Here is a 72089-nt window from a genome sequence, read left to right as displayed (position 1 = left end):
CGCGGTATATGTAGATAGAAATGGCTCATTCTAAGGTAATAAAAACATAACGGTTCATTTTGTAAGGTCTTTATACACCACTCAAAACATAGTTATGTATATTATAATGCATTTCTTGTAAAAATGTAAAAAAAAAATTACTGCCTTAGTTCATGACACATACCTGTAACGACTATGTAAATGATTTGAACCTTATTTTGAGGTGTTACCAACTTACCATAAAATGTTTCCATGTTGACAGTGCTTTATATTAACATAACATAATCTGGAACAAAGCAAATTGACTAAGTATTAAATTGTACAGGTCTTGACTGTTCTTCCCAGTATTGACTAGCACTACATGCTTGGATTATGCATTTGTCCATTCAATTAGGCAGCTGTGGAGGCTAAATCAAATGGAAATAGTGTGAATCGACAATGGTCTGGATTTATACTGGCCACAGTATCATATATTCCAGCTGATGTGTATTGATTGAACTCCATGCAGGCTCAGGAATATCGTAGTCTGTATGTATCAGAGGGAATACGTGCATTGAGGAATTGGTGTGTGTGTGTGTGTGTGTGGCACCATCTTGCCTCTTGAGTGTGATCCATAGCTGTTCTGATAAGGAATATGGTATAGGTTACTGTTTGTACATTTGTAGGAAACTAATGATGAGGCAGAGACGAAGGTGAAGGTGACCTGGCAAATAATTTGCAATAATTATTGGACATCGCCAGAGACTGTTGCTTGTTGTTTGTTTTAATGTTGTCCATATTATCTATATTGGTCAAGATATTTAATTGTTCATGCTCATTTCCTCTATTTGTAAATTTAGATAACCTTTACCATCATTTAACACTAAGGGCCCTATCTTACACCCGGCGCAATGCAACGCCAAGCAAGCAATGCAATGCAAGTGTTTTTTGCTAGTTTCAGTCCGACAAAGTTAGCATTTTCACATCCTGTGCCACGTTTGTCACGGTTGGGATGATTGCAAAAAAGTGCGAGGACTCAAGTGCAGAGATATGATGGTTTATTTACAGACGGGAAAACAAATACAAAACAAAACCCACGAGGGGGAAAAACATAACTGGAAAATACAAAACCAAAAACAGAAGCAGAACTTACTAGGGATTTACAGGGAACAGGAAACATCAGACAACGAACCGACACAGACTGCAAACAAGAGGGGACTAATAAAGGGAAACTAATCAAGGGGGAACAGGTGGGAGAACTCAAACAATAATCAGATAACAAGGGGGAGGGAGCAGACAATGACATGAGCACATGGCCCAAAATAACAAAACACCCATGTGCAGCACAAGACAGGACAGGCATGTGACATTACCCCCTCCCTACGGAGCGGCTACCAGACGCTCCATCAGACCAGGGCGGGACGGGAGGGACAGACCAGGGCGGGACGGGAGGGACAGACCAGGGCGGGACGGGAGGGACAGACCAGGGCGGGACGGGAGGGACAGACCAGGGCAGAGACAGTCCATCGGGCGGCCAGGGCACCTCGGGCGGCCATGGCGGATACGACCCCTCGGTCGGCCACGGCACCTCGGGCGGCCATGGCGGATACGACTCCTCGGGCGGCCACGGCACCTCGGGCGGCCACGGCGGATACGGCACCTCGGGCGGCCAGGGCGGAGACGACCCCTCGGGCGGCCAGGGCGGAGACGACCCCTCGGGCGGCCAGGGCACCTCGGGCGGCCATGGCGGATACGACCCCTCGGTCGGCCACGGCACCTCGGGCGGCCATGGCGGATACGACTCCTCGGGCGGCCACGGCACCTCGGGCGGCCACGGCGGATACGGCACCTCGGGCGGCCACGGCATAGAGGACCCCTCGGGCGGCCACGGCGGAGACGACCCCTCGGGCGGCCACGGCGGAGACGACACCTCGGGCGGCCACGGCGGAGACGACACCTCGGGCGGCCACGGCGGAGACGACACCTCGGGCGGCCACGGCGGAGACGACCCCTCGGGCGGCCACGGCGGAGACGACACCTCGGGCGGCCACGGCGGAGACGACACCTCGGGCGGCCACGGCGGAGACGACACCTCGGGCGGCGGCGGCTCAGGAACTGGAACTGGCGCCACCGGCTCAGGCACTGGAACTGGCGCCACCGGCTCAGGCACTGGAACTGGCGCCACCGGCTCAGGCACTGGAACTGGCGCCACCGGCTCAGGCACTGGAACTGGCGCCACCGGCTCAGGCACTGGAACTGGCGCCACCGGCTCAGGCACTGGAACTGGCGCCACCGGCTCAGGCACTGGAACTGGCGCCACCGGCTCAGGCACTGGAACTGGCGCCACCGGCTCAGGCACTGGAACTGGCGCCACCGGCTCAGGCACTGGAACTGGCGCCACCGGCTCAGGCACTGGAACTGGCGCCACCGGCTCAGGCACTGGAACTGGCGCCACCGGCTCAGGCACTGGAACTGGCGCCACCGGCTCAGGCACTGGAACTGGCGCCACCGGCTCAGGCACTGGAACTGGCGCCACCGGCTCAGGCACTGGAACTGGCGCCACCGGCTCAGGCACTGGAACTGGCGCCACCGGCTCAGGCACTGGAACTGGCGCCACCGGCTCAGGCACTGGAACTGGCGCCACCGGCTCAGGCACTGGAACTGGCGCCACCGGCTCAGGCACTGGAACTGGCGCCACCGGCTCAGGCACTGGAACTGGACGGCGGCCATCTTGTCAGGGGACACAGGCTCGGCAGGCGTGACGTGAACAGGCTCGGCGGCGGCCATCTTGTCCGAAGACACAGGCTCGGCAGGCGTGATGTGAACAGGCTCGGCGGCGGCCATCTTGTCCGGAGATACAGGCTCGGCGGTGGCCATCTTGTCCGGGGACACAGGCTCGGCGGACGTGCCGTGGACAGTCTTGGCACTCTCCAGGATCTGATGTAGTCTTTCGAAGTAATCCAACAGAGTTTCAGCTGCTCTGTCTATCTCAGACTGCACGGGGACCTCCGAGACTGGGACCACCAGACTCGGGATCACCGGAACTGGGACCACCGGACTCGGGACCACCGGCACTGGGACCACCGGAATGGCCACAGAGGGGTTCTTCCTTCTCCATTTCGGAACCACCGGAACGGGCTCTGTGCTGGACGGAACCAGTGGCGAATGGGACCCTGGGTTGGTGATGTCCAGCCCAGGGTCGAAGAGGGGCCAGAGTGGAGAGTGGTGTCGGGACTCCTCTCGACCACCTCCTCCCCTGCGGCCTCCACGGGTCCCGCGAAATATGACCAACCGGGTTCCCAAAAACGACTGTCCTCTCTCCCGCTCGGTGACTGGGGAAGAAACACTGCCGGACATGCTGCTGGATAGTGAGTTCTTCTGCTGAGTCCTCAATTGGTCGGTTCGTTTTGTCACGGTTGGGATGATTGCAAAAAGGTGCGAGGACTCAAGTGCAGAGATATGATGGTTTATTTACAGACGGGAAAACAAATACAAAACAAAACCCACGAGGGGGAAAAACATAACTGGAAAATACAAAACCAAAAACAGAAGCAGAACTTACTAGGGATTTACAGGGAACAGGAAACATCAGACAACGAACCGACACAGACTGCAAACAAGAGGGGACTAATAAAGGGAAACTAATCAAGGGGGAACAGGTGGGAGAACTCAAACAATAATCAGATAACAAGGGGGAGGGACCAGACAATGACATGAGCACATGGCCCAAAATAACAAAACACCCATGTGCAGCACAAGACAGGACAGGCATGTGACAACGTTGTTTAAATAGCAAATGCATTTGCGCCCTGGGCGTGCTGGTCTGAAAACGAGGTGTGTTCTGGCGCATTGTTGGCGCTTTGCTATTTTGAGGCAACAGAAATAGACTGTGCTATTGACCAACTGAAACCTGGTCTAAAGTCAATGGCGCAATATATATATATATATATTGTTTATATATAAAACAATTGTTTTTTTGCCTAAATTCACTAATATTTCTGTTTTATTTTATAACTTAGACAAAATAGAGTAGAACTTAAAACTGGCAATTTCTCAGTTATCAGCCACAACATGAATTATCAACTTATCATTTTAGCCAGATTATTAATCTGTCTAATTAAATTATTAATTTGAATCTAACTTCTAATTTGTACACACATGCATTTTGTGGTTGTGTTTACTTCCTTGACCCTACTCTAAAGCCCAGGGTTGACAGCACATCAAATACAAGTACAAATAACAAGAAAGACTATTCATATCATCACCAAAGAAATCATTTTATGGTATTTGCTATAACAGCATGAAGGACTTTGTGATCATTTTTGATGGCAGGATCATGATAAATTATGTGTCTCTTTGCTTCTGCAGCAATCCCTGAGACGTCTGATGGAAAGTCTGTTTTTCATTTTGCAATTCTTTCAGCCTCACAGTATAGAGCCTCAAACTGTCTAGAAGAGGTGTATGAGAGAGAGGACGAGTCTTTAGGGAACACTGAGTAAGATGAATGAGGTCCTTTTGAAAGTCAAAGATGACCACCCTCCCATCGCACACCACCAGCCACATCACTATTACCATACCTGACAATGTCTGCACCAGACTTTAGCACTAATTACAGCCCTAGTAATGGGAAATATCAGCAAAAGAGTCTCCATACGAATAAAATGAAAAAAAATTAAACTGTATGCTTGTATTTGTGAAAAATATTTGCTTTATTATTCAGCTGGCTTATTTGTGAATAAGTCAGAATTATTTTTCAATATCTGAATCGCCATTCTGAAATGCCATTTTTTAGCTTCTCAAGTCAAGCCTCTCAGTTTTTTTTAACTATGGCTGCTATTTGTTATGTAGTTTTCTCTATTAACCCCATCTCTATTAACTCTATTGTTTGTTTGTATGTGTGAATGTGAAGGAAGGAAGAGAGAGAGAGAGAGAGAGAGAGAGAGAGAGAGAGAGAGAGAATGCCTCTAATCTCCTCTGATTCACTTTGACATGTGAATGACACAGTGAATGGTTACCATGGAAATAAATGTGTAAAATTTATGCATGCACCTTTTTTTTCTGTCTCAGCCAAAAAGAGGGAGATTTTGCTAATGGAGTGTAAGTGCTACTGGTCTCTCTATCTGACTGTTTCTCTTTGTGTGTGTATTTAAATGTGTGTGTGTGTGTGTGTGTGTGTGTGTGTGTGTGTGTGTGTGTGTGTGTGTGTGTGTGTGTGTGTGTGTGTGTGTGTGTGTGTGTGTGTGTGTGTGTGTGTGTGTGTACACAAATGTGGTTGTATGTATCTTTCTCTGGGCTGGCCATTATATTGTGCGTTGTTCTTAGGCATCAAAGCATGTTAGCATGATTAGCGGTGATGTCATGTTATGAAAGCACAACAATGTAAAGGCTGGATTTTAAAACTAGCCTCATTCAGCATAAACCACCAATTATTTGCCACATTTGTATTGACATACACTGGATTTAAAGTAAGGTATACACAAGAAACAAACTAGCTGAATAATAAGCGCGCGCACACACACACACACACACACACACACACACACACACACTCATGCACAGAGGCACAGAGGCAGTGGACAACCCCCAGGGTGCAATTTTACTATTTTGGTTTCCTGCATGAATTCCAGGAATTGTGTAAGTATGTGTGTGTGCTGGTGAAACAATGAGCATTACATCCATCATTACATTTTCTAAGGGCATTATTTCAACTTCTCTTAGCCATATTTTATGGCCTTATTTTTACTGCCACATTCTTAGATTTCAAAGTCATAGCTCATATCCAAAAATGCTTCTCTAAAGTCCTGCACCTCATAAAAGAAATAGTTTATGCTTCAGTGCAGGACGAAAAGAAATTCTGTTTATGAAATCTGCAAATGTGGTCAGAAATTAGATGTTTTACTTGCTGTTCAAACCTGTCATTACAGTGTGAATGCTGTACAAATGATTCAGTAGGGTCTAACTGCAATAATATCGCCTTCCTTTGCAATACTCAAGAATTTCAAACATGTTCTGCTCCTCTCTCTGAATTTATCAGCTTGTTAACCTTTAGATCAGCAGTCAGTGAGAGAAGAAATCTGATCCAGCAGTTCTGTACACAGGGTAATGGCTCTTTCTTTCTCATCCCCAGGCAAGTTAGTCTCTTCATATATAATGGACACAGCAGCAGCGTAATATAATTCTTAGATATTTGTTTTATGATATAATCTGCTGTGTGAATAGTGCTGATCTGGATTAAGAGTAGTTCTATTCTAAAGGTGTTTATAGGTATTTCAGTAGTTTGTGGCTCGATTGACCATTGTTTTTTAAACAGAGTATGAAATGTGCAAGATGTCAAATTAATTAAGAGTACAGTCCATCTTATACCAGAAATTATTACTGGAAAAAATAATATGAGAGACATAGAAAGGCAGAGAGAGAGAGAGAGAAAGGGAGATATGGACAGAGAGAGTAAACCAATGACTGTCCAGAGCCATTAGAATGAGGGATATTTCAGCTTGACTGAGCAATTCATTCTCAGCATGTCACATTGAATTTTCTCAATTCTAAAAGCCCCCATATTCCTCACTTTTTCCTATCCTTTCAGATGCTGAAATATTGCTTCCAAACTCACTCACACAAATACATGCACCAAATATTTCTGCTTGCTTAGATTGTTAATCACAGTGAACATGAAAATTACATTTGAATATGTAAAGCATATTTTTAAGACGTTATCTATGATACATGGACATCTTAATGAAAGTTCAAGAGGAACAAGTTCATCTAATCCTGCCAATCACAACCCAAGGATAACCATAAATAAATGTTTGCTTACATTGCTCCAAGTGACCCACCAAAGTTATTAATATTATAGTTTTGAATTTAGTTTTATGTAGGCTGTAGTTTTATTTTATTTGTCATGTACACTATGACTGTTAGTTTGATGTTTTTTTCAGCATTTAAGTTTACATTTATTTAGTTTTTTGCTGATAGAATTAATGTGTTAACTGATATAATTCTGCATTAAATTACTCATTGCCATCTAGTACCTATATATCATTACTGATATTATGTATATAGTGTCATCTTCATGTTTAATGCATTTTTAATGGTTAAACAATTAAAAATCTTTACAATATGTATATCTAACAATAATTTGTGGCCTTTTTCTTTTCTTTCCTCACAATTAAACTATTTAATTGTGGTTTCATGAAAATGTACTTTTTTTTTAAATGTACTAGTTTTTATTTTCATTTTAGTTAACAAAAATGGTTTCATTTTATTTGTGTTAATGACAATGGGGGATATTTGGAGCTAGAGTCAAGTTATGGAACAAACTAAAAAAATCTTTATCCAAAATATTTTAACCTTTGTCTCACTAAATTTAAAAGAACTTGTGAAACCATGCATAAACATATTATGTATTTTTAAATGATATCAGTTGTATTGATAATGTTTAATTTTGTCCTGGATCTCTTTTGTTGATTTTGGGTGAGTGGCTTGCACTCTACAATATATCTCCTATCTCTCTTTCTCTTCCTTATCTGACTTCCCTCTCTCTCCCGCTCTCTTTTTCCTCCCGGCAGTCAGACAGTTGTGACAGGCCTGCTTCTGTCTGACTGATGTTACTGAGATGCCAAATGTGAGAGAGAATGGCAATTATGTCAAACTGCGCAGAAACATGTGTCTGTGTGCACCAGCGCCGACCCACCTCGCTGCACCTGATCACTCTAAATAACTCTGAACACAGGTATTCTGTGCCAGTGGCAGTGAAAGAGATCCTGCGGATTTGTTTTCCTAACTCTCCCTTCTTTTTCTTTCCCTCTGTATTTTGTTTCGTTTTTTCTTTACCCCTATGGCTCTTCAGTCCGCAGCCTTGAACTATCAGAATAAATAACCCACAGTGTTTCTATTTGCGAGAAGCTTTTAAAGTGTATGAGACAGTACTGCATTGATACACCACTATGTGTATGATTATGTGTGTGTGTGTGTGTGTGTGTGTGTGTGTGTGTGTGTGTGCGCGCGCGCGTTACATGCTGTCTCTCAGTACGAGACAACAGCATTCAGTGCTGTAAATTTAAAAATAGCAACCTGCAAATACATAGTTATGCTCCAACCACAAAGTGGAACAGTGGACTAAATGAGATCTAGAGCAGATTGTAGGAACATTTCACAAGAGAGACACACCAAGTGGAGCACAGGGCAGAGAATTTATATTCCCTTAAGTGCTATAAAAAGAAAGAAAGAAAGAAAGAAAGAAAGAAAGAAAGAAAGAAAGAAAGAAAGAAAGAAAGAAAGAAAGAAAGAAAGAAAGAAAGAAAGAAAGAAAGAAAGAAAGAAAGAAAGAAAGAAAGAAAGAGGCACCATATGTTGGTGTCTGTTTTTACAGAAAATAATCTCAGTGCTGCTTTTACTGCAGATCCACAGGATGACAGCACTTCCTGGCACTTGGCCAGTAACATGCAGGCTTTAGGATTTGTCCATTACTGCTTCTTATTATTGGGTGGGGGTGTGACGGAATTGTTACCGAAGTTTTGAACACCACTTCTTAAGACTGAATAATTGCTACTAAGCAACAACACAGAAGAAAAACAGTAAAGGTTTGAAAGTTTGGTTTAAGGAACTGAGTGAATGAAGAAAAATGCTTGAAAAAGAAAGAGTTTTTGGTATGAGAGAGAGAGAGAGAGAGAGAGAGAGAGAGAGAGAGAGAGAGAGAGAGAGAGAGAGAGAGAGAGAGAGAGAGAGAGAGAGAGAGAGAGAGAGAGAGAGAGAGATTCTCTTTCTGAATCTTGGCTAACATCCAGCTGAAGGTAATCTCTGTTTCTAACCCACTCTCTCTTCAAGACATATAAGAAAATTAAATGTTTGAGATTGTCCTCTAGAAGTAAATCATATGAAATAGATAATTTGCAAACTGTTTATATTTAGACCAAATTGTACCTTTCTGTACAATATTTGTTTTAAAATCTCATGACCAATTATTGTCATCAAAAAAAAAAAAAAAAAAAAAAAAAAAACGGTTACCATGTTATTTTTGGTCCTACCCTGGGACATGGTTAATTTTTTGTCTATTTTATAATACATGCTGCGTTATGTGTTCCTGTCTTCAGATTTATATATTTACAATGATATTTGGATACTATTTCAACAGTACATTTCAATGTAATGACATCATGTCATATTAAGCTATGACATGTACAAACTGCTGAAAGTGATGCGTTAAATGGCACTTAAAATATGAGTTTACAGCTGTGGAAAGGCACTGTTATTTTTCTGTGATTAGTATATTAATGCATCTTACATTCATAAAGCCAGTATTTCATTGCTGAAAATGTGTGTTAAAATTGCCTTGTTTATTTGGAAAAGAAAGAAAAGAAAAATATTGTAAACACCTGTGGTTGAACTACGGAAGCCAGAGTCTGTCATTTCTGAAGAAGACTAATGAAAGATCACTATAGCCTTTTGATTGATAGTGAATGTGATCTGTAAGAGCCAAATATTCCCCTTGAGTAGATCATGAGCATCACTGACTGCAATGCTTTCTGAGCACTGGCCCAGTTCTCACAGCCCTGCACAGTGAGGCTGCAGTGTAAAATAAACACAAGGTCATTTGAAAGGATTTATGACATGTTTATGGGGCAACAGACTTCACATTCCTACTTCCTCTTCTTCTACTGTTTATTCACTGTGCTAACCTAAATGCTGCCACATCTCACATTCCCATTTCCCGTCTTATCTGATGGGATTTCCAAAAACACTTAGAGCCAAGAGTAGTGCAAAAACACAAACACACACATAAGAAAATCTTGTAAATGCTTTCTCAAATGGTCAAAATAAGGGTTGAGAAATGAAAGAGGGAAAGAGCAGGATTTCAAGTAAGTTCTAAAATGAATTTTATAGACTATCTATCTATCTATCTATCTATCTATCTATCTATCTATCTATCTATCTATCTATCTATCTATCTATCTATCTATCTATCTATCTATCTATCTATCTATCTATCTATCTATCTATCTATCTATCTATCTATCTATCTATCTATCTATCTATCTATCTATCTATCTATCTATCTATCTATCTATCATAGAAAGAAGAAAAGGAATGAAAATCCAAGTTAAAGGCAACATAGAGAAATAAAGTCATGGCAGAATGAAACATGTCATTATATGCCGATAGAAAAGCACACTGAGGCATATAATGTAATTACTTCCCAACTTTCACAGTGTGTCAATCATGCCACTATCTGCTTATGCTTTAATGGGATATTGAAATGTCCTCTCAGCTGAGAGGCAATGAAGGCTCCTGCTAATTAGTATGAACGAGGAGCGTTAAAATGAGTAATGCTGTGGAGGACAGGTTTTAATTGAGAATAATATAACGCTCTATCCCTCAAATTCATCAAAGCCACACACTAATTGCTCATCAGACTAATGTTGCCACAGACCATGTTTTACTTCCTGTACGTTTTTGGACCAAGAAAGTTTCTTTGCTCTAATTGATGTTAGATAATTACAGTGACATTTTAGAGTAGGGTGACTTACACATTTTATAAGACAGTGTTTAACTGAAATTAGGAGATAAGTAAATTACTAATTAAGTCATTACCAGTGGTGTGGTAATGACTCCTCGTGTGTCAGTAGGTGAGCTGAAGTCTCAGGGCGCTTATCTTAGAAATGGGAAATGATTTAAATCTATTTATGATCAATAAAATATCACATCTCTATCCAAAAACTACAAATATAACTTAATCAATGTTTTAATGAATGTAACAATGGACAGCCTGTGAAATAGTCATTTATTCAGAGCTGTATTTAGCTGTAACAATAATGGTTTTTGAGGACAAAACTGTCTCAATTAGTATGGATCATGAGCAACCACATTTCCATAACAGAGTCATAGTACATAGTCAAAGGACTCGAATTGGTGAATCTGTTCATTTACATGAATTGCCCAAACGAATTCACTTGAATTGGATTTTCCGATCTTGAATATGAGGGTGGACCATTTTGGGGACTTGCTCAGATAAATGAATTCACTATATGAATCAGACTTCTGGCACTAGCTCTACATATGAGAAGGAGAGCAAGATGGGTGAGTATACTAGGTGAGTATGTTTGATTGTTTCCAGCAATGTACCAATTGGTTGTGAAAAAGTAACCTTTTGAAAAAAGTCAAATTTACAGTACTTTGAAAATAGCTGAACTATTTTCACTATTTTCTACTGTACCAGTTGTATTTGTTTTTAAACCTTGTTCGTTATAAGTAATGGCAAGAACATTTTTAAGGAATGTTGCCTTATTTTGTAGAGCTATAATTGAGTCAGAAAACACAGCTAATTATTCAATCCATATGAGATCTCTCTTATGTATGGCCATATCACAGCACAGATGACAACATTGCAGCAAATTATTACCAACAGTACATTTCAACAGTGCAAATACAACAATGCAAGTGTGATAGCAGAGAAAGAGAGTGAGTGAGAAGGAAAGGAGTGAGAAAAGGAAAGCATTTTTATCTTTTATCTCTCTCATCATTACTGAATGCTGTAATAGAGGTGATGGCCCCTGAGGCCTCTATGTAAAATGCAAAGACAGCATATCCTCACTGCATATTGCAGTATCAGCCATGATGTAGAAGGGAAGGGGTGAGGGTTGTAGAGAATCAAATCTCATGAAAACAACATTTGTAGAGGGTAGAGTAACTTTATCCTCTTCTGATCCAATGTAGCCTTGTTATTCTTACAGACTATGACCGTTTTTTCTCAATCATTTTGGCACCTTTTTCGAAGCAGTCTTGAAATTCTCTAAACTGTAAGTTCAATTGTAACAACTGTTTGCTGGAAAATCAGAACTCTATAGCATGTCTGCAAAATGTATAACTCAACAAGAACATTGAATTTGTGCTTCAAAACTTATATTGTGTCAGTAAATTGGCTAATGCCACCAAAATAAAAAGTGGTTTTGTCACTGTGTGAGCCATACTGGTCAAAACGTTTAGATGTTTTTCCACCATGGAAATATTTGCTATACAAATTTAACTTTTTTGTTGACTTTCCATTCTATACTAGAATGTCTTTTTTGTCATGCTTTTGTGTATCAAACTGAGATATTTAGACACATATTTCAACAGTGGGTAAAAGTTGACTATAGGAAAATTCAATACAGTAAACAAAAAGAAAATTAACATTTGTGTTTATACAAAAATATTTTACATGTAATCTGAAAATTCACAGTTGCTTGTTCATTTTTACACATTTTTCATTCTTCCCCTAACACCACCTAACATTGTTTTATATTGTCCTATTTCTCTTCTATGTCAAGCAACTGTGAATTCTTCAGTTTACATGCAACACATTTCTACAAAAATGTACTGTATGAATGCAAATATATTTAAAGTACTGCTGTAGCTGCTGCTGTTTAGGGTTGCATTTTCTCCATGTTCAAAAATAGTAATTGTGCTGGGCAAAATCCATATACAGGATATGCTTCCAAAGTTGATTGGCTGATTAGTTTAGAATGTGATTACTATTTCAGTACAATGTCGGTTTTTTGCCAATTTAAAGGGGTGGTTGTAGCCTAGAAATCTAAACGCACCCTAGCGGCAGCAAAATGTATTTTGCAGCCAGGGCAGTCTATCAACTCTCCATTGACTTTCGAGCTGCAAAACCCTAAATTGGGTCAGGCCAATCACATCGTGTATAGAGTAGGCAGGGCGGGCTTAACATAATGATGATTACCTGCCAGCTGCCACTTGAAAACAAAGAATGACGGAGCTGCTGCTGCTGGCGAACATCTTTCGAAACAGCTTTGTCCGCGACTCTAGAGGACTTGGAGTTAGGTTTTTCTTTGAGAAAAGAGCATAGAACAGCACTTAAGTCATTCTTAAAAAAAGGAAGATGTGTTCGTAGTTTTGCCGGCCAGATATGGCAAAAGTTGAATCTATCAACTAGCTCCGCTGTTGGGAAAACGCTCTGGTTGGGTGAAGCGCTGTCCTATTGCGTGCAGAGGGAATTTTAAAGACAGCCGTTTATCCCGCCCCTCGGATTGAGCCGTGTCTATGGTGAGTTGCCAGACCCAACATCTTGATGTAGGTCTGGCTTGCCAGACTAGGGTGGTTGACTATGATTTCCCTTTTCTAACTTTAGTTAGTGTGTATTGTTGCTCTTTGAGCATAAACAACGTCTGCAAAGTTACAATGCTCAAAGTTCAAAGCAAAGAGAGATATTTTCTTTTAATAAATTGCTTTTTAAGGACTACAACAAACGGCTGGTAGGGACTACACGACATTCCTCCCGGGTTAGTGACATCACAAACCCTAAAATTTACATAAACCCGCTCCCGGGAATGCGATTTACAGATTATCATGACAGAATATGCTAATCAATGACTAGAAGATAACTATACGTAAGCTTCATAAATTCATCAACTAACCATTCCCATTCAGAAATGTCCTGTACATGTTGTCACTTCTTCTTGTCTCTCCATAATTGTCTGACTTCGGTTTGAACATAAAAGACTAAAAGTTTTTTACATTTTCAGTGCATGTCTGTGTGAGTGCAAGCTGTTGAAGCTCCGCCCTCTGTGCTGGGAGCAGCAGCTCATTTGCATTTAAAGGGACAGACACAAAAACAGTGCATTTTTACTCACCCTCAAGAAGTAACAATTTTAACATGCTACTGTATATAAAAATATCTGTGGGGTATTTTGAGCTAAACCTTCACATACACACTTTGGGGACATCAAAGACTTATTTTACATCTTGTGAAAAGGGCATTATACCACCCCTTTAACAGACATTACAAACATTCAATGTCAGATTTTTATGGAATATACATGCATGTCTGACAGATTTCGATAACTAAATGCATAATTTTGCATTTGATGATGGCTCGATGAAAGAATGTTTAGAAGTTGCGAACAGTTCACTGAGAATCAACTCATCAGTTTTGATAAACAAGTGCACATTTACATTTAGTCATTTAATAGACGCTTTTGTCCAAAGCGACTTACAATTTAGGACTAAATTAAGCGAGTCATCGCGAAGAGGCAAAAACAATGCAAGAAGTGCTCAAAATACGAAGTTCAGGCATTGTTCAGAGTAGCATAAGCCCGATAAGGGAGAATTAGGGAGGATTAAAGGAAAGGATAAGGGAGGATTAAAGGAAAAGGAAAGAAATGTTTTTTTTTTTTTATATGAGGTTAAGTGCTCACGGAAGAGATGAGTTTTCAGTTGTCTTTTGAATGTTGTCAGGGATTCTGCTTTCCGGATGAGGGTGGGGAGAGCATTCCACCTGCATGGAACCGTGAATGAGAATGTTCTGGAAAGTGATTTTGTGGCTCTCTGTGATGGTACCACGAGACGTCGCATATTGACTGATCGTAGGCTTCTGGTAGGGATGTAGACTCATAGGAGTGAGTGAAAGTAGGAGGGAGCTGACCCTGTGGTAGATCTGTAAGCAAGCGTCAATGCCTTGAACTTGATGCGAGCAGCGAGTGGTAGCCAGTGCAGAGAGATGAACAGAGGAGTGACGTGGGCCCTTTTTGGCTCGTTGAAGTGCATTTAGTTATTGTGCAAATTGTAGACAATATACTTACTCTTATGCACACATGTGCCAAAACACATGCAATTTGCTTAAATCAATAAGAAATTCAAATCTGATGTAAACAAGAAACTAATTGTTCATTCGAGAATTGAGCCAAAGCGATTGAGAAAAACTGTAATATTCAAATGCATCAGATTAGAACACTCAAAAATCAGCTATACCCAAGCACATCAGTGATCTCAGTGACATGGGAGATACATAATTTAATATTCAGTTACCTTTTTAGATTCTTACTCAACTATGCGGTGTGCCCTTATAAAATAAACATGGTAAATATTTTAGACCCTGCCTTTGGTTATATGACTGCATTGATGATAGCAAATGTATCAGACTCTTTTTCTGAAGGGCTTTTTGAGATGTGACACCAGCCGAACAACACTTTGTTCAATGAAAATTTGACTTTATTGCATTACAAAGGGGAGACAGATCAAAGACCTCAGTGTCTGATAATGAAGACTGAAGGCCAAGCCAATTGCACAGACCCAACAGCCTGAGAATTTTACTGATATGAATCATGTATAATTGGAAATAAGCTTGATCTCTAAGAAGACTGTGGCTGAATCTTGAGTATCTGTTCTATACACAGTGGAGCAAAGCTGATTTGTCAGTTTGCCAAGGTCACAGCAGAAGACGCTCTTCTTTAGATTCATAGCAGAGAATAATTTGGAGCTCTGGGTGGAAAAGTAATGCTGTGGGTCACAGGTCCGAGGCCCAGATGACAAGAGTCATTTTTAACAAATGCAAAAGGATGTGTAAGCTGCTATAAGATAAATCACAAGGCAAAATACAGTACATGATTGAATTTGTAACTATATTGTGAAAGGTGTCATTATCACATCATATTAGGTTGGCCTATAAAAATGCAACTAAAAGATTTGCATTATGTGAAGTATTTGGCCTTGTTTTATAATAAGCACAGGAGAATTGAATATTATTAATGCCACTGATGCCACTTCTTCTACATCCACAGCTGTTCAGTCTAATTTAGAGCACACCGCCACAATGGAGAGATCACAGGCTTAATATGAGGGGCGCATAAATAAAGATTATTAGGTTAATTAATTATTTTGCATTTATTATTCTTTTATACCTCCACATAATTACTGTGGGCTGCTATAATTGAATTTGAACTTGTGCCAGAGTGGGATAATTTGTTTTCAGGTTACCAAATGGTGACAATGTTGCCGGATGTAGAGGAAATGACATGAAGTGTGAGTGCGGCATAATTCATCTGTGCACACTGACACCAAACCCACAGAGAGGAAATTAATTCAGTTTCCCTCCTGCTACATGGGCAAACAGCATTACACACACAAATAAATAATAACAGAGAATCAAAGATGCCCTGCACACATCAGATCGGGCGCATTCATCACCACACGTATCAAACGTAATAACAACAACGTGGAATGTGGAACACCCTCCTTATCTGATCGTCAGTGTGTGTATGTGTGTGTAGATAACACGCACGCCTGTGTGTTAGTCTGTCTGTTCATGCATCTGCATGTTTATTGTATGAGTGTCTGTCTGAGAGGGAGAAAGAAGAAGGAATGATGTGCATATAATGTGCATATACTGCATGCATTTCTTTCCCTTTTGTAAAATCCTTGGGCCTTGAAATGTGTAAACTCATCTTAATTAAATATTTGGTTGTGTTGCGTATAGGATTATGCATTGCACAAGAGAGAACATTTTCAAAGGGAACACTGTGAATGCAAATGCAATCATGATTGCCACTTACCTTCCAGCTGAGCCTCTGTTTTGCTGGTGGAGTTACTTTCATCTATAGTTCTCTGATTCCAACCCATGGGATTACAGAACTCATTCTAGCCCCAAATGCACTACATGCATGTCATTTTCAAAAAAGATTCAAGTAACCTTTCAAATTGTTTGATTGTATCAAAAATAAAAAGATTTTTGTTTTAGTTGTGGCACTGCATATGCCAACATATAATTTGGTTTTAATGCACAAAACTCAGAATTATTTCCCAATGAAAAAAAATAAAATAAAATAAAAATATTATATAAGTTTAATTATTATATAATGTTGTAAATCCATATAGCAAGTCTAATGACATCTTCAGTGTGAGAAATGAGAAAGAGTAACAAATAACTTCAGATTACTGTTCTAATTTTCTGCAGTATATAGTCTGTAGCCCCTGGTGGTCATTATTGAGAATGCTAGACAGCTGCTTCAACAAAGCATGTTCGATTTGGCTACAGGAACATATGACAGGTCTTTTACTTCCTATCTGTTTCCAATTGCCCCACAGTCACCTTACATTTAGTAGAACTACACTACTAATGTGGTGCACTACTTTTTTCATAAAGCATTGCTTACTCATAAAAAGATCACGAGAATAGCTGAGCAAGAACGCTGCTTATTCACATGCAAAAAATGTGCCTAACATATTCTGTTCAAACCCCTTCTGCCCCTTTTAAACTATGCTGAATTGCACTGAAAGAAAGTCAATATAGGTTGTCTTTACTTAACTGTTTATATTTAATATGACCCAATAAAATTATGTTTTGTTATGTCATTGTTCTAATTCAAAATCTGTTTTGGTTTAATTAAACTACTTGCTTAAGATCAAAGTGCAGTTTCGTGTTCCCTTTTGAGCTTAAACTGGGCAGAGGATTTTGTGTTCCCAGCATATGTAATGTTTTCGAAAAAGATGAGAAAAGGAGAAGACTTGTTAGTGTTTGTTATGTTGGTATTTACAAGAGATTCTGTGATGTAGAGTTTTGGAGTCGGATCTTAGGATGAGGATGAGCTAATGGAAATGAAGATCAGGAACGCTGCTTTAAACAAAGAGAAAATATTTAATAGAACTGTACAGCCATGACGTCAATTTGTCAACTCAGAAGGCTAATTCACTATGAGTTCTCTCGGGAATCTCCTATGGGTTTTTAGAATAGCATTTTTCTGAAATGAAAAAAAAGGAATGTGGTTAATTAGACAAACACGAAAGTGTCTTCAGGTAAAGGTATATTTTACTAATCACTATCCCATTGCCTCAAAATGCAAATTCTTTGAGGTTTTAGGACTACAAACTCAACAGACAGCCAGCATGAGATGGTCTCATCTTCTGTGTGCTTCCACCAACATCATACATGTGTTATATATATATATATATATATATATATATATATATATATATATATATATATATATATATATATATATATATATATATATATATATATATATCAGTGCTTAGATTGATTAATCATGATTAATCTCATCTAATGTAGGTTTTTTTTGTATAATATATGTGGACATGTGTGTGTGTGTGTGTGTGTGTGTGTGTGTGTGTGTGTGTGTGTGTGTGTGTGGTGTGTGTGTGTGTGTGTGTGTGTGTGTGTGTGTGTGTGTGTGTGTGTGTGTGTTTGTACTGTACATACTGTATCAAATAAAAGTTTTTGTTTATATATATATATATATATACATATGCATTCATACACACACACACACACACACACACACACACACACACACACACACACACACACACACACACACACACACACACACACACACACATACAGTGTGTATGTATATATATACTGTATATGTGTGTGTGTGTGTGTGTGTGTGTGTGTGTCTATATACAGTATATATATATATATATATATATATATATATATAAACTTTTATGTTAGATGGGATTAATCACGATTAATCGATTTGACAGTATATATAATTGTATGCCTATAAAACATTTAAATATAAGTTTATACAAAGAACACACAGTGGCATATGTACATGTTACTTTTTATGATTCATTATGAGTTTTTATTATTGATGACTTTGATTATGTTTAATATAGTGGTTATATGTTGTCCATGTAATGTACGCCTGGGCTTTTCTGTCTGGGGCTGCTAGGGGAGTGGCGATGGGTGTTCGGGGAGTGGTCGCAATGAGCCCCACTCTCTCCCATACTCCTCCATCACAGCTTGATGTTGGCTGAAGTAAACAGAAGACCATTGGTTGTTCAGAGTCCCTCAAGCGCTGTAATGAATATGTAAACACCGCTTCCCAAGTTTCTTGGACTAACGGTGCCATCGGACAGTATTATCCATGTGTCTGGAGGGCTTAATTTAATTTAATTAGCCAAGCTTTGAGAGGTTAAAGTGTGTTCAGATCTCCCAACTCGGCAGCGCTTAATTTGAAACGCAAAGTGTGGATTGATGGAGGTGTATTGGAAACACTGAGAGCGGGAACAACACTGTGTTTAAATCCAGTATCTGAGTGTATCTGTGAATGTGTATCTGAGCGGAGAACATTGTAGCGGAGTTGCTGTTTGCCGGCTTTCTTTGTGTTGTTCTTCTCCAAGCATGCTTGAACCTCGCGGCGCAGGAGCAGTTTGAACATCGCCAAACCTTCCTCAACATCCCAAAACTATGGCCAGCGACCACTACTTATAGAAGAGGATTACTTAAACTACATAAAACATCCCTTTTACCCTTTTTCTGTCTCCCGTGAGCTGCATTAAAACCGCGCTGTTCACCGCGTCCCTCTCATTCATCGCGCCAGGATTGTTGAAGGACAAGTAAAAAATTGCGCCCTTTTGATAGAGCAGCGCTTCGCCGAGAGGAAACATGGATGTATTTTATCCGTCTGCCGGAGGGAATTCTATTCCTGGAGATCCACAGAACCTGGATTTTTCCCACTGCCTGGGATACTACAACTACAACAAGGTGAGATACGCTGTTAAACCCCCGAGCTGGTGTTTCCAAACTAGAAGCGCAAAGTTGATTCTCTGTTTGGTTCAGTAGATTTTAAATGGCGAGCGGTGTTGTCATTTTTGTTTTTGTTTTGTTTTCACGACTACATATTGTTTCCAACCAGTTTAAGTAAGATATGGTAACTTTGGAGGGGTTTAATGAAAGGGTCGTGATGTTTTCACTGATTTTACTTTGTAAAGCACCATCATTCAGAGCAGGTGGAAGAGCTACAGCTAAACACGCTCACTTGTGGCAAGCCATTTTAACGTGTATTCCTTAAGTTAAACCGTAGGCCTATCTGGTTTTATATAGTAGGCCTTTTTTTTTTTTTTACGAACTAGTAAGTAGTCCAATAGTGATTTATGACTAATAAAATAAAATTCGCTAGTAAGGAACTTAATTGCTTCTAGTAACAAATTGCAAATTTATGTCTGACTATTATGTTCTTATTGTTGCTGGTACCTATACTAGTAATTATTTATTGGATACTAGTACTTATTTATTAAATAAAATCGCTTTTTTATGTTGTATACAATGACTCCTCATTAGAGGGTCTACTTGATAGATAAAATAACATTGTAACATTTGGAATGCATTTTAGTGTCTATTCAGTCTCTAGGAAAACTGGTGATTGATAGCAAAGGGAGGATAGTGAAGTAGCATTTAATGAATAGCTTTAGTGAAACTGACAGAGATAATAGTCATTACTAGATTACTTGCTAGTAAGTTAAAAATAGCAACAAAAAATAGAGTTTTAAGGAATACATGTTAAATTGGCTTGCCATATTCCCCACTCTTTCTGTTCTCAGTTTCTGAGTCCTCTGTATTTTCCTTAAACAGTGTTTTGGCAGAGATTTGGCACAAGAGACAACCTCACTCTTTCTTGTCATGTCCTTTTTGACTGCAAGTTAGTTCCAGAATCTTATAGGTCTATAGATTTAGTAATGACGCTAATAAAGCAGAGGGATACATGCCTTAAACAGTTAAAAAAGACTTTCAGACAAAAGACTGTCAGTGTTACAGGACAATGAGTGAATTGTGCCGTCTTACAGACTCTGCATGATATGACAGGAATGTTTTTATTTGCTCCTAGGGAAATAGTTCTCTGATTCCAAGATTTTAGCCCTCCCAATGTTGTTGTTTAGTAATTCACAAAACTATAAAATCACATTTCACAGTTTTTTAGACTGGCAGGTGTTGTCTGTGTTAGAGGAGCTTGAATTTGTTTACACAGCTTTACTGTCAGAGACTGCATTATTTTGACCATACTGATGGTGTCAGAATTGTCAGTAAAGTCAAAGTGATACAGTAATAGATTGCCAATCTGCTTTATTGTAAAAATAAACAATATGTTGTTACCATATACTATAGTTTGCAAAGAAAACAAGGTTTTGTTTTTAAGTTGTGATTGTTGGCCCTTTGTTAAGGTTTGAGTCGAAGCTGAGTGGCCTGCTCTTCTACATTGTTTATCACCTGTCAAAACAATTATATGATGGTTAATAAATCTAAAGTGAAGTTTTGACCCCAATCCCCCCAACCCCACTCCCGGCCTTAACATAACTTCATGCTGTTTTAATTAACTAATATGAAGTACAGAGTTGTTAATGTCACTGCAAAGACGATGGCTCAGAATGTACTCTATTAAGCACTAGAACCATATTTACTACAATATTAGCCATCAGTGGCAGTGTCCAGTCATTTTTAGGGGCCATCAGAAGTGCTCAGATTGTGTTTTGAGAATAGAATTTTCCATAGATTTGTAATGCATAAACATTATTTGCAACACTATGAAGATAGTAAGAATATCTCTTATAATATGTTATATTTTGTTGTTGTTGTGACACCATATTGATTGTTGTTTTAAATGCATTAGGACAGTCATCCTACACTTAAGCTCCTGTTTTTACTTTTATTCCAAAAGTCCACAGCAAATTAACATTGCTTTCAGTCGCCACATCTTTCTTTATATCTTTCAGTAAAATCAAAATGATGGACATAAACTTAATTTAGTACTAAAATAAAGCCAGAAACTATTTAAGGATGAGATGGAAAAAAGTGGCAGATGGGAGAAAGAAAAGGGGCAGGACGATATAATCATCTCCACTCTGAATGTTCATAATGCAGGTTCAGGTGTATCCAAAAAAAAAAAAAACAGTTTGAAACGTTGAAACTGAAACCACAGGTTTTGGAAAGGTCAACGATCACAACTGATTTGCAAACAGTCAAAAAGGAAGAGGTGTGTCCCATCAACAGTTCTAATAAATGAATCATTTTAGTGCAGTAACAGATCCGGGTCTGCGGATGTTCTCAAACTGAACTTTAGGCTTACCAGTTAAAGGCCTGTATCCTTGAGGCAGCTATAAGGGGTCTTGATTTGTGTCTGCAGCCACACTGTATGCAGTGGATTCTGGGTAATGAGTGTGGTTTTTGCAGGAGCATTGGGTTTATTAAGCGAACACATGTGTTAGCAGTCAGTGAAATTTACTAGAAAAGTGTTCCTGATGGCTTAAATAAACCAGTGCTTACATTTTGCGAATACAATGTGAATTTTTTTTTTTTTTTTTTACTTTTTTTTTGTTGTAGTTTATAGATTTGGGGAATTTTAAATGACACATTTAAATGCTGTTTCTGTTCTGTGTTTGTTCTAGTTTTGGTTTGTATTGATCATCAGTACTTAAATATCAAAGACAGATCTGTCACACTGAACTCAACTCTACATCTGCTCGCTTTATAATTTTGTGAGTTTGTGGTAGTATTTACATAATGTCAGGTAGAGTAATTTGCATCCTAGGTCAATAGTTGTATTTACTCTGATCATTTACAGATGTCCAATAGTGTAATAGGAACGTTTTTTATTATGCAAAGGCATTACATTTAACTGATACTTCTGACTGAAAACATTCAAGGTTGTCGTTAAGGAGATAATTTAATGATTACATGGATAATGAGACTTCACATTTTGGCAGGGAACGTCCGTCTTTCTTTTGGTGGTTGTCAGCATACCTAACCCTATTCACTCTCTCTCTTTCTCTCTAACCCCTCTCTCTCATGAAAGACATCATTCAGTTATGCAAGAGATGGATGATTTTCTTTGTCCTGTTGTCCTGGAAATGTTTGTGTGTATGCATTTGAACTTGACATAAACAGATCGCTTTAGAACTGCTGCAAAGTTTTGCACACTAATTCACTCATTGTTTAAATGTAAAAGACTCAATGTATGTTGTGCAAATTATACAACTAAACACTGAGGTTTTTTATTATACAAACTCCCTGCATGGAATGACAAGTCGAGTTGGTTTAGTCAGACTGTTTATAGAACAAATCAGAGATTGTTTTGACATACTACGTTATTGCAATTTCAAATGACATTTACTTTCCTTTGATAGCCAACTATCAGTGTTTACTCATAATTATCTGTCATAACAGTCAGATGTCAGTATATGATTTCTTCACAAGAATTGCTCAGAAATGCGCACATTTCTTAAAAAGGAAAATCAGTGAAGATAAATTAATCTGGGGAGAGAAAGTCTGGGTAAAGACAGAACAGGAAGGAAGTGTAGTTAAATGCATATTTTCAGGGGCTGAAGCTGTTATTATAAGGAAATACTGATGATGGGTGACTTGGAAAAAATGTATATTCACTGAAATATTGTTTTAATTTGCTTTTCTTAAACTAGTATTTATCTTATGATACATTTTTTTGAGTTATACTCTTAATAAAGACAGAATTGTTTCCCATATGAGTGAAGGAAATAACTTTTACATAAGCTATTTTTAGGAGCTGGCACTTGTCTGATTTATAAGTGTGCATGTAAAATGAGTAGATATAACATCATATAGCTAACTGCACAGACTCTGAAGGATGTAGGTGCTGTTTCATGATTCTGTGCTGAAGACAAAGGCTAGAGGAAATTAAGTGACAGCGATTAAAGCTAGCAAACGACAGCGTTGTCTGCATTCAAATGCTTGAACTCACTATTTTACCCAAACATAGACTCTCGTCCCTCAGGTATATAGCTTTCCAATTCAGACCTAGTGTTGATCCATACAGTAAGGGTTAAATTACTCCCCAAACACATTCTTACATTCAGATCTGTGTACAGTGATACAATGAATGTACACAGTGGGTGTCATTACACAGGAAGCAGCATAGATCTGATTCATGAGTTGTAATCGATGTAACATAATCCCTCTTTCTAGAGGAAGTGGATACGTGTGTTTGTTGTGATTCTGGGGATTTTTAGTTTTTTTAATGGTTTCTGGAAATGTTTTGTCAAATGTTGCTGCTTCGTGTCAGAAATAAGAAGATTCTGGGGAAAAAATAAAGTCTAATCATTGTTGAAAGATGACAAGTGAAGATGATTTGAAGGATGTTTAAACTGTTTGTGTCAATGAGGCCCTTTTGTGTTCTGGATAAGAAATTAAGTCATACAGGTTTGAAATGACATGACAATGAGTATGACAGAATTTTCATTTTTGGGTGAACTATCCCTTTAACTGCCTGAGCGACAGCGAAAGAAAATAGCGACTGTTAGCTGTTATATGTGAATGATATAGTTTGACTTGCAATCTCCATTCAAGCAACCTAGCAATTTGAGAGCATGAGCACATGTGCAGTGTGTATGAAAGGTTTCTCATTGCTTTTGCCAGGAATACTGATGTTTTTATTGAAAGTGGACAGCTTTCATCAGGATATGAATTCACCTGTGTTATGTCCTAAAAAGGCAAACAGATGCAAAGATTGTCATTTGGAGTTGTGGTGTTTGTGGCAGGGTACATGTAATCTGCTACTGAGTGTTCAGATCTTGTACTGACACTCAACAAAATGATGTGCCAATCACATTGTGTTCCCTTCATTTTCATCTTTGCCGAAGTACTGACTCTCTCTCTCTCTCTCTCTCTCTCTCTCTCTCTCTCTCTCTCTCTCACTCTCACTCTCACTCTCTCTCTCTCTCTCTCTCTCTCTCTCTCTCTCTCTCTCTCTCTCTCTCTCTCTCTCTCTCTCTCTCTCTCTCTCTCTCTCTCTCTCTCTCTCTCTCTCTCTCTCTCTCTCTCTCTCTCTCTCTCTCTCTCTCTCTCTCTCTCTCTATTGCGGTCTTCTTCTCCCTGTTTCTATTTTCTTGTCCTCTTTTTATTGATTGATTTGTTGAAGTCAACTTAGACTTAATGTGATTTCGCCTCCAGGACGAGAAGTCACTTGATGGTACTAGTCGCATATCGCAGTGTTGTATAACCTACATGGTTATTCTCATTCTGTGCGTGGGAAGTGTCATCATTCAGTGTAAATAGCAATGTAATTCACTCGAGTCCTCCACAGCTAACCATGACCAATGGCCATCTCAGATGCATCAGTGATTGATGGAAGAAAGGTAACCATGCTAGTACAAGCCCCAGGCTCAAGAGCTCATTTCCACTAACCCCTATCAGCAGACTTTTTAATAGTGGCTATGATTGATTTAGTAGCTGGTTAATATGATGTTGTGTGCCTGGGCAAATATGTAAATTTGTAGCTGACACACACCATTAGCCAGGCTACATTACGCTCTTATAAATCATGTCTTAATCCTGAGGTGGGGGACTCGAGTTACATGACTTGACTGGAGTCTGACTTGAGTCACACTTTCAAAGAATCAAGCTTTTACTGTTGTTTATATGTCTATGTGGTGTTTTTAAGACAAACCATGTGCAAAATCATATGTCAACACCATTGCGAGTATTTTCTCCTTAAAACTGCAGTGAACTAAAGACAGTCTCAAAAACAGGGTTTGAAATCGCCAGTGTTTCTTACGTCATAAACTACCTTGTAACCAATCATGTAGGTGCCGGCGGGCTTTAGCATATCATTAACTGCGAAGCAGGGGAGTCTCGAGAATCCTGGTCACCCCGGTAGGTTTTTCTGTTGATATGAAAAATTGTGTTCAATTAGCAATATTGCGGGTGAATTATGTATATGTTATGATGAACTATATGCCTTTCTGTACATTGTGACACAGCTAAGTGAAATGTAGAGTGGAGACTTGGTTCTATTTACCATTGATTGGATGAAGGCAGATATGAATAGGAGCTTGCTGTCAAAGTGGTTAAAAAAGTTTTAGTTGGACTAATTGATTGGAGAAGTCCTGTATACGTCACCTGAGAGAGAAGTCTGTTTTTCATTAGAAGATCACTTTATGATATATTATCATATGTTTTATATATTTTTTATAATTTGTGACTCACTCCACTATAGTGATATTTCATTGGAAATATATCAGGGTCATTCCGTGTCAAATCAACCAAATTTTGGAAATTTCCCCGGCTCAAATTTTTTATTTTGTTGTTGTTGTTTTTCTGTAGAAAGATAAACGTATTATCCACTGTTTTGTCGAGGGGTGTAAAAATTACTTAAGAAAGATGGCAGTAAAAATTAGATACATTTCTTGTTTTAACATTATTTGAAAAAAAAAAAAAAAGTATCAGCTGTATAAAAGGTAAAAAAAATTTTGTCCACTGAAAATGTGTATAATTTAACATTTAAATGTATGTCTGTCAGACTGTTACAAAAATTAATGTTGACAAATAAAAATATGATATGAAAACATTTATTTGAAAATAAGAACGTATGACTAGAAAAATAACACTGCTAGATTATGATGCATCAATGTTTTTGAAAAAGTATATTTTTTGAATAAGATATATATATATCCTATATTAGATTAATCAGATATATACCTAGTACAATTTACAACTTACATCTGCACAAAAGAATGCACGTGTGAACTTGACCGTGCTAGTTTGAAAGGGTAGCGTTGTGGATTCGCTCTTTCCTTCACAACAACGCTGATACACGGGCAACTAAAGCACAGACATTCTAATCTATTACAGTCGTGTTCTCATTAAAATGTTATGTATATGACAGATTGGCGCTGCACATCTTGCACTAACATGATCAAAGTGATTCCAGGCATCACTGTCTTTCAAATCCAATTTCACTTTATTTCGCCGGTCTGGAAGGCGTGCTGTCTAACGCTTACATATCAGACCTCATGTACCACCCAAAAAGCCACAATAACCAATCAGAAAAATAGACAAATATATTTTTTAAAGTCAGTTCGATAATTGTTTTCATGATCGATCGTTGCTGTCACGACCGAGTACTTGAGTAGCCTACTCATGCCCATCCCTACTCTGGTTGAGTTGACATTGAATGACCCATAAGCAAAGTTAAACAAATTACTACTATAAATTTACTATAAAAATAAAATAATGTTTATGCAACACACTTGTGCTCACACTTTTTTACTTGGGCATATTTTCTCATTAATTTGCTCATTAATTTGCTCATTAATTTGCTTGTTTATCTAATCATTTATTTATTTATTTTCTTATTGTTATTATCACAGAAAATGACGTGCGAAATGTGAATTGTAATTTTGCGAACTAAGATGGAGTTGGTGATAAAGAAAAATATCATGTTACAATATTGAAAATATTTCAGTTTTAAACCATGAAGGTGAGCCAGTGGGTATGACACAAGCAATGTGTAAACTTTGCGCAAGAGTTACGCCGGTGAAGAAGTCTCAAACCTTTATTCACTACAGTTATTTACTTTATTCAGCTAGTCAGTTATTCACTACAGAAAGTGGAAGTAAAAAATGTCAAAAGCTGTTTCGGTATCTGACGCTACATTAACGGTATCTACTTCAACATATGCTGATACGGTATATAACTTATAAATACATTTATTTTCTTAATATTTCTCTTGTGGCCCATACGTTTCTGAAAAAAAAAATGAGAGAAGTATTTTGTGTTAAACAAGTTGTTTTTGAAAGTTTATGTTTGAAATAAAGCTGCTTTTCTTTGATGATGGATTATTGCAGTGTTCTGACTTATTATAGACCGTTATTATATCATTTGAATTATATAGTTCATTGGATAATAGACCTAAATGTTTTTAAAACATTTTCAATGAGGAGTAAGCTAATCTATCTAATCTTGTATTTTCCTTCCAGCACATCGGTTATGCGGAGATGCGCTATGAAATTTGCAGGGCAAATGAATTGTAATATTTATTTAATAATAATAGCAGCCTTATAATAAAAATAATAATAAAACATTCATGACGATATCTGGCTATCATCGATAAACAATATCATCATCTATCGGCACAACCCTAAATCCACTATACATGCTGTTTCCTGCAAATGCTCTTCATCTAATTTTCTCAAATATTACTTTTGTGCCTCATCTGGGTGTTGTTCTGCTTTAACTGATGGAGTAAACTTTTTCTTCTAACACACGTGAGAGATGTTTGTGAATTTGTTTGATGAAAGAGTAAAGTAAATGAAGTCCAAGGCGATGTAATCCTGTATTTCTATATGTGTGTTTAACTGTGTGTGTGTGTGTGTGTTTTTTTCTTTTTATTTGGAGAGAGAAGGAAGGTGAGACAAAGAAAAAGAAAGGCATCATTGATCCCGAGCTGCTGAAAACTGTCACCAAATCTTCCCCTGAGATTGTGTTGAACAAAGGTTTGATGGCTCCTCTTCAAGACAGGAATGTGCCCCAGCATGCTTAGGGCACAGCACATCTGACAACACATTGTGCCCATGCCAGTTAGCTATGTGGAGAGGGTTTAGCATGTCCTCCTCTTTTTGTTTGGAGCCCAGCTGAAATTCTGATTCTCATCCTGTCCCAAAACTCTTCTCAAATCGTATTGTTGCGAAACAAAGGGTGCCAATCTGGAATGCTGATTACTCAGAAGATATTCCAGTTATGACAGTGACTTCTGATAAGATAAAAGAGAAACTTTTATATGTATTGTTTTAGTTTGATGGGGTCACCAAACATCTCTTTCATGGTGAGCAAGGTAAGTCTTAGAAAGTATTGCTACATTTTTTTCCCCACTTCTTTTGGGGTTATATGTGTTCAGAAAATATTCAATGGTCACATATTATTGTATTATATACAGATCTCTTCACTAACAGCTTTGTGTATCACTTTTACTTTTCTAAATTGCTAAAAAAAAAAAAAGAAATCAAAATGAAACTGAAGTAGCGGCGGGTCTTTTCTTCTGTATTGTGTAGTATATCTGAATGAAACGGACTATCGGAAAAGAAAAAAATCTAGGGTGGAGACTTGGTTCTATTCATCAGATATTGATTAGATGGATTAGAATGTGAGCTTGCATGCAAACCTTTGTGGTTAACATAATGAGTGGAGAAGTCTGGTATACATCACCAGAGAGAAGTCTGTTGTTTCACTAAAAAAACGAGTTAGGTCATTTTAATTAACAATTACAAGGTCAAAAATATGCATGGGTTAATCATTCGTAATAAAATTAATAACATGCTTTTAGAAAATAGAAATGAATGAATTTTCATTTCATGGTGACATGATCTGTCAGGTTTCCAGCAACAAACACATTTTCTTTTGAGCATGAAAATGATGTGTGATGTGACAGCCTCAGCCAATAAGAAGAAATTGAATGTACAGTTATGTGGATTTTGGACCAATGATATTTCATGGTGGGTGGAGCTAACCTGCACAGTAGAAATCAACAAAATGTATTGTTGCTTGTCATAGTTGTGGTGGGTTAGACAGAACATTTTATTTACACTAGAGAGAACTTTCATCTCGTCGATTTATCACATTAGTACACCGTGTACAAGAGAACATCTGTCTGATTTTAAATTGAGCTTTATTTAGCTCTTCAAGTGTAGTGTTTCTGAGATTATAATTGCACTAATGATTGCTCCCATTTCCTTTGACCTTTTATACATCATTAAAGCTAAAAGGACGTAGAGGAAACAGACTATTTAAAGAACAGTCTGGAAAGTGTATGTTCATGGCCCTACAAAGTATATTTTGGTCTCTCAAAGCTCTCACAAGCTTTGTCCTGCTTTTCTGAAGTTATCGACCTCTCAGGCTTATTGCAGGGATATTTTCAGTGACCTAAAAACAGCTTTTGCTCTGAATCAAGCTGTTTCTAAAGATCCACTTGGTGCTTCATAAGCACAGCGCAATAGACTGTTTTCTTACTTTATGGTTAAAACAGCCATTTTCAAAAAAAAAAAAAAAAAAATTCTCTATATAGCCTACAGTAGGGATGCACAATATATCAACCACCATATCAGTATTGGCCGATATATGTTCATTTGTAACGTTATCGTTATCAGCCCAATAGGAAAATTTGTCCAATATATTAAAAGCTGATAAATAATGAATTATTTCCTTCAGCTAAGATACTTCAGATGTGTACTGTTTGCCATGATGGTTTGAGAATTGCTTGAAATATGATTTGAATCACTTTGAAAAGGAAAATACAATGAAGTGCAGCAAGTCTCTCATATAGGCTTATACATTTATAATAAGAATACTAAAAGAATGTTGTGAATTCTTTGTTCTCCCATGTTTTAGAGTGTGGTTACAGGAAGAGCACATCCACAACAGTTACACCTTCATGACTAGCATAGTCAGGTTCGCTTGTGCATTCACAGACTTTTGTTTTGTGCAATTTTTAAGTTTTAATATTATGTTTGTATTTGTTTGTGTGTATATATATATGATTTATCTCATTTAGGATGCATTTGGTTAAGTTAAGTAATGCGGTAATAAAACACTTCAGTTTACCAGTTATCATCTTTAGCTTCAGCACATGCAGCTCAAACAGCAATGAACAACATTAATAACTGGTCGGAACTGTCATATTACATAACATTTATAATGAGGACACTATTGTAATAAAACATTGTGATTTCTTTGGGTTTAGTTGCCGTGTTTCAGCGCGTTGTTACGGGAAGAGCTCCTCCACAACAGGAGTTATACATTCTGATTAGTATGTTACTTAGTTCAAGTTTACTTGTGCGTTTGTGTCATTTTGTGCAGATATAGTTGTAATATTATGTTTATGTTGTATAAATATCTGATTCATCTTTTGGATGTTTCTTTTTCAAAAAACATTGATGCATTATTTATAATAACTAGCACTTTATTTTTCTCATATAATTTTCATCAACAATATGGTTTAATTAAAATAATTTTTGTCCGTGTGAAGGCTATTCAATGTTATTTATCCATGGCACATGCATTTTAATTCTTTGTTCATAAGTAATGTTGTCCAATGACTTTTTTTTTGCATTATTTAGGCATTATTTTATTTATTTGTAAGACAATAGTTTTTTTTTTTTAAATAAAGTTTGCCATATGAGTGTAAAATTAATTTTAAAACTTACACTGGTTCAAACTAGGCTACTGTAAGGGAGAGTTGTAACACTGTTGGTTTGACAAGTCAGAAAAGAGTCATATATATGTCATATACTCCCATCACCTTTTTGAGCTCACAGGAGAAGTGGCATTTGACTGTGAGCAACATTGTAGATTTCATGACCGAAAAAATGATTATCAGGAAAGAAAGCAATCAATTGCAAAGCAATGATTGTATTTTTCCTTAAAATTATTAAACACACATAACCTACAGTACCCATTTATCTAGTTCTCTAGATAGTTGTAACAAACAGTAATATGAAAACAATGAAATTACCTCTTATTATCTATTCCCACCCTGTGTCACGACACCCCAGTAGAGGTAGGTTGTAACAATGGAACTATTTGTATTTGACTTTAATTTACATCATTTCTGATGGTGTACACGTCCAAATGAGGTTTGTTTGTAGTAGACAAATGTGGCTACTGTGTATCTAAGTCTGAGATGTCTAGCTCAAACAACCACTAAGTTACTGATGCTTGAACAAAAAGTGTTACTTCCATCCCCGGTCTTATTTCCCTACTGTATATGTTTGATTTATGTTGAAGTCTTTGGGACATGGCTTTTAATGGTGAGACTTTTGTTCTTTTGTAATCAGACTCAAAAATTATATACAAATATAAAATTCTGAAAAGATTTATATTTTTATTTGCCGGCCAATATATCAGTAGTTGGCTTTCAAATAAAGAATTATTAGTGTCGGCAAAACATTTCATGACATGTCAATGCATCCCTATACTAAGACTACTATCTTATCTAAAACAGTGGTATAAACCCCATTGTAATCAGTGATGCTTTCTACACAATGACTCAACAAATCCCAGACAGTTAACTGATATGCTGCTCTGTTTCTTATGTACTCCAGCACTCTGACACAAGGGACAAATGGATTTGCAACATTCGCTATGTCGCGTCCAGTTCTGTGTCACATCCAAGCTGTTGTGGCATGGCCGTCGAGTCCGGTGTAGACATAGTGACAATATGACATATCTAGCCCTCATATTCACCAGGACAATTGTGGTTAATGAAGAGAGACCACAGTGTGTTGCTTACATCAAAATATTAGCTTCTTCAGTATGACAGTATACTTGTTTCTGTGTAATAACAATTCTGATTATCACAGAAGTACTGGGATAAAAGTTTATAGTTCAGATATAAACAATGATGTCTCCGGTAGCAATCAAAATAGAGCAAATCACCTTTTGAAAGTAACTTGATGCTAATAACGATTTTATCATTTTCATCGTTACACCACCAGGTGGCAACAAGTGACTGTTAAAAATATATTTTTCATTGAATCATTCAGTAATGAAACAAGTGAAATCTTTGAGTGAGTCATTGAATCATTCATTCAAGAGATTTGGTCGAAGATGCTGATTCATCCAGTAATGAAACAAGTGAAATATTTATTGAGTGAGTCATTGAATCATTCATTCAAACTGATTTTCTTTTAAATAATTCATTTATATTAGTTCAACATTTCAAATAGATTGCAACATTTTATTACATGTTGTTTTGTTTAGTTGTCTATTCAGAATAATTGGAATCGTGATCTTGGTTTGAAACAATAAAATCGTGATTCTTAATTTATCCAGAATCGTGCAGTACTGTATTAATTAAAATGTTTCAAATAAACCCTATAGGATTTTGCAAACAAGGTCATGTCTGAGAGTGTCTTCATGGGTGCATGTATATTTATCAAAGCATCCTGAAAAAAAAAAAAAAAAAAAAAGTTTCCTCAAAAACATGAGGCAGCACAACTGTTCTCAAAATGATAAGAACTGATTCTTGAGCAGCAGAAAATCAGCATATTAGAATGATTTTTGAAGGATCATGTAACCCTGAGACTTAAATTGTTTAAATTGCAGCTTTGCCATCACAGGAATAAATTGTTTAAATATACTCAAACAAAAAAAAGGGGGGCCCAGCAGAAAAAAGTTTGGGAACCACTGATCTAAAACAATCCAGTAGTCTCAGCATTTAATCAACTTAATTTACTTTAAAGGGATACTCCACCGTTGTTTCATATTAAACTATGTTATTCCCTTAACTAAGACGAGTTGATAGATACCTCTCTCGTCTCAGTGCGTGCACTCAATCGCTCTAGCGCGCGGTGACACTCTGATAGTACTTAGCTTAGCCCAGTATATTCAATGGTATCTAACAGCAATGAATTTAGAAGTGACCAAACACGTCAACGTTTTCCCTATTTAACAGTTACACAAGTAGTTATACGACCAAGTATGGTGACACAAAATAAAACGTGGTGCTTTTCTAAGCGGGTTAAAAAGGATAAGCAGGATAACTATAATGTATGGCGGAATAGCACTTTTGGGAGTATTCGACTCGGCGCAGTAAAAAGTCACGCCTGATCCTCTTCCCACTATTGACAGAAGTGAGAGGAAGAGGATCAGGCGTGACTTTTTACTGCGCCGAGTCGAATACTCCCAATAGTGCTATTCCGCCATACATTATAGTTATCCTTTTTAACCCGTTTAGAAAAGCGCCACGTTTTATTTTGTGTCACCATACTTGGTCGTGTAACTACTCGTGTAACTGTTTTTAAATAGGGAAAACGTGGAGGTGTTTGGTCGCTTCTAACTTCATCTCTGTTTGGATCCTAATGAATGAACTGAGCTAAGCTAAGTGCTATCAGAGTGTCACCGCGCGCCAGAGCGATTGAGTGCACGCACTGAGATGAGAGAGGTATGTATCAACTCGTCTTAGTTAAGGGAATAACATAGTTTAATATGAAAAAACGGTGGAGTATCCTTTTAAACAAATATGTTATTTTACAACTTAATCGACTAAAACACTTTTGATCGTTACTTCATTCTGAGATCAGTCTCCACATATTCAGGTACATTGTCAATTATTCATTTGATGAAAACATTTGGTATTTTTTTGATATTACAGAAGTGAATAGTGACAGAAAAAGGGGAAGAGAGGAGGGAGGATCTCATTATTATAACTGAAGCATGATGCTTCAGATAACGTGTGTCAGATGATAATATAAAATCATACTGCAGTGGATATTTTAGTCCTTTGTCAGGTTGCACCACACATTCCCAGAATGCCCTGCGGCTCCAGGTTGTCCTGTATGAACTGACAAAGACAGCAGGTGTGCAAATACTAGTAAGGCTCACTGAGCAAAGAGTTCAGATAGTGGGAGTAAACAAAAGACTCATTTGAATGAGCAAACAGAACACATATTGAAATGACTCGTACGATTAACAACATACATAGACATAGAAGACTACCTTTAGATTTGTTTCATTAGTTTTTTCTTCTTTCTACCTACCTATCTTTCTTTCTTTCTCTCTCTCTCTGTCTGACTCTTTACTCTTTCTCTCTCAACTTGAAATTCAGTTGGATTTTAAAACCAGTAAGGTGATTGCATGCAGCTGGAGACAGTGTTATGGAAATTAGGGACCTATGTGTGTTTGCTATTAGCTTTAAAAAGTCATCAGTTACTGACATTATGGGTAACTCCTCCCCTACTTTCCCACAAGGTAGCTGGAAAACTTTTAAATGTCTTGAGAAGCCACAATCTCTCTCTCTCTCTCTCTCTCTCTCTCTCTCTCTCTCTCTCTCTCTCTCTCTCTCTCTCTCTCTCTCTCTCTCTCTCTCTCTCTCTCTCTCTCTCTCTCTCTCTCTCTCTCTCTCTCTCTCTCTCTCTCTCTCTCTCTCTCTCTCTCTCTCTCTCTCTCTCTCTCTCTCTCTGCATGGTAATGTAATTCACTGTAATGTATATTAAATTGTTAGGCCATGTAAACGTTGGCTTTGCCGTGTACTCTCTCCCTCTCTCTGACTCTTTCCTTTTTTCCTCACTCTGCCATCCCTTTTCAGAACGGATTTGTTTCTTTTCTTAGGTTTACATTTAGCACTTCACAAAAATCTGATTGTCAGCATGTTGATTCACAGTCGTTCTTTTGGACCCGCTCGCTCCCAGTTACTTACTTTGTCAAAGCCGAGAAAGAGGACCCGCCATTGTCTCCCATGCCTGAGGCGGTACAGGAGCATGGTTTTGTTCAGTAGCAGCGCATTGCTCCAAGGGCACTGATTTCCAAAGGCTGGCAGCTTGTGCTGACATGCCGACTCATTTAAATTGTGCTTGACAGAACAACCCAGGGCAATTAATCATTTGACTAGCATGTGGAATGATGCTGTATCACAGGCAGAGGAGAGAGAAAAGGACCTCTCGCACGTTTGCTCTTCCTATCCGATTCGCCAACCATGAAATTGTTATCATGCCCATGACAGCGTATTTTCCCTTGTAATAAAAATCTGCTCCGTACAGAGGATCTGTTCTTCTCATTAAGACAGGGCAATGGACATTCATTTGCTGTCACTTATATCATAACACATTAAGACACATGTTGTTCTCTGTTTGATGCTAGATGAAGACAAGGTTCTGCCAAGGGGAAGAATGATTAAAAATGAAATAAAGAAAAGGAGGTAAAAAAAAGTTTGATGCTGTTAGTTTTTCATAGCCACCAACCATATGGTTTGCCTCACTGCTAAGCCAGCTGCTGATATTTATTTCATATGCATATTAAAACTGGAGAGTGAATGCTTTGTAGACGGTTTCCAAAAATTGTACAGTGATTGCTTCATTGCTGATGGGTCTTTTATAAGCCTCAGAGGAATCCTTGAGAGAAACACCAGTCTGTACTCTCTGCTAAAGTGTGATTGAATGTTGCATTTAGCCTCTAATAAAGTTCTATTGGAGACTTCAGCAGCTGGCTTCCATCTGGAATTTGTGGAGAGGCTTTTAGTGTGTGTGTGTGTGTGTGTGTGTGTGTGTGTGTGTGTGTGTGTGTGTGTGTGTTTTCGGGGTGAGGGGCTTTTATTTAAATGTATTTAGATGGGCGTTAAATGAAGCACCTCCATTTTGCTAAATTAAATTTATAGTGGAATATTGTGGTTAATATGGTGCTGCGTGAAAAGCTTGCAAGGTTGAGTTGTGCCACAGAAGCCGGATGGCTACAAGGAGGACCTTCAAAAGGTTCACTGATGTCTCTGTCATGGTGTTTGGTTGAAACAAATGTTTTTCAATGAAAAGGAATAAACAGTGGAGCTTTGTAATGGGTGCTAGCTAACAACGCAAGCTCACTGGAAAAACATGCCTGTGCAACGTTTCTGCAAAATGATTTTACGTTTCTTCTTGGACTTTTTGTGACACCTTCAAAGTAAAATGTCCCATGAGTGGTGGTAAAAATTTTATCCAAAGCAGATGAATGTGAATCTGGCAGTGCTTTATTATGTTAGTTGTTGTACGTATTTTGGCAGTTCAAAAATTAAATGGCTGATGAGTGGCACTAAAAGGGTTAATGCTCTATCACGTTTGAAAATAAGTAACGTACCACCTACACTCAATTAACCAATAGTGTTAACAGAAGCAAACACGGAATAAAAACACATTTTCTGAAGCAACCATGGCATTTTAGCTTGCATCATGGGAATTATACCCAAATGCCTCCCATTGCAAGTGTAATGCTGTACCATGTGAGCTACTGAGCAAGGTTGCTTTGTCAGAAAAGTCATATGGTGTTGGTTATGTGATGGTAATGTCAAAATGTATTAGTTTACAAATCATGCAATATGGTTAAAGTGTCTTGAGGTCATAACATGGTATCATTCAAGGAACCACTTGAAATCAATAATCTGCCGTTGTAGTCATAATTTATCTGAAAATGGAATGCAATTGTTGTTTTACTGCCACTAGACTTTATTTCACCTGGTAACTTTCTAATCTATATTTTTGGAATTTTGAAAATTGTAGTTAGTAGAGGCATGTTTTCCCAATGAGCCTAGGTTGCGGACTAATGTGTAAAATTGTATGATTGAATAATGAAATAGAATGTGGTCTTATTTCGAACATGTTCACTTCGGTTGTTCACCATACAGAGACAGGTGTTGTTTTTATCAGATGCAAATACTTGAATAATAGAATCCCTTACATGCGTCAGTAGGAAGGAGAACAGAGGGGTTAAATGGGATGATTCAGTGTGTAACTCATCACTTTGATGCAACTAAGCACTTTGACTATTGTAATGCACTTAATCTACTCTTGTACACTTTTCATTCTTACATTCTTAGCTTATCCACTTTGGTAACGCTTTAGATTACAGCCCGGAAAGTACTGCGTAATTAAGACAAATTTACAGCGTAAGTTTCGGTAATTATAGTGTACGTATAAAGTACTTGCATGTAAGTATAAGGGAACAATATTTAAAGTTTGGGGAATAAAGGGGTAACAACCAGGAGAATAAAAAAATATTTATACTGGTAGTATTATAGAACTAAGGGGTACTTATTCTACTATTATGATAAAAAATTTGGGAGCAATTTAGCAATTTTGTACCAATACATACTGTATAGGCTTTTTACAAATTACAGGGTTCATATCTATGCATTTATACAGTGTTTTTTTTTTTGTTTTGTTTTTTAGCAAAAGTTTAAGTTTGGGCTTGCATGTTTTAAGGCAAGTAAAGCTAAAACTTTTGCAATTTTTTTTAAATACTGGGAAATATACTCTTGTTCCATGTAGTTACAGGGTAAGTGGTACCCTCTTGTTCCATGTAGTTACAGGGTAAGTTTGACATTGCGGGCCGTAAACCGTTCGGAAACCTTTATTTGAAAAAAAAAAAAAAAAAAACTTATTGCAGTTGGTCTGAAGCGATAGTCTACAGTTTAAAAAGTTTAAAATATTGCAATTTTTCTTACTAACACCTATCGTTTATCTTCAGAAGACATTGATCCATCCATTGAGGTCGTATGGATTACTACAGTTATTGCAGTATATGCTGTTTGATGCTCCAACTTTTATGAACACATGAGAGCTTGCATTATATGTATTCCCAGAGGTGTATTTTTTATTTTTCTAAAAACCTTCATTTGTGTTAATCTGAAGAAGGAAAGTCGTATAAATCTTGTATGGCGTGAGGGTAAAATATGAGTAAATGGTGAGGATGTATTTCAAGGTGTACTGCATTTTATTTTAATACATAATACAGAATAGCAAGAGACATGATTTCTTCTTCAGATTCATCAGTGGAAAGAAAGAAAAAGAAGAGGAACAAAAGGAAGAAGCCAAGCAAGAGAAAAAAGGGGGGGACAAAACGTGCTACTTTCTGTCAAGTCTTAAGCATTTGAAATTAATTGTTGATTTAAAAAAAGCAGTTTTAAATGAAAAAGAAGTATTGTAAATCTGTTTTGAATGAAGTTGTTTTTCAAATAAAGGTTTCCGAGTCACGGATGTAAGATAGTGTATGTATTTATATTGTACTTAACTACATGGAACAAGAGGGTAACAAGCACCATTTTAATTTACGGCCCGCATTGTCATACTTACTCTGCAACTACATGGAACAAGAGGGTAACAAGCACCACTACATGAAACAAGTATCTTTCCCCAATATTTAAGCAAAAGTTGCAATTGTTTTAGTTTTAAGTGCACTTTTGTTAAAGATTACTGTATAAATGCATAGATATGTACCCTGTAATTAAAAAAAAAAGCCTATACAATATGTATTGGTACACAGTTATTAAAAAAAGGTACACAGTGTATGTTCTCGCTAAATTGCTCCCAAGATTGTTGTATCATAATAGTAGAATAAGTACCCTTTAGTTCTATAATACTTACAGTATAAATATTTATTTTATTCTCCTGGTTGTTACCCCTTTATTCCCCAAACTTTACATATTGTTCCCTTATACTTACATGTAAGTACTTTATAGGTACATTATAATTACCGAAAGTAATATGTAAAATCGCTTTAATTACGCAGTACTTTCCGGGCTGTAATCTAAACCGTTACCAAAATTACAGAAAGTTAAGACAAATTGTTACATCAGGATTATTTGAAGTTAACAGCTCATGAAAGTGTTCGGAAAATAGTCTTATGAATTGAATAGTGCTTTGCTCAGTGTTTAGGTAGAAACTCTTTGGCCTGCAGAGTGAGAAGACTTGTCTTGTATCAATAAGAATCCATATGTGATTCAGTATGGTTTTGGTTCTGTTTAATATTCTTAATTATTTTTCATAAAATTAACTTGATGGTTTACAGTTTAAACAAGCATTTCAATTCAGTTTCAAATCCCCTCTAAACTTCCACATGTACAAATTACATTCTCAGGATTTAATTGCACTTTTTTTGGAGCAGTTAACACATTTAAACGATTCAACATTATTACTGTTTCATTCTGTTCTGTGTGGTTTCTAAAAACTGACCTTTTGAAGCATATATTGGAACTGATCATAGTTCACACTCACAAATATCCCTAGCAGAGCATGCATTCCTCAGTGAATGCAGATTAATCATTTTTACAAATAATGTGTGACACTTTGGCTCTGTAGCAGTATCAATATTGCTCTATTTCTTTGAGTGTTTCAGAATAGCAGCCAATGTCTGAAATTTAAGAATTTTAGATTGGCGGTGTGTTTGGAGAAACATCTTATAATGTGTCATTGGGTGCTGCTAGTTGTGCAGAAATTAAACACTTCACCTTCAATATACTTCCTTTTTGCTTCAATGTGTGTTTTATATGTTGGTCCACTTTTGCGCTGCTGTAGGGGTCACTAGATCTTGCTGCAGCATTAGCATCTGTTCGCTTAAACCGCTGGACGGGACGCTCTAGAGTCTTGCACTCTGTAAAACCCCCATTGGTAGATTGTTTTAGGAACATTACCCTTCTCACTCACCCTGATAAAGTCTGTATGAGAGCATTCATCTCCCCATGCTCATCTGAGCCACATGTCAGAGCCCTGGAGACTGGAATCTCCAAAGCTCTGTTTACACAGGGGCTCAATCCACTCCTAAACTCAACTGGCCTCACCGAGCACCGCGGTGTAAAAGAAGGCCATGATCACTACTAATTGAGCATCGGGGTGGAGTCTGATCTGTTTGACATCCCCCGGTTTGAACGGCCATTTTGTTCTGCGCTAGTATAGGGAGAGAGTGAATTGTTATCAGGGTAATCTTTGTGGGTTGAGCATATAAACAATGTCTCTTCAGTATAGTAACATTCTGAGCTTCTCGGTCTGTGTTAAATGACAGGCAGCGTTGTGTTCATATTAGGGCTGCACGTTTTCAAGTTTTTCATTAACCGTTAACCGAGGCCCTTAGCGGTTAATACTCGGTTAACCATAGTGTGCGCGCCGCAACCCCGAGATAGGCAAAATTTGCGGGTGGGAAATGTCCCCACCACTATTTTCTAAGGTCGATATTGTCACCACTTTTGAAACATCTCGCGGCATGAATACCAATACAAATAAACAAAACATCTTCAGTTAACTAGCAGAGCATTCATTTCGTTCGTTTTTTTTTTTTTTTTAGGCGATCTAGCGCTGAAATGTTTTGTTTTTTAAATCAAGTGATCAAAGTGCTCGTTGCCGCTGCGATCGAGAAGGGGCTTGTAAAACGTGCTGAGGTATTATTAATTCGTGGCCACAACAATTCACCTGATACTGATAAATATTCACCAATTCACAAAAAAAAAAAGGAATAAAAAGCTGTAGTCGGCCTTCACTGAAGAGCTATCTTCACAGGGACGAAAAACAGTTTAATAATTATTATTAATTCGTGGCCACGAAATAATTCACCTGAATATTCACCAATTCACAAAATATAGGTCTTTAGCATTCACTAATTAATAGTATCAAACTGTTTTTGGCCACGTTAAATCAAAATGAGGGAGGGAAATAGTTCAACGTGTCCACGATTTATTAAAACGAGGGAACAAATAAGTCGTCGTAACAACTAATTATTTAGATCAGTGGACAGGGCGCATAAGAACAAACAGTGAGAGAGCCCCGGCCGCGCGCGCGCGCACTCTCACCGCCTTCAAACAACACGAGCGCTGTATTGCTCTCTCTCCCTCGCGCATATCAACACAGTAAAAGGTCGGAAGACCGATTGTGTTTTATAGATTAGTAGTTTGTTCATATAAAGTGTTTGATTAGCAAGTACATGTTTAGGAAATGCATAATACAAATTGTATGGGTTAATGTAACGGTAAACGGACTCTGCGGGTAAAACTGTTGTGATGAAACTGCGCATGCGCGGGGTAAAACTGCTGGTGTAAAGCTGTGGCTCTGCGGCTCTGCAGACAGATATTATTGTGCTGCGATCAGTGGCGCGGATACTGACTGACTATATTTGTTTCTGGCTCGCGCACAGCCTTCATTCTCGGACGCGCGCTTTCTTTGCCCGCTTCATATTAGAAAACTGGTCTAGCGGTCTCTGGCGGTGCAAAAATGTATTACAACTAAATTCAATGCACACCATTGACGCCACTTAACCGAGCAAAATGTTTCACTCGGTTACGCAATTTTTAACGGTTAATCGGTTAATCGGTTAACCATGGACACCCCTAGTTCATATAGGGATCTGATTTAGCCATATAGGTTTCCTGCCATGGCATGCAAGACCTCTATGTTTAACATCTTTGTTCTCAATCCAGTGGTGCCATAGGATACGATCTAGTTGTGCGGCGTTCCTCAAAAAGGTTGCTAAGCTATCTTCTCTTCATACGAGAGAGAGCGAGAGAGCTAGAGAGTGTTTGGCCCCTGTCTAACTGAGGCTAAAAGGCTGCAGAGGAGAGCTGTGATATTTGAAGTAATTCACAAGTGCATGTGTTCGCACATTAGTGGGATGCAGTCGGACAGCCACAAGGTTGAGAGCTAATTACAGCATTTAAAGCCTATCAGTTCATTGTGATTGCTGCTTGTGCTGGGTAAACGGCTTTTATTTGGTATGCTGTGGAAGTTTCCCCTCACAGCGAGGGCTCTGTGGCAGCAAATTATTTTCATCTTAATTGCATGTAGGTGGAGACATGAAATAATGGGGCATATTTGTGTTCAATCTGCTGTGTTTTCATTACATTGTGGAGGAAAACATTGTTAGCGGGAGTTAATTAACAAATATGAGTAATTGCTCCATGCTCATATTTATCACTAGTGTGTTCGCAACAGGCAGGCCTGAAGCGCTAACGACAAAGTGCTACATAAATCAAAGTGCTTTTCTTTGCCAAAGCAGAGCCCTTGGGAGGTACCTTAGAGCTTAATTAGAATCTAGAAGGATTTTGTTTTAAGTGTGAGGTGAGCAAGCACTTGAATAACAATGATAAATTAGGCCCCAGAGCATTGCCTGTATGTTTTGGACCACGCGTGCAATATTATATCCTATTTCTATATAATTCATAAAGTGTGATGGCAGAGGCGCTGCTCCAGACGTTCTGCCGGCCCTGTCGATTTGATGAGAGAGATTAATGCAGGTATTGCTGTTACTGGCAGGAAAGTTTACTGAAACGATGCCAGAGTGTTCACTGCAGAATTACCCAGATGGGATTACGTGGACTATTCAGATTTTACGAGGCCGTTTAGAATATTTTTCTTGTCACAGAGTAATGCGAAGGGATGCTTAATGTTGTTCTTCACTGTCAGTCATAATTCAGCTATTTGGCAGTCCAAAATATTTGTCATCCAACATATTTGTGGTCAGCCAATATAGTGTTCATTCCTGATGGGAAATTACTGTGTAACTTTTCTGTTGAAAGTTTTCTGTTTCATCAGGTTATTATTATTATTTTTTTATGTACTATTTTTAGAAAACTTAAACAAATAAACTTGTCCTGCATAACTTATTTATATGTGAAAAAAATCATGAGGATATATAGGCAACCTGTTATTATCAAAATCAAAACATTTTATATTGTTATTGTACTGAAACAAAAGATTAATTTATCATCTGGAAAATATTAACTTTTTATTTAGTGTTTTTCCTAATTCTAATTCTAATTCATAAACCAAGTTACTATTAAAAAAATAAAAATTAAATATTTTTAGAATGCTTTTCACAATAAATGTCATTCCGGAGCAGTTTACAGTGAACTTTGACTAAACAATACATAATTTTTCTCTCATATTTTCTGCAGACCCCCTAGAATCTTCCAGATTGAAAACCCCTGAACTAACCAGTCAGGTCACCAGCAATGTAGAGCACTCGCGGGAAGACGACTTTCATCATTTAGCCACTGAAAGAAGCGGAGTTCTCTCATGCACACATGCAGAGAGAGCATGTTGCTGATGGGAAGGACTGTCTATTGCCACGAAATTCCAATTGAAGGCTTCTTTTGCACTATTGCAGAAGGCGCACTTAATGTTGTCTGCGGATTCAAAAAAATAGTATGCTGAGTGAAAAGACTTCTCTGACAGACACTTGTGTGATTCTTGATTACAGTCATACTGATACTCTGTGGACATGCATATGGACTGCCTGTCTGTCTTGGCACCAGATTCAGCCATCTGGCCTCAATTATGCTTTAAACATGCTTTGTTGTACATGACAAGTCCACATTGACAGCGAGTCTGCCAGTGTTTAAACGTCATGCCTCTGGCTACGATTATACTCAATCAGTCACTCTGATTTTAATTGGAATGGTTGAGGATGAGTGGGAGACGTGAATGAAAATAAAACTGTCTTCATCATTGCTGTGGTCAATTTGTAGGTTTAAAGAGTAGCTGTGCAGTAGAAGAAGAAAAGATGCTCAAGCTGATTGAATTGAAATGTACTCTGCAAAGAAGAGTGTCCTGCATTATCCTTTGAAATGAAACCATTTTTTCGAGTCCCTCTGAAATGGTTTGTTTTAGATCAGGGGTCGGCAAACGTATGGCACGTGGAGGGATCGTTACAGAAGCGTGCACCTGCGGTTGCACCAATGGTTTGTCGGATCGTCACGCGCAGGTTATAATCTCACGGTTTAATAGGATGTATTGCTCCTGAATGAATAAACAGGCTGTGTGACTAGGATAAATGATTACCTCGAAATGTACAGCTGTATGCAAGTTCGGGGGAATGCCAAGTTCTGTCATTAAACTCTAGATGGCTCAGGCTGATGATTCCTTAACTCAACCTGCTGACAATTCCATATTTAACTACACAACACAAGCTGATTGGTGTTTGTTTCATCTGCAGCCAATGAGCTTGCTGCTCAACATATAAATAGTTGGTCAGTGTTTGCTGTAGCAGTCTGCAGTGCGTTTTCAAAGTTCCTCTGAAACCCTCCACATTTCCTAGCTCCACCTGTATAGATCTGCTACAGGTAATTTCATATATGCTATTTGTGCAGCAGCAGTATGTCTTACTTGCTCACAGCAGCGTGTCTTTGTATGTCTTGGCAGTAGCAGAAGTCTCTGAACTTGCTCTACAGCAGCAGCAATAATCAACAGCAGCAGCTTAGCAGATCTATTCGGCCAAGACCAAATACATTAACATTAACACACCCATTACCATGCTAAACTCTTCTGAGAGTTGTTATGATAGACCTTATTTAAATTAGTGCATACACCTTTAGCTATTGTCATGTGCCAGTGATAATCCCTTTGCGTGCCAATGTTACCCTGTTTTAGATCAATGTTTATGGATATCAGCCAGAAAATGAGCCTTGATCTCTTTTGTGCAAATGAATGACATTATTTATTTTCATTGTGTTTTTTTTTTTTATCAATTACATCTCCTATTATCTCTTCAGCACCCTAGAGAAACAATGGAAGCAGTCTATCTCTCGTTTCCCACCATCCTCAGATACGTTCCATTCCATAACTTTCATCTATCTCTTTACTCTTAGGCTCGGATTAGCCACTTGCCATTGTCTTCACCTGAACTGCTGTTGCTGTAAATTGGCTGGCTGTGCTGTTGTGAGGTTATTGCTTTCAAAATATCCACGCTAACAGTGTTAGGAGTACACAGGATGTCCCTGAAGACCTCTTCAGATGCAGAGAAACGGGTCAAACACTGACCTAATGAAGACAGATGGAGGTGGACAGTGTCTACATGTGCTGTGGATGATGGTCGGCTTGTGGAAATTTTTCTTGTGGTTTGGCCAATCTGTTATTTTAGTCCAGCATTTCTCCCATTTGACCTGTAACAGAGGTCAAGACTCAAATATAGGATCTGTTATTGACCCTCTTTTCAGACTTTTCACTGTAAAATGGGGTAATATTGCACAATGTCTGTGTACATTTTTCTGGACCCAGTCTATAATGGAAACAGACAAAGCATTTTGATTACATTATATTGTACTTAATTGTTTAATTGAGATCAGTTTTTTGCCATATATTTTAGCAGTAAATTGTGATTAACGTGTGCATTGATTTCTCCAGTTTACTTTGATGATGTTGTAGAGTCTGAATCACTCAAAATCCGCCATCTCTTCTGTTAAAGAAGTCTTAAAAACTTCTTTGTTGCTGAAGATAAGTTCTCTCTCCATCCACATCACATGAAACCCTTTTAACAACAGGCACAGTTTCAGTAATTCACAGTTTTATTTCAGTTTCTCTTTGATCTCTGTGCTGTAGCCCTGTCTTCAAGAGTGGAATAATTTTATGGCATATATGTGCAAATCCTTAGTGCTCTTTTGTTCCTGGGCTCTCAAATTGTCACCATAATAACCAGAAGTGAATAGAGAAGATTAGGTATTGTAATTGTGCGATACATATGGGATGCCCATTGATTTGTTGGAATGGCTCGAGTGGTTAGTTTTTTTCATAAATTTTCTTTTATTTAGCATGCTATGAAGCCTGGCTCACTGTTTGTCTTTCATATATGAGCAAGACCTCTCTTTCCATAAAGCTGTGTGTGAACACAAAATAGGTGTAAGCAGTCTGTGTGGCACAAAACCTATAAACTGTTTTCATTATTCAGGCTAATTTATATCAACCACGCTGTTAATCTTCCACAACCTGTTGATTGCTTTGTTTCTCGACACATTTCTGGAGGGCAGCCATAACTGTGTTTTCAGAAGGACTCCTGTCAGTGGCGCCAGGCTACACAGCCACAAATTGGAATGTGGCACTGGCCCGGGAATACAGCCAAGATTTAAATTAGACAATAACCTCTGGCCCCTCATGCAGGCTCCTCTCTGCAGCTGTAGGCTGATCCATTTGTTTAATATGGTGGAGTATTCGCTAGAATAATAGGCTGATGTATGAGCCGGCTCTTAACAGTTTGTGTTTCACAGACTTCCAGAGACTGAACAACTGGCAGGCAGTGCACCCACTGCAGATGTACCCAAACTGCAATAAAGGAAGTGTACTGTATGTTACAGTAGAAATTAGTTGTGGAAATGATGAATACAAAGAAAATTCTGCTTTGGAAGTTTCACAGAGAGTTGCTTGGTAATAAGGAAATGCATTTAACATTTTTATAGGGTACACTTTTTATTGAGTTATTTATTTTATTTATTTATTTATTTGTTATTATACAGAGCTTGTTGGTACATTCCAAAAGCTGAAATTAACTTAGGTGCAAGTCAGTATACATATATTATAAACTGTGTTCACTTCCATATGTGGGGGCGTTGTGTGTGTGTGTGTGCGTGTGTGTGTGTGTGTGTGTGTGTGTCTGGATGTTCTGTTCTATTGTGGGAATCTCTGAAGCCATATCCAGGGTGTTAGCTTTACTGTGGCACAGAGCCAGTGCTGTACCCAGCGAGATCAAAGATGAAGCTTCAGCTAGTCAGTGCTTTCTTTAGAGGTTTTCTGTAAGGATTGAAATGGAATAACTGACCTATGACTCCAGCACAGGAAGTTACAGGGGTTGTCATTAATCAGAGGTATTTAGACAAGACAAAACAGGGCCGATTTGATTTTAATCTAATTAGTATAGAAGATTATTATTATTACTCTGATGATACTGAAAATGTTACTATTATTATTAAAAGTAAAAGTAGTAGCAGTACAATAGTAATGTTGTTGATTATTATTATTATTATTATTATTATTATTATTACTTCTTTAATTCAGCATTTTGTAACACATGCTGAGATTAATATACTCAACCAACATTTTTCTGTCAAATATATTAATTTAATTTGCATTCAGTCATCCCTCTTTATGCATTACAGTGATATAATGCATATCGTGCTGAAAGCTCAGTGGATGGAAACTCAAGGACTAATAAATGGATCCATTTCATATCTCTCTTCTGGTGGGAAAAATCTCTCAAGTATAGCTCTCAGATTTCATTGTTGCCACTTGTAGCTCTTTTAGCAATTGTGCACTAGTCCAGATTTTCTCTTTATCTCTCTTCCTTATATATTTGTAAAAGGCCAGCATCTACAGCAATAAATATCATGTAATGCAATTGTTTTCATTTATAAATGACACTTTATACACCCAGATGTACTTGTTTTTAAAGAAACTGAAGTATAGCCGAATGCAGTAACAGAACGAAAAAGCACAGAAGAGAGAAGTGAAAGAAAGCAAGGGAGAGAGAGAGAGAGCATGAAAGAGAAGGATGAGAGGAAGAGGTGACTGTCTAAAGAGAGTCTCTGTCAGTGTGATTGTATTCTCTCTGTGTGCAGTGCTTTCATGTAATGATTTTAGCTTTAAACTGACTTTTAGAGATCGATTTCTCCTGTGGATCAGAACGGCCCTGCTTTAGGCTCTTTGTGTGGGCCTGCTGAACAAAGATGTCAGTTTACACATTTCCCTTCCTGAGCTGTGTGTGCTTATGTCACTTTATATTTGTGAGTATCGCTAAATATTGTGTGTATGTGTTGTCCACGCCATCTTAGAGGCTAGTTATACTGTTTCCCTTAAAGCACCAAAGATAATTCCTTTCTCAAAGTATTATATTTTTATAATAAAGTAATCTTGCATTGCATATGCGTCATACTGCAGTATGTTTGTTCAACTCATCCATTTGTAGATAATGACCATGTGACCTGATTCTTCAAACAGGCTGTTGGTCATGGTCACATTCTTCTCAAGTGGATTGTGTTTGGGTTGTGCCGGGTATTAGTTCTGTAATATTGTTTTCCCCCCGGGATGATTGAATTCACTCTGTTATAATAATATCTTATTTCCCTCTGGAAACACTTGCATAAGAATATATACAAAAACTCAGGTTATGAAACCCAGCTCAGTGTGGACACTGGTGTCCAAATCCAGTCAGGAACAGTTTTGTGTATATAACAACACTAACATGAAGATTGTCTAATGGAACCATTTTTATGTTTGAAATGTGTAAAACTACGTTGAAACACGTTAATTAAAGTGATAATGCTTAAAAAAAAAAAAAAATTACATTTATTTAACTAACAATTTAAACTCATTAGTTGCAAGACATTTTTTGCATATAATTTGTGCATAAAAAAAAATATATATATATATATATATATCTGTACTATACATTGTCTGATTTGAGCATTTTTAGTCAGTATAGAGATTAGACATGTAAAACTACATATTTCCAAAAAGTAAAAATATACGTTCATTAAAGCAGTAATGCTAAGAAATAAACACTTAGGAAAACAAATGAGAACAAACACTGAAATTTACATCACTAATCTGCTGGTTGGTTGTTAAATGACTTAAGTTGACTAGTCATCCATTGTGACTCATGCCTAATATGGGTGTGTTTTGAGCTCGTTACTGTTCACTAACGAGGCAGAGGTATAGCGTTTGCATTGCTTCTCTCATCTTGTTAATTACAGAGGCTCCATTGTCTGATCTGACCCATTTTCAGCATTCTCTCTTTCATTCTTTCAGTTTGTCTCATCCTCCCATCACAGCTAATCTCATTTGGCATCTGGCTCAATCCCACCCTGCCATGAACATGAGAGGGTCTGCTCTCTCACTGAAGAGAGCCAAGAGCGACAACAACACCCCGTGTCCTTTTCCATTCACGCTAACTTCTGTTTCCTAAAAGCTCTCTTTCATTTTATTTCTGTTTATCGGCATCAGTTGTTAAATGTACAGCTGACAAGTGGAAGGTGATTTAATGCAGCACTTCTTGTCCTTCTGTTATATTTATTTGAGAATAATGTTTGTTCAATTAATATTCATGAGTCGTGGATCTCCATATGTCAGTGATGCGAGGCAGAGAGGCAGGTAATGGGATTTAAAACAGGGTGAATGCTGATGGTGTGAACGAATAACTTAAAGCCTGGAGCAGTGCTAGTGTGTACACACACACACACACACACACACACACACTTTCTTCCCCTTTGCTGTTTGTATTATGTAGACCCACATTAGTGATGAAATGAGGCATGAACTTTTTTCCATCTTCTCAGAATCCACCTTGTGTTCTCTCTCTGTCTCTCATTTGATAGATCTCTCTCCCTCCCTTTCTTTCTTCTTTTTTAACTTTCTCAAAAGATGATATTTAGCAAATTCATTGGTAAAGTTAATATGAATTGCTGTTTGCAATCTATTTTCCATAATGTAACTATTAAGAAGTGGATATTTAATGGTAAAAAGTATGAGGTAGAATCAATTGGATCATAATAAAACATTACATACCAGAATAGAAATAGTCCGAATGCGAGTTAAAACAATGCATAAATTGATATTTGACACTTCACTCTTGAAAATAAAGGTATTGGTATCTATGGTTCCATGAAGAACCTCTATCATTCATGGAACCTTTCCATTGCATAGAAAGTTCTTTATTGTGGAAAAAGTGTTTTAGATTATTCAAATATTCTTCACCCTAAGAAAAGTGATTGTTCTATGGCACCGCTGTGAAAACCGCCTTTTTAAGAGTGCTGATTAACATTTATCCAATAGCCTAAGTGATGTCAGCATAAGAGGAAACTTTATTACATTTTGATTTAATGATAATGGATGAACTATTTTTTTTTTCCTTGAAATAGCATGATTCACTGATGAATTATTCATAATAATACACATTCATTTAGAAAATTTATACGTTTTCAAAAACTTTTATTACATGTTGACTCTGAACAGTGCTGCAGGTATATTGATTACTTTATAAATATTTTTTTTATATTTTTTTTTTATAATTATTCTCCATTTTTGGAGGGTGGGATGAGGGTAATTATTTTCTTTAATGAGATGTTTAGTCAAAGACCTCTCTTTCTGTTTCTCTCCCCATTGGTTGCGCCAAAAACTTTGGTTGCTTTTCTCATACTAACCAGCTCACACCAGTTCACCATCATGGTTTGGAGTAAATGGCACCTAAACTGCACCGCTGACAGCATACTTTTCCTGATATGATCAGAATGCTTATAACAAAAAAAGACACGCACTACAAAAATGTTCATTTTTCAGTTTTTTTATTTCCAGAGGCATTATACCGCTGACGTTATGGTGCTGTGTTGTGCAAGGCAGTGTGTTGTTCCTCTTTAGTGTATATGCACCAGGTGAGCGCTCCAAAAGTCCTCCTCAGCCCAAAACACCTGCTCTTCAAGTCCTGCAGCTGCCGCAAGGCCTGTGTGTGTGTTTGTGTTGTGCGCGGTTACACGTGTATATGTGCTGGTTAGACTTAACATTTCAGCTAATTCTTTTTCTTTCCCCCACCGCTCTTTCTCTTGCTCACTCTCTCTCCAGGGCATAGACTAATTAATGGATACCATTCGCAGTTGATTAGCTACAGTTCCTTCGGTAATTACATTCGCATACTAACCACTCAGACAAAAAGATGAGGGGGGGGAGAGAGAACAAAGCAAGGGAAAAATAAATTAATGCTCTTCTCATTTTGCTCTGATCTTAATTTGTTCCTGCAATTGTTTGCCCTCCACAATAAGATAAGAAAGCCCTTTTCCCCTCTTATTCCGACTCTTCTGGTTGTGTAACATCTGAAGGAATCACTTTGTTTTAAACAGACAAAAGCTTGCTGTTGGATGCGCCATTGAATCAGGGCCTTGAGGCTGTTGTGAAGACTTTTTCTGGCTGTTCTGGTTGATGTTTGTGTGTGCGTGCGCATGGTGTGTGTGTGTGTGTGTGTGTGTGTATGCATGATTTGTCTGGTTATAGAGGGCCCTCTGTGCTGGCCCTCCAGCTGCTAACCCATAATTCCTCATTTTGCTCTTCCATTGTTCCTACCTGTCAGTGTGTTTGTGTCTCAGAAGAAAAGATAGGATGCCTGCCATTTCAACAATTTGCCATCATGTTTGATTTAGAGGGGTACAGATAGAATAAAGGATCAGAATAAAGAAAAGAGCTCCATTTAGAAAGGAAGCTGTAGAATACTACATGGATATACTGTAGAATAAACAACACCACTATCCCATTATATTTTCACATGTAAAATAAAGAAAATGACCTGAATATGTATGTAGCGTCAGTTTTAACATGTATTACTTTTTAAATAATCAGACCTTTGTGTGTGGGGGTTGTTTTGCAGTGCTATACAAGCTGCTTTGTGTTCACCTGCTGTAATAAACTGTGATCTTTCACCAGCCTGTGTGGGCATTTCAGATTATTAAGATGACTGTGTGACTTCCCTGCTTTTCAAATGCAAAGTTGCCACACCTAGCTGCCCCACTGATGTACAGTACGATGCGAGGTGCATTAGCAACTGGGTTACTTTCCAGTTACATGAGGGGTGAACTAATCAATGAACCGTTTTAGTACTGCTTTGCAAGATAGAAGAAATATTTCAGATAACATTAATGTACAGGCCTGTCAGTATTTCCTATGGCTGTTTGATTCCAGAATATTTGGAATTGGTTTGCTAAAATATTTTATTACATGAAAATGCAACACAAAAACTTGTAAAACACTTGTAAGACACAAATTGAATGATTTTGTTGAATGAATGATTCAATGATTTATCAGACTGCCCCGAATAAAGTCGACTCCCCAAACCCAACTCAGAATCAAAGAATTGTTCATTTTGGATTAATCTCCCATCCCCACTATGTTGTGCATAAAACAAAATTAATTGCTATATTGTGACTGAAGAATACAACTACAGTGAATTAGCGAGAGGTGCAACTGAAATGACTAATCTATTCTCGTTTCTTTTGCAGTTTGGGAATAACAACAACTACATGAACATGGCTGATGCCAATGGAGCCCTGCTAGCAGGAGATGTGAGTACATTGTTGCAGATAACCTTTACATTTCTATGGATGGTAAACCATTGTTAGTTCATGCCCAGCAGTTGTATTCTGGAATCACTAAACAGTAATTTCCATGTCTAACCATTTATTGTTTCAAAACAAAGTCAATTCATTTAGCATGCTTGCCTCTCTCCACGTTCAAATGAAGTGATTAATTTCAGCGGCAGGTGTACAGCTGCTGCATTTACATAAAACATGATTAGCTCTCTACATGCCTTCCTGAACTGCTTTGGGATTTTCCACACCCCAAACCCTTAAAGCTTAGAGCTTGTTACGCCAGCAGCTACGTGTTAATACACATATGTTATAATCTGACTGAATGATTCCTCCAGTGGAGCTGATATGTTTACCAGCGTTAACAGTGCAAACAGCTCAGTGCTGACCAGAGGTTGAGGAGCACAGGGGGCACTGAGTGTTGAGATGGGATTAGGGTCACTTTTGCAGGGGGATATTCCACGTTTTCACATCCTGCTGGTATGCTCGAGGTGACGGCTAAAGGAGCATGCATGTAAACACCTGTCCCCATGATCATTTAAAGATACTATCAAGCTAGAAAAGGAAAGAAAAGTGGCACCTCTCACACACCTCTCTTTCTCCATAATTTTTTATCCTCTGTCAGTGAGTCTGACAATATACTGCAAATCACAGGTTGTGTATCTCAGGCTGGCCCTACTATCTGTGTGTGATTCAGGTGCTTTACAGTACGTGTTGTCACTCACTGTTACACTCACTGTTGCCACTGCCTGATTTCCATCAAATTTCCAATGCAAATCTCCTTCTCACAATCTCAACGGCATCAATAGACTCATGCTGGCTAAGCAAAGATAATGCCGGTGAACATGAAGTACGTTTGTTGCACATTTGTTGGTAACGATGGGTTTGCGTGGGCTTCTCGCTTCATTTTCATTTTAAGTTCAGGTGGTCACAGGCAGTTGTACCCACATTTGATGGAGTCGGTTGCAATCTCCATAAATTCTTCTGATAAAAGTGTTCCTTTGCTGAGGCCAAGCTCCAAGTTGGCACTTGCAGTGGAAGTAGGGCTGTCGAGTGTTGACGGAAAATTTCCCCTAGTTGAAATTTTTCCTAAGAAATAATGTTTCCTTCTTCACACTGCAGCTGGTATTATGACACATGACACAATGAAATTAGAAGCATTAATATTTAAATTCCTCTTTCCCATACCTGAAATATGTGTAGGGGGGTGGAAGGAGGATATTGTTTCTTGTAACTCAAGCTGAAGAGAAATTAAAGGGACTTTACCCTAGTGAGTGCTGTAATTTCACAGTGTGATGGGTTTTCCATGAGCTTTAGCTCTTTCATTAATCTGCTTAATATGTCATCTTTAGGCGAGAGAGAGAGAGAGACCAGGAGAGAGGGGCTAAATATCTCTGAGCCTGACACTCTGCACTTTGTATACAGACCTGAATATACTGTATATAACATTAGTTTTAATGTAAATCAGGTCTATATACACATCATCCTGTTATATTTTTAAATAGACCTTTGATGATAAATACTATAAATTTAACCGAATATTTTTTGAGTAAATAATGGCAGCTATGTGGTTGCCAGAAATTCACTGTGTAAAAAAAAAAAAAGTGACAGTGTTAGATATTACGGGATGGAATAACTTCACAACTTAGAATTGTATATGTCATTAAGTGATAGAATGTTAATGTGCCAATCTACTTGAACTACCAAAATCTGCTTTCTGCATTAATATGATAATACAGGTGGGGACAGGCCTGTCCATAAAACACTTTATCTACTTCAAAATTACATGTTTAATTCAGGATTACATCAATCTGTTTCTTTGCTATTTTTTATTTTTGTGTGTGTGTGTGTGTGTGTGTGTGTGTGTGTGTGTGTGTGTGTGTGTGTGTGTGTGTGTGTGTGTGTGTGTGTGTGTGTGTGTGTGTGTGTGTGTGTGTGTGTGTGTGTGTGTGTGTGTGTGTGTGTGTGTGTGTGTGTGTGTGTGTGTGTGTGTGTGTGTGTGTGTGTGTGTGTGTGTGTGTGTGTGTGTGTGTGTGTGTGTGTGTGTGTGTGTGTGTGTGTGTGTGTGTGAAATTTACCAGCATTTTTTGAGTGAAAATTGTTAAACTTAAAACATTCAATAAACATGATAAATAACAGAAAATATAACACAAAATACCCTAATGGACATTACTGATTACATAAATGAGAAAACAAACATGTGATGCGTCACGTAGGGTCTTCTGGGAATGTCATTTTACTGTTTTTCTTTGTGAATTACAAATTGGCAGTATTTACAGCAAAATTGCATAGTTTCCACATTACATAGTTAGATAACTTACAGTTAACAATTAACAAGTTTTACTGTATTTTCCTGTAAAAATTCATCAATAATTAATCAATAATTCATAAACATTGATCAAGAAATAAAAAATAATATTTCATACATGATAATATATGTAAACCACATTATCTTGAGCATTGTAATGCTACATGATATGGAAACCATATATCACAGTGCTTGATAAGGTGACCTCTTCCTTCCTGCTGTTGAACCGAAACTGATACGGCCATATTCAATTCCACTTAGTAATATCACTTATCACACACAATCTCATTACGCACACATGTAATCACTACTGTATATGTAGAAATGGATTTGGAATGGCTGCTATTGGACTCTGAGAGTCTTTACCACTGTCATCTGAGGAGAGCTTTTCTCTCTGCTGAGTTGATATTAGGAGCTTTGCTCTATCGATCCTTCTAACCATCATGCTCAGTAATTGTGATTCACTGCCTTTTAACAACTGCTGCTTATGTCTCTGCTGAATCAGTTAACTAAATCTACAAAGTGAAAGGGGTTATTGCTTCATAATCGATGCTATTGTTTTACCTTGGCTATCTGACTTTAGCGTATTAGGGTTGATGGATGGGGCCTATGATAACTTTAGTTAATTCTACAATAAGTAAATCCACTAGCCTAATTACTCTTCAACAGCGATGACATAGAAATATGCAATATTCTATAGATGGCTGCACACTTGTTTCTCTGACGCATAAAGTCTATAGAAGCACACAGCTGAAACAGTGCTGGAAGATCATCACTCATAAACCAGGATCTTATTACTAGCTGTTTATTCTATGTACTTTTAAGATTTTGCTATTTTGTTTACACATGTAGGTAGTTCATATGTTCATTAAAATCACTTGTTTTTGGAGGGCTTTTTGGGCCCTTTGCACCATTAATTATGTTTAGAAATAAACAGCTAGCCTACCTAATCCATCGCACAGTTTGAAGACATTAATGCATATAGAGTACGTAACTACGGTGTGCTCTCTCTCTTTTTTTTTTTTTCTCGTGTGTCTTCTGCACGTTTTGCACATGAGCCGCACACACCTTAAAACTACGCACTCCACTGATGACCTTGCTTAATCGACCATCAATAAGTTTTATTGATTAAATTATTATCGACAATTAATCAATAGTTGATTAATCATTAGCGGTCCTAATATACACATTCCAAACTCAGACCTCTCTGGCTGTTTTCACACCGAGTTTGTTTCAGCTGTCTCTTCAACGGTTTGCATAACTTTAATGTGATTGGTTCAAATGAAAGCAAAACTCCTATATAATATTTTAAAATACATAAATAACCTTACAGGTTAGTATATTCAAAGGAAATAATGGCAAGCAAAGGAGATGATCTGCTTAATTTATGTCTGTGCAGATTAAATAATAATAAACAAATTATTAGACTCTCAAAGGTCATCATTCAGCTTTCTGCACAAATGAAGGCTTGAGGGTTGGACCTCATTGCAATGCCAGGTAAAGTGAGGAAATTATAGCAGAAATATTACTCTATTGTGTTCTGTGAACGGATGATGTATGTATAACCTGAGGCTGTCTGTAAATTAAAATCAATCCTGAATAATCTCATGATGTTTTTGTAATAAACATGATTAATTTATCACAATTGGGTTTGCAGAAATTTGCCTCCAAACATATATTCATATAAAGTGTAGTGTGTGTTCTGTTTTACTGGAATCATATTCTATTTTAAGCTATAAACTATAAGATCATGTTTTATTATCAAGCCTAAAGATCAATATTTGTTTTTATTGTTTTATTGAACAAGGACACTGAGTTTGGTGTGTTGAAAAACTGCACCTTTTAAGTGGACCAACAAGTGAACCGAATGAAAATGAACCTGCTGGTACTTGCATTTACACTGAAATTCAAAGTAATGACATCTATTTTTAGTCAACTTAGGGTTAAGTGTTTTTTTTTGTTTTTTTTTTATGAGATGTTTAGTTCACTTTAGTGAGAAATTAGTTTGTTTGATTGACATTTTCTCATATAAGTGTCATGCAAGTCAAACCGATCCAAGATCACTTATGTAAAAAATAACTGTGAACACACTTAAAAACAGCACTTTCTGAAGATTTACACAAATTGAACACTGACCTGATCTTTCAACACACAAACACACACACACACACACACACACACACACACACACACACACACACACACACACACACACACACACACACACACACAAACACAAAAATACACTCTCCAGTGACCTACCACCTAACCCCGCAACACCAGCCTTACACTGACAGCTGACAGCTTCTGTACGTCAGACATAATACAACCACATCTCAATTCTCATTTACACACTATACACAGTCACACACACACCACCTCACTGTCTCTGAGAGCAGATGTTAATTTAATCTCTGCCTTCTCTCTCTCTTGTCTCATTGTGTTCAGTCAGGTATTCGGTGTTTTGTTTTGTTATTTGTAAAGGTCAGTGTCATTTTAGTTATGCTCTGATGTGAAAAAGATGAAAAAGGGACTATATGTACCTCACATTTGATCTTTGAATGTCGTATCAGATCTTACAGCACAGCTGTGTGTTGTTGGGACATTTAGGTCGGGCCTCTCTCTCTCTCTCTCTCTCTCTCTCTCTCTCTCTCTCTCTCTCTCTCTCTCTCTCTCTCTCTCTCTCTCTCTCTCTCTCTCTCTCTCTCTCTCTCTCTCTCTCTCTCTCTCTCTCTCTCTCTCTCTCCTTCTCACGCTTTCTTTTTCTCTGCGGTATTGTACTGTGAAAACATGCTGGCACTGCAGGTCTTATTCATAGATAAAGGTCATGAAGTAAAGTAAATGAAAAGAGCACCACTCGATTCCTCTCTCTGTGTTCTCTGCTTTGCTATCATTCATTCCCTTCCATTTTATCAATCTTGTATTTTTTTTTTTTATTTAGTTCCTCTCTCTTCCTCTATTTTACTTCCCTGTTGGCCCTTAAATTCAGTGTCCGTGATGTCCTGTGATCACTGCCATGTGCATGATATTCGAAGCGTTCTTCTCTCATGACACAATTTTTATTATTTATGCCTCAACGCCGCTGTTTTGATTAACACACTGTTAACTGCTGCAATGCCACAGGGAGGGAAAATGAGTTTGTAGCTTGTGTGTTAATGGAGAATGGGAAACAGAGCTGTGCTGGCCACTAATGGCTTTAGTTGGAGGTAATGTGAACATGTGTTAGGCACTGCAAGCCCCTGGCTCTCTCTATGACAAAACACACCACTGCCTTTACAAGATCTGCTGCTCACAGCTTTGGAAAAAATGCTGCAAGTTAAATGCTGGAATGGAGCCACATAAAAAATTAAAATAAGAGGGAGAGGTGACGGAAAAAGAGCTGATTATTAGCCTTACCCCCTTCGACTGGATCTCAACATACAGGCATTGAATGAGCTTTGAGTCTCTCTCTCTCTCTCTCTCTCTCTCTCTCTCTCTCTCTCTCTCTCTCTCTCTCTCTCTCTCTCTCTCTCTCTCTCTCTCTCTCTCTCTCTCTCTCTCTCTCTCTCTCTCTCTCTCTCTCTCTCTCTCTCTCTCTCTCTCTCTCTCTCTCTCTCAATATATATATATATAATATATATATATATATATATACTGTATATATATATGTGTGTGTGTGTGTGTGTGTGTGTGTGTGTGTGTGTGTGTGTGTGTGTGTGTGTGTGTGTGTGTGTGTGTGCGTGCAGGGCTGGGGGGATGGTGGTCCGGTTTTACCTACACTGTGAGGACCAAATGTCCTTGTGAGGACGCCTGAAAGTACCTACATTGTGACCAGCCAACGGCCTATAAGGAAAAGGGCTTAGTAAATGTAATAAAATAATGTCTAAATTAAAATCTAAAATACAAAAAGGTTTTTGTAAGGGTTTAGTTTAGGTGTAGGGGATTAAAAATATCATTAGCTCAATGTAAAAAAAAATTGAAGTTCTTGGAAAGACTCACTGTAGTGTGTGGGACTTTCACTAAAATGAGAAACGTTTCTATAATCAAAAAAAAATAAATACTGTTGGTATATTTCCTGTGCACATAATGCGTTTACAAAAGAGAAGTAAAAAACTGGAAAGAAAAAGGTTGAGAATGAGGAAGTAAGAACATGAAAGACAAGATATAAAGTGACAGCAGGAAGAAAGACAAACAGCTTCTGAGGATGAATGATGTGTTGACATGATGTTGATATGTTTTTTCGAGGTAGTGAAGGAACTCATTGAGAGTATTAAAGTGAAGATGGAGAACAAGATTGAACATGAAACTAGAGGTTCTGAATACAAACAGAGAGAGAGAGAGAGAGAGAGAGAGAGAGAGAGAGAGAGAGAGAGAGAGAGAGAGAGAGAGAGAGAGAAAGACAGGAATGGAGGTCATTGAATTCCTAGATGAGGAGGAGCCAGAGCAGGTAGTCAACATAAGCAAATTAAGTGTGACGATAATGTAATTCACAGGCAGAGGGATTTGGTCGTTTGATGAACAGAATTGTTGGTGCAACTGAGAAGAACAAAATGTGACACTTCTGGACAGCTAAAATAATCTGTGTGAATATTCTCTAAACCCATCACTCCCTGCACTCCCTTTCTCCTCCAGCCAACATCATCCAGCTCGGATTAAGCGGCTTTAATTTTGTCCTCCTGCTAGTGTGATGATAGCACAATATTGCATTTCAGAGTCAGACATCTTGTTTTTCAAACCCTGTTTAATGGAAAATGTAATGGTTTGAGTCTGAATGAACATTTTCTTGTACAAGTATCAAATAGGTGTTCTTATCTCTTCTTATCTGGTCAACATATTTCACAGCTCTGAGATTAAATGTTTTCATCTTATAAGAAATCAGTAGGTTTTGCTTAATTGAATTACAGTGGTTTTTCTTTTTAACATTTAACATTCTTATTAAGAATTTGTGTGATTTCAGGATTTCAACTGTGTCCAAATTTTGTGCAAAAATAATTCCTTTGTCTTTTCCTTAGACATTTCATACTCCGAGTCTTGGTGACGAAGAGTTTGAAATACCCCCCATCACCCCTCCGCCTGAGACCGAGCCTGGTATGGGCCTCCAGGAGGTGGACTCACCTTTCCCCAGGCTACCTGACCACCCCAACTCTCAGCGGGGGTCATTCACCCCGCAGTTCCCACCCCAGAGCCTGGAGCTGCCTTCGATCACCATCTCCAGAAACATGATGGAGCAGGAAGGACAAATCAACAATGGACATCCAGGGGTACGTGTCTGGTTATTTACTTGGGCATCTTAAAAATCCTATTGTTTACAGATGTTGAAGGCAGTTGTTATACAAAGGCAATGAATTCCACAAAATAAATTTCCACATCATCTTTCACTGGCAGTTACATTTAGATTTTAGCTTCACCTGTATTTAGGTGCAGATTTAAATCCAGGTAGTTTTCCTCCTCTAAATGCAAATAAGTTTGCCAAAGGTGTTATGCGCAAAACAAATCAAGGTGCCTGATGTTACGTGTCAGTGTTTTACAACTAGTTTGTAGACAAAGCCTTAAAGGGATAGCTCACCCATAAATAAAAATTCTGTCATCATTTCATGTCATTTTCTATGGAATGTAAAAGATAATATCCTGGCCACTCTTTTCATTTTAATGAAAATGAATGAGGTCTGGTTCTCTCAAGCTCCAACATGGAGGAAAAAAACACACACACATACACCATAAAAATATCATTTTGAACAAGTGTTCTCTCTATGACTCATGTGCTTTAAATTCCAAAGCTCTTCCTAGGCTTTGAAGGAACAGACTAAATTTAAGTCATTATTTACTGACAATCTTGACATCCCCTCTTGTTCTCTTTGGTAAGTTCATTGATGAGTTCATCATCGGTTCTCAGATTCATATCACTGTCTCTGTGATCTGGTAGTAATGGTTAACAGCTCACTGGATTAGAAAATTATCATTAATTAACTTCAGTTTTGGTTTGTTCATCACACAAAGCTATTGTATGGCTTCAGAAGACTTTGAATACAGTGCACGAGTTTTGTGTTACTTTAATTGTAATTTTTTTACCTTTGGAAGCTCCTTTTTTTTAGATTGAAAGCTCCTATACTCATTTATTATAACTTTGTGGAAAAGTGCGACCAGTGTATTCCTTAAAATACATTTTTTTGTGCTCCATGGAAGAAAAAATGTCATACATACTTAGAATGACATGAGGAGTAGAAAATTATGACTGAACGCTTATTTTTGAAAAGACAGCAGACTTTCTAACAGACAGTAGATGCAATAAAATTGGTCTGCTTGGCTGAATATATTTATACTTTGACCTTGTGTCACGGTGATGACTAACTTGTATGGTAAAATAAAGGTGTGTGCAAGAATTTGTTTCATAATATCATGTTTTATGGTCAAGCTTTTATAGCTGTTAATTCAGGTAGAGAAATGGGTCCTAAATGCCATAGACATGGATTCACCAATAAGGGAAACATTGAAAATGCCATGGCTAGACTAGATATATTAAAAGTGCTAAAATAGAAATGAAATCACTATCAGAGAAATTTGAATACGTAAAAGGACAAAAAAGTGACATTTAGCCAGCAAATAATGTGTGGCAGGCTTTTTATTTATTTTTTAATTCTGTATAGGTCCTCACTCTCCATAAACATACAGTGGTATATGTATACGTGGGATAATATATCTTTATTTACATTCCAATATAGATAGGCACCATCAAATTTTACTGCTCCTTTCTTGGCCATCCATGCTGCTGGCAAGTAAAATAATTGCAGCTTTTAAAATATCTGTGCTGCATAAGTGACTGCCGGAAGGCTTTTTGCCTAAAGAATTTTCATTTCATGGTCAGTTAAGCTCGTATGCATCTGAAAAAAAAAAAAAAAAAAAAAACCGGAACCTTGACACAATTACAACACGGCCTGTTCTCACTGCGCTGTGAAGGGATTAGATTTGATTCTCCAACATTATTCCTCTTTAGCAGCTCTTTCTGTGGACAGTGGTTCTGATTGTGTCGGGACTATATTAGCGGGTTTGGGGGAGAATGAGGGCACTCTGCTCTGTGCCTGGTGGCATTGTGACCGTCCCTCCGGTTCTTCTCTATCGCTCATCACTCATTGTCCTCCTCAAAGACTCTGTCTCTCTCCTCTTAATGGAATTGATCTCAGTTTGTCCTCCTCTCTGGGACTGGTACAGACAGTGCCGTGCCTTTGACTCCATGCCTCACATTTATAAAGTAAGGGCACATTTAGACTCAGTAAGGGCTAGCAGAAGTTAGCACTGTAGCCTCTAACGTTGTCCTTCAGTCATTTTGATGTGTTTCAGAATTCTGCTCTAATGTAGGAAGGCTGACCAATAAGTACAACTTGGGGTACAATTTATGTAATATTTAAAACAGATGGGCAGCAAGGGAATAAAAGAAGAATGTATGTCAGGAGAATTTACACATTACCTCAAAAATCCATTCCAACTCCGCTAAAGAGCAACTTATATGCCCTTTGTGTTTCTACACTGAAGCCAAGTATTCCTCTAATTCTTTCCCTCTAATGCTCCACGTATGTCAGGCGAAATTAGCCGCAGATGCTGCTGGCCGAACCCAACTCTGCAAAATCCATTTCTCAGCTGTGAAGAAGTCTGGCAGGATTCAGAATGTGAAGTCATTAATTATTTAATCTCTTCTCCTAACAAGCTCCTGCATCTCGTTTGAGTCTCATTGGAATCTGGGTTCTGACTGGATCTCAGAGTTGACAGAAACTGATGAAGAAGCAAATTATTTGATCATCTATTTAGACTAAGTTCAGAGGAGATGTTCTTGGAGGTTGTGCAGAGCAGGTTTAGCATTCCCATTTTGTTCTTGGAAGTCATCTTTTTTAAACACTGGCAGAAACAGTTAATATGACATTCTTTTGCTATGCATACATTTGATACATTGCAATAAAATGCATTGTTCTGTGCATTAGTGTTTTGTAAAGACTGTAAATGAATGTATGATTATATGTATGTAATGTATGAATATAAGTAAATATTTAACAGTGAATCAAAAAATATAATTATGGTCTATTGAATTGGCAGTGCATTTGAATAAGCAGGTGTAAGATTCAGAGCACTCAACAATGGTAGAGCTTTAAAACATGATCCCTCACAAACCGACGAGGATCTGACTGCTGTGTCTGTGAATAAAATGGAAAATATGACCAGTGTTGCAGAAACTATATTTTTCTTCTCCTCCAACAGCAAACACACAGACACACACGCTCACACTTTCCTCTCTCCCCCACTCTTTCTCTTTGCACTTTTCTGTTATCTTATCTCCAAGCTGAGTAGTTGTGACATCAGTTGTACATCAATCTCTGAAAGTGGATTTTTTTTTTTCTTCCCCTTCACCTTCATGTTGTTCTTTTTTTTTCTTTTTCTTCTTCTTTTTTCTGTCAGACAGCCATTGTGACATATTGGGCCAGTAAGAAATGAAAGATATTCATGCAGGCATGCAATACTTGTAATGAAGTCTTAGCCTGACCTTCTGTGTGATTGATTCTGTAATTTAGTTTTCTCAGCCAGTACTTGAAATGAAATGAAATCATGTTGAACAAGTTTTAAATACCCATAGTGCAACGGGAGAGATGGAGGGAGGGAAGAGGAAAGGAAAGGAAAAGAGATGAGAGAGAAGAGAGGAAGGCTGTAGACTACTCTTTTTTTTTTTTGGAACATTGGAGGCATTGGAACAATGTTTTGGACCATTTTTTTAGAGGGGGCAATTCGTACAGGGTGTATTGAGCATGAACAGTAGTTGAGCTGTATGAAACGAGAGAATGTGTGTTTGTTTTCAGAGAAGAGAGTAAGTAGGTGGAGGAGAAATACGAGTAGAAAACAATTTATCTTCACGCTACCATGGTCTCTGCAAGCATTCAAAATTCCATTTTCTTATTTTTTTTTCTCGAGGAGCCAGTAATGCAGGTGCCCATAAATGGTTGAAAAATAAAGCAGCATGTTGGTAAAGGTTCCAGTGCAGCTGTGAATATGTGCTGGGGGCTGATAAACTATTCATAATAGAACTGACCTTTTCACACTGGCCAAACTTGTAAGATTCATCCTTATAATTACCATATAGATGATTTTACTCCTTTTTCTGTTATGGAACATTTCCAAGAGCTCCACAGAAAGATTGAATGAAAATTGAACTTGTTAACATTCTTTTCAGCATGGAACAGCTCATACCAAGCTGCTTTTAATAAACTCTCCAATTCCTTTCCCACCCCCCACAGAATCCCGAGGCCAGTATCTTAAAGAGCAGACCCGATACTCTTAGCCATTGACACGGCATCTTCAGATTCTTATCCCGATCGTCTGAAAGCAGTATTGGTTATTTTATGGTTATGAACACATGCTGGAAAAATATTTGATATTTTCTTGATTTTCTTGTTTAGTTGCGGTTTCTGCTTTTGATGAAAGGGGTGAGGATACGATTGGAGGCAGAACCAAACGGTCATCCATCAAACGTCTCAGTGTGTTGGACAAGAGGCTCGTTGTATGGTCTAGCTGTTTGGTCAGCATCTCTTTTTGGCACCTTTTAATGTCGGAATCTTTTGTGCCTGCTGTAAAGTGTGTTGGGGGATAAAGATACGAGGAGGAAAAAGGTTATTTTTTGCTGGAATACAGTCAGCCGAGATGGGCTGATTGCTGGAATAATAGCAACATTTGCACAAGCACACGCAAACACACAGAGGAGAGGATAGGGCACATCTGGCCTCTTTTCTCTTCAGATAAGAAGTTATTTACAGATTTATGAAGACTATCAAAAGCATCTGTGTAGATGTGAGCTGTGTGTCAGCAGACAATGTTCCAATCAAAATGCAAATGGAGGGTGTGCAGCAGGGACATAAATAAAAAGATTGGATACTGACTCACTCATTTTACCAGCTAAACCACTCTGACAGCAGAAATCACATTTCTTTCATTGCCTACAAAGGCTGCTATTAGCGAAAGCTGACTGCTGTTTGTGCGAGTTTAGTTTGAATGGTCCATCCATCGTTCTTTCTTTTCCATGTACCGATTATACGCATAAATATCTATTTTACACAAAATCATCTCGTGTTTTTCATTTTCATCAGATAATGTTGTCAAATCATTAAATGCTTCAAGATAAATCGCAGCCTTTTTTCAGAATTCACATCTGTTCTGCTTTGTGCTACCGGATCAAAGTGCTCCTGGAACTAAAGACCAGTTCTGATAGTTTCTTAGACCTCATTCACCAACATAGAGTAAAATCAAATGAGTAAGTGGGCATATGGTTGTCTGACGAATGTTGCCTGTTCAAATCATTGATCATGTCGATGTATTCACATGGGGGAGAAAGCCAGAACACAGAGACTTTGATAAATATGAGCCCTCAAATGCTGCCTTACATCTCTGTGATTTTCTCCGCTCTTTACATTACTGACACATAGAGAAGGCTGTAGTGATTTCAGGGCATCGGAGGCTGTTAGAGTGAAAGTGTTAGACACAGATGGTCATGACTAATGAACACAGTAGACAGGTCTGACACAAAGACTGCTGCTGGCTCTGCATTCTAGCGATGAAACTAATGCAAATATTGTTTTGTTGAGGGTGTAATTGTGTCATTTATTCAATGATTATTTAGTTGTTGTTGTTTTTTTTTTTGTTTTTTTTTACCAATCTCTTTTACTTGATACTACTTTTGCAGTATGTTTCTTTAAAAAACAACAATACAACAGTGCATATTTTCCAGGATATGATGTTGAAAACAGCTATTGTTTTGTAGATTGTTTTTTTGATAAGGCACAGATTTGATATAAAGCTGTGTGTGCCCAGGGAATTAATACAAAGAGAATGTAATCTGTGTGTGAGGGAAGGTGTTAGAATAGTGTACTAAGGGAGAGGGTTCAGCAGGACTGGCCAATAAGGCCAGGTGCACTGCTTTATGATGTGTTGACACATACAGATATTGAGTTTGAGTCTCTGAATACCAGATGGAGAGAAAGGAAAAGGAGTTGATGTAGAATGAAAAAATGAACAAAGGAGATCAAATGAACTCATGGTTTTCTCAAGCTGTTTGAGTTGATTTTGCTCTGTAATCTGGTTGCTTTTGGAGACTGTCAAATGCTATAATTTTACCCTCTGTTCGGTCAAACGCATCAGGCTCCTGCATACCCTACCCTGTTTTGGTCAATAACTGACAAATGGCCAATTTGTCTAAAGCTTTTATTATTCACAATCTGCAATTTTTCACAATATTGTGATATATTATTACAATTTAAAATAACTTGTCTTTAAGTATAATGTATCATTCAGTGTCACATGATCATTCAGAAATCATTCTAATATGCTGCTTTGGTGCTCAAGAAACATTTCTTATTTTTATCAGTGTTGAAAATAGTGCTTCTTAATATTTTTGTGCAAACTGTGATACGTTTTCTTTACGATTCTCTGATGAATATAAAGTTCAATAGAACAGCATTTATTTAAAATACAAATCTTTTGTAGCAATATTTTGTAACAATAACTTTTGATCAAATTAATGCATCCTTGCTGAATAAAATATAAAGTTCTGTCAAATAAAAAAAAATTGATACCAAATATCTAAAAATGTTTTTGTTGTCTGTTTGCTCTGCAGACTATTGGTCAAAGCCACCTCCGTCAGTACCCTCCAAACCCCACCATGGTGATGCGCTCCATCATTAGCATGCACAACCCCAATGGCATGATGTCACAAAACCAGCTTACCACCATCAACCAGTCCCAGATCAACACTCAGCTGGGGCTTAATATGACTGGATCAAACATTGCTCACACGTCCCCGTCCCCACCCGCCAGCAAATCGGCCACACCCTCTCCATCCAGCTCTATTAACGAAGACGATCCAGAGGAAGGAAACAGGGTGAGTGCCATTAAATCCATGCAATGTTTTATGCAGTGTTTTCACCATAACGTTTAAATCAACATCCAAATAGCGAGATTTTATAATAAGTTGCCCTCTCTCTGTCAGGTGACTGGTGAAAAACGTCCCGCCCCTGACACAGGTAAGAAGCCGAAGACGCCCAAGAAAAAGAAAAAGAAGGATCCTAATGAGCCCCAGAAGCCAGTGTCTGCATATGCCCTGTTCTTCAGAGACACCCAGGCGGCCATTAAAGGCCAGAACCCTAACGCCACGTTTGGAGAGGTGTCCAAGATAGTAGCTTCTATGTGGGATGGACTGGGAGAGGAGCAGAAACAGGTATCAAACTGTTGTCCTGCATAATAACCTCGTGATGTGCTGTAAATCGAGCCGTCTGCCTGTCTTTTTTCTTGAGCTAGAATAACAAATGTTCTTAATTTCTACTCAAATTTTTGCACAGAATGATTCATGTCAGGTGTTTCAACAGACTGCTTGATATTTCACCCTTCTTTAGTTTTTTATTACCGGCTAAGATGAAGCCTGCAGGCTCTCCCTGTTGTGAAACGCATGCTTGCCAGTCAATGTTCCGCTAATTATCTGTTTATAACACCTCATGTATTCTGTTCTTCACAGGTTTACAAAAGCAAAACAGAAGCAGCAAAGAAGGAGTATCTGAAAGCTCTTGCAGCGTACCGTGCTAGCCTTGTGTCAAAGGTGAAGATGTTTTCTGTTTAAACAGCTCTCCGTCTGTCTGTTTTTCTTTCCTTCTCTCAGTCTACCTCTCACTGTTTCCTAAATTTTGTCTCCATTCATCCTGTTTTCTATTATATTTCTGTTTACCAGTATGTTAATAATAGTTCAGCTCACTTTCAGGCTCAATGACTTTCATCTTGAGTCCTTAACCACTTTTAAAAGATAAGACCTTCTGCACAGTAAACTTTTCAAAGAAAGCACCAAATGTAGAACTGCTGAAAGCTGAAAAGTGGTTGAAAAGTGCAGTTGTTCTATGTCTAGGAGCAGTGTTTATTCCTTTGTGCATTAGTTAACATTCATTGATTTGCACGAATTGAATTTCTAAAAACCAACTGGAAAGGGTTTAAATATATGATTTTTCTACACACAGAATTCTCTTGCATACTTAAATGTGTCTGTGAATGTGTTTGTTCCATCACACTAGAGGTGTAAAAATAGCATTAAATACAGCTAACAAATTAGAATGAGATATTCTTATGATCCATCATACCTCATTAACTCGCTGGCGGCCGGGAACATTTGCATATTTGTTGCTTCTTGTAAAAAATGTAAATCATTTTACACACAGTTTAGCACTACTGTTGTTCATGTACTGTATGTTAAAGTCTAAGCAACTCAAGAACTGTATGTTTATGACACCACCATCACATTGTTCTCGATTCAGCAGTTGAGTAAATCTGTTAAGCCTTTTTTTTTTTTTTTTTTTTTTTTTTCAGAAACTCCGAACTGTAATTTTTCTTATTTTGAGTGTGCAAGTCTTTTCCTAGGCTACTAAATAATATAAATCCCTTTCTTGGCAAGTTCTTTAGATCACTGAATCTAAGACAGCAGCAATTTTCTCTGAACAGCTTTTTCTGTCGAGTCAGTCACCAGATCAGCACTAATAAAGGAGAGGGCACTACAAAAGAAAGAATCTGTTGAGTACCAGAATTCATCTGACCGATCTCTATTTCTGTCTCAGGCTGCCGCAGAGTCAGCGGAGGCCCAGACGATTCGCTCGGTGCAGCAGACTCTCGCCTCCACCAGCCTGTCGCCAGGGCTCGTGATGCCTTCACCTCTATCCCAGCACCCCTCAATGTCTGCCGCTGCACAGGCGCTCCAGCAGGCCCTGCCTCGAGCCATCGCCCCAAAACCTCTGCAAATGCGCGTCGGCGGCAGCCAGATTGTTACCTCGGTCACGGTAGCTCACCAGAACATGACGCCCGGCGGCGTTCAGTCACAGCTGCTGGGGCAGATGGGAGCGGGTGGTCCGCAGTCGGGCGTGTCGTCACAATTGAGTCCACCGATGCAATCCCGGCACACTTCCATGCAGCAGCAGATGCAGCAGCAGCAGATGCAGCAGCACTTGCAGCACCATCAATTGCAGCAGCAGCAAATGCACCACCAGCAGATTCAGCAGCAAATGCAGCAGCAGCATTTCCAGCATCACCTGCAGCAGCAGCTTCAGCAGCACCACATGCAACATCAGCATCAACAGATGCAGCAGCAGCAGCAAATGCAAATGCAGCACATGCAGCAGATGCAGCATATGCATCAGCATCAAATGCAGCAGCATCTCCCTCAGTCGCAGTGTTCGCCCGTGCAGCACTCGCCCGGCACGCCGCACTCGGCCTCTCTCGGCAGCCCGCCACCCCCTCCCGCTCCCCAGCCTCACCCCTCGCAGGTACAGGCTCACGCGCAGGTCCTGTCGCAAGTGAGCATCTACTGAACCAAAAGCCCTCGGACCTGCAGTTGCGACTCCACGAGAAAGGCAGAAGGAAGTTGTTATTGAAAAGCATCATTACAAGGTTGCTTTTTTTAAGTTGCACTTAAGAAGTGTGTAAAAAAAATATGAATGTTATACAAAGAACTGTCCTTTGTTCTAGATGGATATAAGATACGTTTTAAAAGGACAAAGCTTCTTAGCTGGATTTTTTGTCTATAAGATAGGCTGAGCTACCGGGAGGTCTATTCATAGACTTGAGTGCCCAGTAGTCATTTGTATGTATATTTAGTTCATTGGGGTTTTTCTCTCTCTGTTGTGGAGTTTAAACTCTGTCGGAGCATGATGACATGGGAAGAACATTTAGAGACGATCACAAAAACACCTGATTGGTTTATTTAACAGCTTTATTTATGAGGTTGGATTCACTCTCACCACCAGACAAAATGAAAGAATGAATGGGGAATTCAGAAAGAAGGCACTGCATCACAGAAGGGATAGAGATGAACTGAACAATGCACAGGTACTAAACTGGTCATCAGAGACATGCTGAATGGCTCTTGCACTGTCCGGCCAGTGTATCGTCAAGTCTACCTTCTCTTCTTCCCTTTTCCATCATCCTCCTTGGCATTCCTACGGATGAAACTGTTTAACAGTCACTGTCGGGAAGCTCTCAATCAGCTCACCCTGCTTTTAGAACCACGTGGTGTTTGACACATCTCATACTGTTATCAAACAGGAAAATACTGTATGTAAAACGCAGAGATTTGCTGGACTATTTGACACGCTTCCATAGATCATTTCTGTCATCACGTCTCTAAACACTTTTTTGACCTGCTGTATGTGTTCTGAGGAAAGTGGAGAGAAATTTCTTGGAGTTGCTCTTCTCCTCTAGCCAAAACCCTCGAAACTCTAATTCACTTCAACAGTAGTAACAGCACTCCAAAAATCATTCTTCTCTGTAATTATCTTTACCTCAGAAATGTAATTGAATAAGTTATGTTTTTGTTTTTTTCTTTTTTTCTTTTGTGTAATGAAAACACATGGCTAAATGACTGAATTTAGGCTGTTGGTTTACTGAGTGGGGTATTTTTATTTCATAATACCCTACACTTCACAACAAGGACAGTTAAACAGGAATCTTATCAGATGTTTTTTACTGTCATAGAAAGGACATGGAAGTATTTTGTGCCAGCTGTAAAAGAATCAGTGGTAAGATAAAAGAAAATGAAGTTGTACATTTTTCATACCTCTTGTTGTAAAGTTTTAATATGTGAGACTTTAAATGCAGATGCTGGCAAGCTGACCTGTCACCTGCTTTATCTCATAGTACTCTTTTCTACTTTTTTATGAGTTACAGTAGCAGCAAATCATTTGTTTGTATTTTTTGCTTACATTTCAAAGTTAATTGTTTTTAAAAAACCTGACAGTAAAACAAATACAGTTGATGTCATTTGGAAACTCCACCTGCTTTTAAACGTCATCAATGTCATTTATTAAATTCTATTTTTGCCACCCAAAAACACATTTAAAAGAGGCATTCCATCATCATCATCATCATCAATATTATACTAGCCATAATTTTGTATTATATTGTCTCTCTGTTTGCAATTAAAATAATCAAAAATATTTATTTCAAGGAACTGATTCATTTCAAAGATTATATTAGCCATACTTTTGTATAAAATATTTCCTCAATGTGTCCTTGTTAGTTCTGAAAGATTTCAAATAAAGACATCAGTACTTAAAATATTCTGTTTATTTCGGATACACAGGTGTATATTTTTCTTGTACCAACTCAACTCAAACAGATATTTGATTCGATTTCTTTCTACAAATGTTTGAAGTGTTGGTGTGTCTATGTATGTTTCTGTTATGCCTGTGAAAGCAGAGTCATTAAGATGGGCATTCACATCAACCTCCTTTTCCACAGCGTTTCACAGTTTAATGACCCCTGAGCCCCCAGACACAAATATTTGTAGGGGCTAAAAAAAAAAAGGCTAATTATCATAAATGCACAATAAGCACGTGAGGACAGTGCTGACCGGTGCTGGTTTTTTACACGCTATGCCAGACAGAAGGGAAGGAATCTGTGCCTGCGCATATCTTGTTCCACATTAATAGAATTCTCAATCTGTATTTTGTACCCAATTAGTTAATTTTGAGAATGCTTGTGCTATTTGCATGAGAGAGGCTGCCGTGATTGGCTCTCGAGTCGGGTTTTGTGTCACAGAGAAGCCCACACTCTCACTCTTTGATTAATTGCAGCATCTGTTCTGTCAGAGGGTGTAGTGGAGAGGTCTGCAGGAAAACTGCAAATAAGTGCTGGCAACAGTCTTAAAGCGCCTATGATGAAATGAAAATTAAAAACAGCGAGTACCCCACATGCCCTGAATTTCAATAGCAAGAAGTGGGGAGAGAGAAGGAGGGAGAGAGTGAAGATTGCTAAGCATAGAATGTAAGGGTGGTGTCCATGGCGACCAAACACATCCTTTAAAAACAGCCGGTAATGAGGGGCCGGGAAATAGCGCTTATTATTCCGAACAGTCTCATGGAGGGCAGCATCAATAATGCATGCAGTACCTTGTTATTTGGTAAACCTTGTTATCCGCATGGTCTCAGTGAGGATAAATATCTCGCAACAAGGGTTGGAACTCTGACACACCCCAGTAATGAATGAATAAATAAAGGTTTGCAGATATTTTCAAAACTTGTATTATATGTCTTAATAACAGCGGATGATGTTGGCACACCAGTGATTATAAATCCAATTGTGTGCCGTTTCAGGGACAGAATGATAACTGATCATTTCTACTAGACCTCATTTAAATTCAATCAGTGCTTCATAATCTTGTGAAAATGTCAATGTTTTAAAATGTAGCATAAAATATGTCTTTTTCCCCATATAGTGCCATTTAAATGCTTGAATGAATAGTTCACCTAAAAATTATAATTCTGTCATCATTTACTCACCCTCATGTCATCCCAAATCTATATGACTTTCTTTCTTTTATGGAACACAAAAAAGATGTATGAAGAAATTTTTCAAAAGCTGTGTCCATAATATTGTCTTCTGTGTTCCACAAACGAACACAGACGCTCAGCTTTAAAACAACATAAGGGTGAGTAAATGACAGAAATTCGATTTTTGGGTGAACTATCCCTTTAAGTAAAATGTTAAAACATTCATCAAAGCAAACATAAATTCCACCCTGACTGGAATTACCCTAAAGTAGAGCTTATGATGTCTATCTATAGAATCTAGTTCAAACCACAGTCACATGATGGCACAGTAGTGTTATTACATATAACCTAATATTCCACTGTAATTCATCGCGTGTGTGTTTTTCTCAAATACTTGTGGAGAATTTTTTTGTCCCCATGAGGAAAACAGCTTATAAATCATACTAGGTGATGCTTTTTGAGACTGTAAAAATGCAGAAAGTTTTTTTTTTTTTTTTTTTTTTTTGATGGGTATTGTTAGAGGATAGAAAATACAGTTTGTACAGTGTAAAAATAATTATATCCATGGAAAGTCCCCATAAAACATGAAAACCCAACGTGTGTGCGCATACATATGCATGCATTTTAATTTAGCTTATGTTAAAAAAGAAGATATAGTAGAAAAGGTCAAATGCATTGTGAATGTCCCATTTTTGTAATATCAATCAATGATTGATTAGCTATCTTTCATTACCCTGCTGTCTACGCAGATACAATGTGAGCTGTGTGACAAAAGGTCTGTGGCCTGAGGCTGAGACCGTGACCTCAGTGCCAGTTTCCATCAGAGCAGGAAGAGAAATGACCCTCATTTATATTATTATATTGCATTTAAAATGGATTATACTTTCTACCAAATTCAAAGCTGAACGGCTGCTGTTGTGAAGAGACTTATTTTAGTTAGCAATCAAGTATTAGCTACCTCACTACATTATGCAAATTTGAATGAAATGTTTGTGATCAGTAATTTAAGGTAATCATTAATACAGCTTCTTGGTTTCTGATAAAGTAATCACTGATAGAGCAGTAAATGACAGATGGTGAGTTTCTGGTTGCGGA

General features: G+C 38.1%; 1 protein-coding gene across 2 annotated transcripts; it reads left to right on the top strand.

Moving 5' to 3' along the window:
• Positions 1-18491: 18491 nt before the first annotated feature.
• Positions 18492-69776, top strand: tox3 (TOX high mobility group box family member 3). 2 transcript variants are annotated; one of them, XM_081358931.1, is made up of 7 exons: positions 18492-19243; positions 51300-51362; positions 58686-58934; positions 65315-65578; positions 65687-65914; positions 66209-66289; positions 67290-69776. In XM_081358931.1, exons 1-7 carry the CDS (start codon positions 19145-19147, stop codon positions 68034-68036), a joined length of 1731 nt encoding a protein of 576 aa, XP_081215057.1. In that variant the 5' UTR covers positions 18492-19144; the 3' UTR covers positions 68037-69776. The 2 variants fall into 2 exon arrangements, with proteins under 2 accessions (XP_081215057.1, XP_081215056.1); XM_081358930.1 differs by having other exon boundaries at positions 66209-66297; positions 67300-69770.
• The last annotated feature ends 2313 nt before the right edge of the window (positions 69777-72089 follow it).

This window comes from Scardinius erythrophthalmus (assembly GCF_964197995.2).
Source record: "Scardinius erythrophthalmus genome assembly, chromosome: 2".
NCBI classification, from domain to species: Eukaryota; Metazoa; Chordata; class Actinopteri; order Cypriniformes; family Leuciscidae; genus Scardinius; species Scardinius erythrophthalmus.
This window is presented reverse-complemented; position numbering and strand designations above follow the sequence as displayed.

What these genes read in the sequence shown, in the direction of transcription:
- tox3 (XM_081358930.1), top strand. Translation starts at nt 19,145, where the DNA reads ATGGATGTATTTTATCCGTCTGCCGGAGGGAATTCTATTCCTGGAGAT. An exon ending in TCAACAATGGACATCCAGGG is followed by an intron (nt 58,935 to 65,314) that starts GTACGTGTCTGG and finishes TTTGCTCTGCAG; the next exon opens with ACTATTGGTCAAAGCCACCT. An exon ending in ATCCAGAGGAAGGAAACAGG is followed by an intron (nt 65,579 to 65,686) that starts GTGAGTGCCATT and finishes TCTCTCTGTCAG; the next exon opens with GTGACTGGTGAAAAACGTCC.